Here is a 72,089-nt window from a genome sequence, read left to right as displayed (position 1 = left end):
ACTCATTGTCATGGCTTGGGCCCAGGTGGTAGTAGCATCAGTGGGGAAAAGTGGAGAGATTCAAGATGTGTTTCAGGGGATGAACCATAGGACTTGCTGAGAGACTGGATTTGGGGACTAAGAAGAAGAATGGAATCCAGGGTCATGTGTAGGTTTTGCCATTGAATGGATGCAGGATCCTGTTTGGGGAGGACTGTGATGGAGTGACAGGGGGTTTTGAGGAAGATAAGAATCATAGGACTCATTTATTTGTTACGTTTTAAACATTTATTAGAGATTTAGGTGAAGATGTTGAATAAATAGTTAGATAAGGGAGTCCTAGGGTCAGGGTTAGCAATATAAATTTGTGAACCAACATTTAGATATTAAATACACAGAGCACTGAGACTAGAAGAGATTAACCAGGGAGAAAATGTGACTAGAGAAGGAAATATGCCCCATAGAGAGCACGGGGCACATTAATATTTGGAAAACAGAGAGAAGGTAGGAGACCAGGAAAATATATGCCAAGGTAGTAAGAGGAGGACTTTCCTGTGTGACAACACAGGGAGAAAATGTTTTCAGAAGGAAGTTAAATAACTGTAGAAATTCTTTCTCACAGCTAAACTTAAATCTCACTCCATATTACTTCTGCATACTGGTATCAGGTCTTAATTCTAGAAAACATACAAAAAGAAATTTTATAAAAATATTTCCTAGTACTAATGGAAAGATAATACATTTTGTAGGTGCCGTGCTCTTGATTTGAATCCTGGGGCTACCGCTTCTTATCTGTGTGACTTTGGACAAATGACTTGGCCTCTGTGAACTTCACTTTCTTCATTACTGGGATGAGATGGTGATAACTTGCTTTGCAGGGTTATTGAGAAGCTTAGTAAAAATACATGTTACACATCTGGCCAATAATATGTGCTCAATCAATTGAAATAATGATTAAGTTGATCTTCTTTCCCCTACAATAGCCCTAGGAAGGGTTGACAATTACTGCCATATTTCTTTTTGAAATCAAGATTTTCTACATTACCATCTCTCTCCCATTCTCCTCTTTTCTTCTTCCTTTTGCTTCCTCTTCCTACACCTGGCCAATTTATTTCGATCTCAAAGAACTCTAAAGTAAACAAAGGATATTACCCATCTAGGTAATACCTTTCCATACTACAATGGCATAGGCTGTTTTGTGAAGTAGGGAGCTACTTTAAGAAAGTGTCATGCTGTGGTCAAGAGCTTAGGTTCTTGGGTAGTACTATATGGGATTTAATTCCATTTCTACCACTTAGAAGCTACGTGGACTTGAACAATTTACTTAAACTTTCTATGTGTATTTTTCTTCATTTGTGAAATGGGGGTGATGGTACCTACGTCATTGGGTTATTACAAGGATCACACGAATTAAAATGGGTAAAGTGCTTAGATGAGTGCCTCGTACTCAATATTGAGTTAGCACTCAACAAATGTGAGCTACTGTTTACATACAGGCTTTCAAGCAGATGGCTGATGGCCTTCCTTCCAGGATGTGGTACCAGGGATTTTGTGTCTCCAGGAGGTGGGTGGGGTAACTTCTGAGGCCCCTTCTGACTCTGACATTTTAGGATTTCATAACTAGTGGGACTTAATGATTTTGGGGGTTGTTATCTCCAGAGGTGAAGGGGAAACAGAAGTACTTGTTCTTGATTCACAGGAAGCTGAGGCATGTTTAGGAAAATAAATAAAATTGGGTTAAAAAGTAAAAAACACTTCAATTTTGAATAATCTCTTTTTTTAAACACCAAAACTTCTGATTTTCTGGCTCAGGTTTCCTATTCAGATTTTAATTTTTTAGAGAATTCATCTTTGGTTATACAAGCAGCATGATATAGAAAAAAGAGCACGTTTTCAGAGTTAATTCTAAATTTAACCTTCTACCTTTCTATTACTACAGAGTGGCTGAATGTCTCTAAGCCTCAGTTTCCTCAATTTAAAGAGAGAAATAATAATTCTACCTTGCGGTGTTATGTGAGAATTAAGTAAAATAATCTACATAAAAGTCTCAGCCAGGTGAAAGGATGTTATCCTTCTGTACCTGTCCTGCTGAACTGCAATTGCTAGCCCTGCTTGCTCCCATTTCCTCCCAGATTCCAAAAATATCAATGCAGATGGCTCTTTTTGAACCTGGGGAAAGTATATTATATATTTGCAGTAGTAGGTCCTGCTATTAGATGATATTTATAACTCTGCTGAAACCAGACTTATTACTTGAATTAACAAAAAAAAGTACAGTAGTTTCTACAGGTTCTAAAAATATTACTCAGAAATAATGCTCTTTCCAGACCCCTAATGCTGAGTAAGGTAAACCTAACCTCTCAGTTTAATAGGCTGCTGATAATCCCTCTATGCCAATGGGAAAATTAGCTAGTGCCAGGGTATTTTTAACTGGTCTGAACAAACACATCTTCATTTGCATCTAGCAAGATGTAACCTTAGCAACAGTGTGTATTTTTGGACTGCTTTTCATTTAATGCAAATGAAGCACCACCGATACACCCGGAATCTGATGACAGAATTCAACGTGACCAATTCATGTGTCTGAGGGCTCCAAGTGCCTTGCCGGCCCCATCAAATTCTGATTTCCTGTCACCGGTATGAATCAGTATGGCCCAAACTAAAATTATTTTAGAGTATCGATTTTTCATGTTTACTTTCTTTCATGTTTTACTGTCACTCGTATTATAAATGACCTGGAGTGTGGGAGAAGCTGTTTATTGTGTAGTGGGCTTAAGTTTCACATTGTGACAGATTATTAAAAATGTGGTTATCTCCTTCTGAACTGTTACCTGAGGGCAGTTACCTGCCATGTCTGAACCACAATGTCTTCTCTTAATACAAAACAGAGGCGATCATTAATTTGACAGTTTTCCTCCCTTGTAACATTGCATCAAATACCATATTTGCAACTGATTTTTTGAGTTTATCATTATTACTTTTTAATCGTATGTATTATATACTTATTGGAGATGATGTGATACTGTGATATATGTTTATATTATGAAATGATTACCTCAAGCTGATTAACAAAGCCATTATCTCACATACTCATTATTTTCTTTGAAAGTGAAAACATTTAAATTCTACTCTTTTAGTATTGCTAAAGAAGCAGGAGGGACATTAGTTTGAGGGCATGCTTCATCTTGCCTGCCATGATGACTGTTAGATAAAATCACTGGTACTTTCAACCGAACCAGTTTCTTTTGTAGGGCTGGAAATGGAGATGAAGAAAATTGGTCTTCCTGAAGACTGCTCTCTGCAGCCCTTTGTAATTGACAGTTGGTTTGTACTCCTATGTTTGAGCAATTTAAAGATGGACATACAATAATTCTCATTTCCACCTAAAGGAGAGCAACAAAACAACCTGAGTAACAGAGGGCTTTGGCAGTCCTGTTGGAAAAATGGGAGCTTCCCTAGCACTGGTTTCTCAGTCTTTTGCCTACCACTGCCATGGCCAGCTCTTCTTCAATCTTGTTTAATTACTGTGTGTTAGAATAAGTGAATACACGAATGTATGATAAGCAATTTGTCATCATGACTCCCTAGTCAAAGAATCACACTTGGTTATACTATCCCACGAAACATGAATTGGAACAGAGGGCTCAGGAGTAAAAATTTGAGAGTGTGTAAGTATCTGTGTGTGTGTATGCACATGTGTGTGTGGCTCTTATGTATGTGCTTGTGTGTCTAGGTTCATGAGCCTGTGCATGTGACCCTGTGACCTAGGGCTGGTAGGCATGTATGGGACTCTGTGAGTTTATATTTGTATATGAGTGTGCCAATAAATTTAGGTATATGTAGCTTTTACTTGTTTGTTGTTATATAGGAGGAAGGGAGTAGCTGAGGATTGAGAAGTTCATTTATTCATTCACTCAGGAAATATTCCCTTAGAGGATAAAAGGGTCAGACTGAGTGGGTGAGGTCATTGGTGCAGCCAATGGGGGAATCATGCCAAATAGTGATGGAGAAATGCTGGTCTCTCTTGTGTGCTTTGAATAGCACTTTGCAAACGCCTCTATGGAGGCTCAGGTGACAGCTGTGGGAATCAACAAAGCCCTTTAATGATCTTCAAGGCCATACATATTAAGCTGTAAAAAACAGAGAGCTCTGTCTTTTTCTTCCTGTCTTCTACTCTATTCCCCTTCCTTGCATACCCAAGCCCCTTCTGGGAGATCCTACTTCACCCTAAGGAGACAGACACTAACCTGATGTGCTCCTTCTAATGCAGCTCAAGAGGACAAGTTCCTGTCCAACTGGTGAAGTTTCTGTTGCTCACAGTGAAGGCCCTAGGACATCGTCAGGGGCTTAGGATGCAGTCTAACTCATTTCACATTGTGTTATTAAAGTCAGGAAAGTCAGTTAGGGAGATTGGTATTATCCCAATTGTCACCAGAGGAGCATTTTTGAGTGTTCTAGAGAGCAAAAAGAAAGTTCATCATTTTTATTTGCATCAGGAACGATGGCAGGAATTATGTGTCAGTTGTGTTTCTGGAAAGGAGAAATGAGGGCAGCACTTCCCAGAAAGAAGACATGCCCTGCTCAAGGCCTGGCCAGGGTGAGCTGTGATGGGAACCCGAAGCTTCCAGTTCAAGATCTTCTAAAACCCCTATTCCCGTGTGAATGCTGTCTAATTTCTCTTTTCCCAAAAGATTTCTAGCAGAATAAATGTCTCCTGACCTGCCTCTGTGTTTAACTATTGCGTGCCAGAATAAGTCCTCCTGGAGCATTTCAGGCTCTGCTCCACAGCACATCCTGCAGGCATTTACAGCCCATAGGCACTTGGACCAGTGTCTACTCTTTTACGTGATTTTCTCATGTCCCAGGTGAGGCAGGTGATTACAACTATTCTAAAGGTAGAGAAACTGAGGCTCTGAGGGGTAGATAGTAAGATGCAAAACCAGAACTGAAGGCTCAAACCCAGGTTTTTACTGACTGGAGTACAGTTATTTTTTTACACACCCGCCTCCCCCACACACTAGGGGTTCCTGAAGAGTAGAAGCTCCATCTTGCTCCTTGGTGCACCTTTGCCCTTGAGCTTGGGGCCTGGCTTGGTGTGTAGGGTTAATTTCCCCAAGAGCCAGACTCTGGAACTGGAAGAGGAAGCTCATTGGAGAATCTCCTTAGGATCAGTCAATGCCTGTGGAGGAAAGAAAGCAGCAGGACTGGGCAGAGGGAAAACTGCTGCAATGGCAGCGACAAGAAAGGTGTCAGCCGATCCCACGGGCAGTGCTGGAGCTGGGATGGCCCTTCAGAGTTGTGTTCAATACAGGGGAGGGCTCTAGGCCTTTCTAGCCTGTTATTGACCAGTCACTGGATGCGAGCTGCCTCCAGGAAAGGGTGTGACATTGGGCGAGGTGATTCTCTTTAAGGAATTCAGGGACTCAGGGAGAGGAACTCAATTAAGTTCAGAGGAACTCAGAGTCGCCTGCTGCCAACACTCCCAGCAGCTGGGGAATGAGTGACTCAGCCCCATGGGGGTATCTGGGTGGTACACTACAGAACAAGTGGGAAAGGGCTGTGACATCACCTCTTCTCCACAACTTGCTTCCCCGTTCTCTTACCACCATGCAATCCTGGTGTATGGTTGGTTTTTCCTGCATGAGGCAACCCAGCTCTTTGGATATTGCTGTCTTCCATGCTCCACTTCTTACTGTGACTGCGTTCTGAACGCTGCTTCTGCATGTGCATGTGTGTGTGTGCGCGTGTATGTGTTCATGAGTGTGGGGGCTGTGTGTGGAGGGGGTGTATGTGCACATGTGTGTGTGCAGACATGGCTGTATGAACATGTGTTTGTTTCTCACCAGCATCAAGGCTCATTTTTATATGTCTTTCAGGCAGGGACCTCAGTTTTCCCAGCCACCCTGCCTTCCAGGTACAGCTCCGGGGGTGAGCAGAGCATCAGAGCCCTGACTCTGCTTTGCTTCTGTGCTCAGGGTATCTTTGGACCCCAAACTCATGACGCTGGGAACCTACCCAACACTTATGAGAACAAAGACTACACCCAGTGGGAGAATGACTCCAGGTTCAGCAGGGCTGAGGTCCCTGGCATCCAACTGGGAACTCTTGGACTCCTTGCCAGGGAGGGGCCCCACTGTAGGGGTCAGTGGAGACAGCTTTGGCAGCAAGGGGTTCAGAGGACAGATGCTGAGGCTGAGGCTTGTTCTGGAACAGAGGCTCCATTCTCCATGGAGGGGTCATCGGTCAAGCTGTGGCAAGCTCTCCGACCCCCCTGAATGCAGACTCTGTGAGATGTGATGAACCAGGCCACGGGACATGATGCCCCTCCCTGAATAGTTCTGTGACTGGACAGATTTCTCCCACATTCCAGAGGCCACACCAGGGGCTTGGTGTGAAAAGTCTTCCCCACAGGGGGTCATCCTTGACCACTGCCCACACTTCACATTTTCTAATCAGAGAGCTGGGCTCCACCATCCAGCTGGTCCACAGCCTGTGGAATTCCGTCACTCTCCAGGCTGCCTTCCAGGCTGATGGGCCACAGGGTGGAGGAGGTTGCTACATACTTGGGCAATTTCAGGGAGTCCAGAAAGAACTTCTGGCTCCCCCAAGTCCTGTTTCTTGGCTTTTGCCATGAGATTCCTGCTGCTTCATACCAGAATTCCCTTTTAGCAGACGACAACATTTTTTGAAGATACCTCAGACATGGAGAGCACCTTTGAGGGTAGGTAGGAGTGGGGCACAGTGTTAGAGATAGGCCCCTTCCTGGGAGCTGGATATTTTGGTGAAGAGTGAGGAGAGGAACGAGACCCTGAAATGGGGAAGGCTATGGAATGCAATGGAACCCAGAGGCTGGAAATGGCATAAAGACTAAGGCTACCGAATTTGCCAAGTTGTCAACACTGTCTCAATCTGCCTGGCAGGGGACCTTGATAAGGTCAGAGAGAGTATTGACATAATTTCACAGACAGGCTCAAGCGTGGGCTCACAGTGCTCTGTGTTACATCATGCTGTGAAGTGGGTGTGTCCCCAAGGTTCCTCATGAGGAAGCTGGCTCAGAAACACAAATTGGGTGCTCATTTGTAAAATAGATCACTTCTCTTGGAGACAAGCAAAGCTTTCCAGAGGAGGCAACATCTGAGATGGGGCTTAAGAAGCAGGTTAGGAGTTCTACAAACAGGCCTTTGTCCCAGACTCGCTTTGCACTGAGGGAGTTCTCAGAAGGAGAGGGCAGTGCCTGTTATTTTAGGGTTCCCTGGAGACGTAGCTGAAAGCCATAGTCCTCATCACTGGATAGATCAATAACTGGTAGGAACTTACAGAAGCAAGAGCAGTCAGAGAAACAAAGATGCTTTGAAAGTTACAAAAGAGAAGAGAATGACTAAGGCAGAGAGAGAGAATTTATACAAAAGTTGAACATGAAGTTGCCATGTTCTTTGAAAATAAAAGATGATTTTGTCTCATAGACTTCATTTTTTTTTTTTCTGTCTGGAATCAGAAGCCTCATAGGAAGAGATTAAGGGGGAAGGCAGCCTGGAGTGGTTGCACATCTGCAACAGAAGTACTTATGTGTCTTTAACAAAGAAAACTGCGAGGTGACTATAGCTCACTGGAAAGGGCCCTGGGCGAGGCTGCTGGTTCCTGCCCCTCCCAGATGCTCTGTGAGGTCTCTGTGTGTCCTTGGGCAAGCCCCTTGCCTTCTCTGGCTCTCCCATGGCAAAATCATTAACTGAAAGGTGCCTTTAAATTCTCACCCTCTATGGATCTATTTTTAACCAAAAAAAAAAAAAAAAATCACACTTACTCCCACACTGTGAGCTTGCCATAACAACATTTGTAGCTATACAAACTTCCCAGAATCAGAAAGAAATAGCATTTGTGAAGTGTCAGCTCATCAGAAATTACTGGCAACCACGGGGTTCCAAGCCCATCCCCAAAACCTGCTCCATGATGTGAACATAGGCCAGGCAGGCGCCTTCCCCGCACGATGCCTCTCGGGCCATGTTCTTGCTGACTACGCCACATGTTCTCACAACAGAAATAGAATCCGTCTGTCACACAGCAAGTGCACTCCTGGGAGAGTGGAGTGTGTGAGTATGTGTGTGTGTGTATGTATTTTTTTATTTAATTTTTTTTCTAGATAATTCTCTGTCAAAGAAAGTTATTTCGGAAGCAGGGGGCATGAGGCCCTGGAAAGCTGTTAGCTCCCTGCTAGACAAGTCACTTATCACAGCGTCTTGGCATCCTCAACTGGAGACAGTGCCAAGAATGCTCAGCACACGCCCTGCAGGGGTGTCATGCGGCCCATGTTGGGGACTCATAGACTTTTTGGGTGTGAAACTCCACTGCAAAGCAAAGCATCCCCAGATGATTGGGACACATTAGTTGCCTTCTCCTAATCCTAGATTCAGGACTCCCATGAGCTAAACTAAGCTGGTAGCTCTGAGCTCATGCCATCCTTAGATCAGAGACCAGTTCCTCTGAGATCACCCTTTCCACTATCCACTTGGTACAGCCTCTCTGACAAGGGCCATCCAGCTGCCTAATCATCCATCCGAGGTCTACACAGTGGCCAGTGGGGTTTCTTTTATCCTAATATGATCTCACTTTTGAAACTATCAGCAACTCGAGAACCTCTTCATAGGAGGAACAATCTTGAGATTGGGCTCAAGCCCAAACACCCCCCACCAATAAGTTGCATAACCTTAGGCAGACTTTTTAGATCTCTCTGTGCATCAGTGTCATCTGTAGATTGGGGATCATGAAAGCATTTGTCTTACCATCTTGTGGGTTCTCGTAAATATGACCTATGCCACTGGGCATCAGATAATGTTAAGCACAGTCTGAGCTGGGCAAGGGCCCCTGGGTGCTGTGTACATGGTACACTGCCAGACACCTGCAGCTAAGAAGGTGGGATAAAAATAGCGCCCAGATGACAACTGCCAGGCAGAAAGCTAGAATTTAGAGTGCAGGACCTCTGGAATGTGAGAGATCAGAGGAGGTAAAGTCATCGGCAAGTTTTTTTTTTTTTTTTCTTTTCAACTTTTATTTTAGAATCAGGGTCCATGTGCAGGTTTGTACAAAGGCATATTGCCCGATCCTGAGGTTTGGGGTATGATCGAAACTGTCACCCAGGTAGTGAGCATAGTATCCAATAGGTAGTTTTTCAGTCCCTCCTCTGCACCCTCTAGTATTCCCCAGTGTCTATTGTTCTCATCTTTATGTCCATGTGTACCCAGTGTTTTGCTTCCTGTTAGAAGTGAGAGCATTCTGTATTGGATTTTCTGTTTCTGCATTAGTTAGCTTAGGATAATGGTCTCCAGCTGCATTCATGTTGCTGCAAAGAGCATGATTTCATTATTTTACATGACTGCATAGTATTTAATGGTATACAAGTACCGTATTTTCTTTATTCAATCCACCCTTGAAAGGCACCTGAGTTAATTCCATGGTTTTGCAATTGTGAAGAGCACTGTGACAAACCTACGCATGCATGTGTCCTTTTGGTAGAATGATTTATTTTCCTGTGGGTATATACCCAGCAATGGGATGGCTAGGTCGAATGGCAGTTCAACTCTTGGTTCTTTGAGAAATCTCTAAACTGCTTTCCACACTGGCTGGACTAATTTACATTCCCATCGACAATGTATAAGCGTTCCCTTTTTCTCTGCAGCCTCGTTAACATCTGTTATTTTTTGATTTTCTAACAGAAATCATTCTGACTGGTGTGAGATGGTATCTCATTGTCTTTCTTTGATGATTAGTGATGATAAGCATTTTTTCATATGTTTGTTGGCTGCTTGTATGTTTTCTTTTGAGAAGTGTCTGTTCCTGTCCTTTGTCCACTTTTTAACGGGGTTATTTGTTTTTTGCTTGTTGATTTGTTTAAGCTTCTTATAGGTTATGGAAATTAGATCTCGTTTCTTGAAGGAGACCCACATCTAGGCAGTTCTCCCTGCCCGTGCCAGAATGTGTCTGTATCAGTCCATTCTCACACTGCTAAAAAGAACTACCTGAGACTGGGTAATTTATGAAGAAAAAAGGTTTAATTGACTCACAGTTCTGCAGGCTTAACAGGAAGCATTACTGGGAAGCCTCAGGAAACTTACAATCATTGCCGAAGGTGAAGGGGAAGCAAGGACCTTCTTCACATGGTGGCAGGAGACAGTGAAGAGGGAAGTGCCACACACTTTCAAACTACCAGATCTCATGAGAACTCACTCACTATCATGAGAACAGCAAGGGGGAAATCTGTCCCCATGATCCAGTCACCTCCCACCAGACCCCTCCTCCAATTTGACAAGAGATTTGGCCAGGAACACAAATCCAAACCATATCAATTTTCCTTCGGACACCCCCTCAGCCCAAGGGATCACTGGTCTCCCCACATATGTGAGCCGTGCCCGCCAGCCTTGTGACAGGTCCCTGAGAGAGAATAGAGATACTGGTTTCCTGTTGTTCCCCAGACCTGTCTAGCTGGGTAGGCTCATTCCAGGTGCTCAGGGTTCCTTTTAGGGCCACTCCTCAGCCTGTCACCCCACTGGGCACAGCTTGGCTATTCTCCTGGGCTGCTCTACTCAGCCAGTTCTCAGCACACAGATGTCTCCCTGCACTCTCCTCTCCCTGTGACCCTCTAGTGGGGCCAAGCCTCTGCCTGTTGCCAGACTCACTCATTCATTCATTCATGTCTGTCATCTTTTCCTCATTTAACAATAGTCTGTACATTTTAGACTCCAGGTGGACACTGGAGATGAAGAGATGAGTGGGCATGGTCCCTGCTCATGTGGATTTTGGAAAGTTCCTTAATGAATGACTCCTCTACCAGCCCTAAGGAGTCCTGACTAGCTTGTGGCTGAGCTGAGGAATGGACAGCTATATTTAAATTGGGCCCATCAGCAATGAGCATGCAGAACAACTAGTTATTTCCTTTCATCCACACAGCAGCCTCTGTGAGAATTTTTATACCCATTTTCCTGATAAGGCAACTGAGGCTAGGAGGAGACTAGTAAGAGGTAGAGCCAGGATTAGAAATAAAGCCTTCTGGCCAGGCACGGTGGTTTATGCCTGTAATCCCAGCACTGTGGGAGGCTGAGGTGGGCAGATCACGAGGTCAAGAGATCGAGACCATCCTGGCCAACATGGTGAAACCCTGTCTCTACTAAAAATACAAAAATTAGCTGGATGTGGTGGTGTGCACCTGTAGTCCCAGCTACTCAGGAGGCTGAGGCAGGAGAATTGGTTGAACCCGGCAGGCGGAGGTTGCAGTGAGCTGAGATTGTGTCACTGCACTCCAGCCTGGCGACAGAGCGAGACTCCATCTAAAAAAAAAAAAAGAGAGAGAAATAAAGTCTTCTGGCCCCCGGTAATGTATGTTCATAATAAACCAAGATGCTTGGGTTCTTTAAGAGGCCCAAGATAAATTTGGGGATGAAAATGGTGGAAAGAGTGCTAAAATGGTCCTTCTGCCTCGGATAAATGAACATGAGTCAGTGGGGAGGCAGCATTTTCTCCTTGGAAAACATGTGTGTAATTCTGCAATTAGAAGTGCCAGTAAAAGTGGGTGGGCAGTTCTCTGGGATATAAATCACTACCAATAGTCAAAGATGAACAGCTGTGGCTACAATGGGCTGGGGCCAGGGAAGTTCAGGCACTCCATGCTTTATGTCATGACCACCTTGGAACCTTCCCCTGACTTTGGCTACGGATCTCTGAGATTCCTTTTTCTCTGTTGCCTCTCAATCCCTCCTCATCTCAGTCTTCTTGGTGATATTTATTTTAAAAATCTGTATACTGTATATGTGTGTGCTGGTAACCAGGTCACTTCCCTAATTAAAACCCTTCATTGGTTTTCTAGATCCACAGGTAGAATTTAAACTCTTGAGTATGGCTTATGGAGGTGTCTCAGTTTGAGTTATCCCCAAGGCAAAGAATTAGGTGCAAGAATTGCCCACTGAGCAGTACAACAGCAGAGGCATTTATCCACCAATGCTTGTTTCTCTTTGGTGAAGGCTTGTTTCGGGGGATATTAACTTCCCACCATGTCTGTTCTGCTCCTCACAGAGCCAGCTCACTCCTGGGAGTAACAAGGGCTTTCAGATGGAGATGTGCAGGCGCTCAAGGTAGAAGTCATTTGCCTGTCGGGGAACTGTCCACCCACGCTGCTGGCGCCCTCCCAAGGTGAGCCAAAAGGATGCGGGGGTCAGTGTGCTGTCTACTGCAAGGACTCTGAAAGGGATTTCTTCTTGGCCTCATCCTCTGCTCCTGAACCTGCTCCAAGAGTTCACAGAGATGTCACTCTATGAGTAAGAAAAACATGTAGATCATGTACACAGTTATGGCACATTTGTAAGAATCTGTTTATCTGAAGAAGCAGGCAATTAATCTTTTTTTAGTCGATTGACCAGGCTGTGAGCTTTGCCCTGTTTTCTTTTTAGTATAAGGGCTCATATCCTTACTAACAGGCAGGAGAAGGAACCCAATGGCAATATAAACAACTCGTACCTATCAAAAAACACAAATCCCTGTGTGATAGGCATGAGGTAAGGCTATGTTCAACTCTCTTCCTGAGCCTGGACAGAAATACCCTATAAAACTCCTTAAGCAATGGAGGATTCTATAATACAAAGGAACAATTTAGTTGCATTCTTTAGACTCTCCTTAGTAAGGCAAAACAAAGAATATGACCAGGTGTGTGGAGATTTAACTTGAGTTTCTGATTAAATAAGGTTTGAAATCTCTTCCTGAATAGACAATTTTCCCCAGTCTCCCATATTTTGCCCATGCTCTTCCCTCTGCTGAGACTTCCCTTCCCATGTTTGTCCATCACTGCTTCTGTGAAATCTCCGACCAGTGCATACATCCTTGTCGCTACAGGATACCTGAAAATACTTTATCGTGCCCATTGAAACTATTAACACCTTTCTAAAATTAATTTTATTTATGTGTCAAAGTGCCCACAATAATGAACTTTGAGGCCAAACATTTTTGAATATAATATAATCTTTATTATTTTAATAGCATACGCACCTAATTTGTAGAGCACTATGTATGTTTTTCTTTTTCTTAAAAACATCTATTCAGATTGGCTATAAAAAGAAATTCCTTGATTCGAAGGCAATTGCTAAATATTTTCTGTGGGCCAGGCTTAGTGGGACACACCTTTAATTTATTATCCCTATCCTATCCTAAGGAAATTTATTATCCTGCTAAGAAGCTGATGTATAAATCCAGGAAATAGCTAAGAATTAATTCCAGCCACTTGGCAAACCAGAAGGAATTCATGCCATGGAGAAATCCAGTGCAAGTTGGGGCAACATTTTAAGGTTATGAGGCTCCAATTGAGCTTTGGAGGAAGGATGGGATATGGCGCTTCTGATGATAGAAGGACATCCTGAAACAGTACAGTCCAGGTGGCACAGAATCTCAGTGGGAATAAGCAGGATGTGTGGTTGAAGGAGAGTAGGACCATGATGGATTTTCCTGAAATAGCCTCTTTGTGCTGGTTGGAAGGGTGTGTTCATTGAAAGGTGTAACTGGAAGAGCGCGGACTGGGGAGAACCAGGATGCCAGCCAATGGGATTTAACATTCAGCCAACATATAACCAGTAATCTTTTTAAGAAAAAGATGGGCACTAAGATGCTCGTGTTTGAGGAAAGTCAATGTGGCCACTGTATGAAAGATGGATTGAGTGAAGATGAGAAGCAGGCTGAGATGGGACAAAGGGAGGATGGCAAGTCAGGAGATTGTCCTACTGAGACCTTCAGGAGAACAATGCTTGAGGTGAGGAAAGGAGAATAGATGCATGTTTGGTGGGACATTTGTCTGGAAGGCAAGAAAGAAGGATGTAATAATAACAACTGCAATGTTTGGCTCTTGTCCAGGAGAATAGAATAGTGTTGATGGGGGTGGATGGGTAGGAGAAATTCACCCAAAGAGGTAAGACTTGTTGAAGCCACACTAATGGAGTGCATTTGTGTGTGTATGTGTATGTGTGTGTTTAGGGGGCACGGACAGAGTTTTGCTGTGAGAAGAGGAGCAGAAGTGGGAAGAAAATAGAGGCAGTCAGAGGTGGGATTAATTGGGTTAAAGCCGGTTAGGATTGAATAGGGCTAAAGACCATCTTTGAATATAGCTTAGTTTCAGTCATACCCGTTACTTGAGCCATTCTTTGGAGCACACAGGGGCTCTGCCTTCCCTGAGCATCAATAATGCAGCAGGGAAATTGCAGGTCTGTTCCTGAATAATGACACAGATTAGGAACATAAGCCATTTAAAAAGCTCTTCCTTTATCACTGTAATTATAAACATAGCTCGTGTTTGGGACCTGGTATGGAATTTGATGCTTGACTTTTCAATATGTGACCATGAAGTTTCCATACACTTTCTTTTTGGCTGATGACACTACTGAAGTTTGTATGTAGATACAAATGCAGCCATTCATAGCCTATACAAAAACACATCCACAGATGTTTTGCACAAGAATCACGCTCAGTGACTCTCAAAATACTTTCACCACCTCCACACTCCTAAGGGGTATAACACAATCAGATCAATAACAGAGAGTTAATTTGTATGTCTTCCATTTCAGTGGGAGAATGGGAAGGCATACATCCCTGAGAGCTTGAGTCAGAGTCTAGGGTAGGGAGAGTGGGAAGCCCTTCAGGAAGCAGGCCCCTCCCAGGGGACTCACTGTTTTCTAGTTCGAGTGCAGCCTGGACTTATCTTTCTGCCAAAGCTGTATTTTCTGCCCTGCCTTCTGCCCTTCAAATCCTAAATGTATCCTCAACCCTTAAACAATCTTCAAGAGCCAGTTGTAGTTTTCTCTTCAGCCGAGAGACGACCCCTGACTCACATAGCCGAGGCCGTCTCTTCAATGTGCCATCCTGGCCCTTGCATTTAGCATTTCGTTATCTCTTTGAGTGTCTGTCTCCTCCTCTAGACTGTGAACTCGTTGAGAGTAGGTGCCATGTCCCAGTCATCTCTGAAGCTCTGCATCTAGCATAGTGCTTGGCAGAGGGAAGACAGTGAAAGCTTACAGATGGAACGAATGAACGAGGTGGTTGATGATTCAGTGACACACGAGTCGTTGCATGCTATGTTAGTTTTTCTATAACCCCTCATGTGTTTGCAGCCTTTCAGAATACCTGACCATTGCATTCTTTAACTTATCGTTACCATAGTGCTGCCCTGGAAGGCTAACAGTGACAGTATAATTATTCTCCTGTTATACACAAAAAACTCAAGTACTTGAGAGTAAAGTGGCATGACTGAGGTTGACATCAGCAGATGGAGGAGTTAGGACCAGTACCTAGGTAGTCTGACTCCAGAATGGGTTTTTTCCACTTCATCACATTTTATCTTTTCCAGCCAGTATGCGTTCCCTTTCTGCCTTTGGGGATTGGTTCAATATTTCTTCTGTTGGAGCTGGGTGGGGGACACTCCAACAGATACTTAGCCTTTGCCTCTTCTGATTCTTCTGGAAGGAGTCCACTTTCCATGAGTGGAAAATCCAAAAGAAACTATTATTCTGGAGAGGCCCAGTGCCTGATCTCTCATGCTCTACATTTCCCAACTCTCTTCCGGAAGTTACACTCACCCCAGATGACTTCAGAGCCTCTTTCCGAGGCTTAGAGCAATAGTAATTGGCAAGCACTGTAATTGCCAACAGTAATTGGCAAGATACTGTTCGGTATCCACCTTCTTAAAACGGAATATGAGAATATATATTATTCTATTTTTTTAAGTCTTTTTCCTCTTCTCTTCCTCCTTCTTCTCATTCTCCTCTTCCTCCTTTTCCTCCTCTTCATCTTTCTACTCCGTCTTTATTCCTGTCTATTCCTAGCAGCATTTTAAAGCTCTTCACACACATATGGGCAATTAAATTTTTTTCGCTAAGTCACTTTTGCTTCATTATCATTAAAAGTAATGTGTATTTTTTTCTGCAAAACTTTGCTAAAGTCCCTAGCTAGGATACAAAAAACCTGGGTTCTAGTCATTTTTTCTTAGTCACTGGCCTTGTGACTTCAGAAGAGTCACATAATCTTTCAGTTCTCTTATTAATCATGTTTCGTTTTCAATTATTTATTTTCACGATTGCCTTCCCTACTGGACAGTGAACAAGTAGAAGGTAAGGCCAATATTCTGTTCAAATATGTATTCTTAAGGCCTAACACAGTTTCCAGCAGATATTGGTTGAATTCAATGGCGCATTGAATGTCAGAGAGAGGATGGGAGGCAATTAACTGCAGAAAAGGTACACTGAGAAGCCCTTCTCACCTGTTGGGTGCTTTCCTTGATATTTGAGGAGGAAAGTAACAGGATCAAAGGGGTGGGAGGTGTGGAGATGATGACAATGATGATGATGACAATGTGTGTGTGTGTGTGTGTGTGTGTGCAAGCACTCTCCTGTGCACACACATGTGATGTTTGTTCAGAATGGAGGACATAGAGTTGCTGGCAGCAAGGGAAGGAAGGGAGCCACGAGTGACAAAAACCCAGATAGTGGATCACTGAATATCGGGATTTGATGTAACCAGAGAAAATGGAGTCAAAATTCCCTAGCCCAATACCCAACAGAAACCTAGTCAAATACCCATGATCTTAGCACCACTGTGTGGCAAGAGCTGGGAGTCAAGAGTTCTTCTAACTCATTGGGTGACACAAGGAAAGCTGCCTCTACTTTAAGGTGACCTTTCAATTTCCAAGACAGCAGAAGACAATGAAGGTTGTCAGCTGAACTTTCGAGGATGCAAAAATATCCACGAGTTGTTGAGTGTGCCATGCTATTTTCTGGGAAAACAGAGGCATACTAGGATTTGCTTGTTTTGGAGTTGCTTCATATCAACATTGCCAAGGAAAAGGCCACACGCTGCCAGAAAGCCGAACTATGATTAGGATTGTTGGGCTAGGGATAAGAATTGCCCAGAAGATAGGATTTTTTTTTCCAAAAGAAAGACTGTGAAATATATATGAAGGTGAAAATAGAGTGACCACATATGATTAGTGTGATTGGGACCAAGACATTATGGAGAAAGCAATTCTGCTTAAATATCTAAAAGCACAAGAGATACCACAAATAAATCCTAGGAGAGAACACAAGTCAGGAGATTGACATGGGTATGAGGAATATAGGAAAGTATTTTTACCAACACAAAGAGGAGTGTGGAATATATTTCCTAAGAATGCTTCATACATCCTATCCTCCTGATATGGTTTGGCTCTGTGTCTAAATCTCATCTCAAACTGCAATTCCCACATGTCAAGGGAGGGACCTGGTGGGAGGTGATTGGATTATGGGGGTGGTTTCTCTCATGCTGTTCTCGTGATAGTGAGTGAGTTCTCATGAGATCTGGTTGTTTGATAAGTGTCTGGTGCTTCTCCCCCTCACTTACTCTCCTGCCGCCCTGTGAAGAAGGTGCCTGCTTTCTCTTCTGCCATAACTGTAAGTTTCCTGAGGCCTCCCCAGCCATGCAGAACTGTGAGTCAATTAAACCTCCTTTGTTTATACATTACCCAGTCCCAGGTAGTATTTTTACAGAAGTGTGAAAATGGACTAACACACCTTCTTAGGAATAATTTTAACATTAAATTAATGTTCAAGATAATACAAATAGTAGTGTTTATATAAGAAAATATTTTGTGTAAAAAGACCCAGATTCTCAGCTTTATGTATTCTGTAGCTGTCCCAATAACAATTTTCTTGGAATTAAGCAGCCAGCTGTTCACTGACTCTCAAATGCTTTTCCCATTACAATGGCCAGCATGAGAGGCTGAGACATACATCTCCATCCTTATGTAAGAATTTGGGGGCATTTCAACAACTCAGCTGACTGTGTTTCATCTTCTCAAAGTACTTCTGTTTTGATCATTTTTTCTTATGAAATAGGGAAAATAAAACAAGAAAAACCAAAACCACAATTCCTATGAGTTTCATACCTTGTAAGTGTGTAATAACACTGCCAATACTCTCTGTGAGCATCGAGGTAACTTTTCCATAAAACATCAGGTTTTGTTTGTTTTTCTTAAACTTAAGAAAACAGGTTAAGAAGCAGGTTTTCTCCTGTCATGATTTTGCAACGTTAAAGGCAACAGAGGGGTCTGTTTCCTGCATGTTTACTTACTGCAGAGCACGGGATTGTTCTGCACGTAGTACTCCGCCAGTTGTCTGGGCATCATTTCATCCTTCTTGACTATGTCTCATCAGGTTTCTCTCTGAGTTGATGATCTATTTTAAGAGTCACTGTTTCACTCTGCTACATCTGAGGAAACACTGTAGAACAATGCAAAACTAAATACTGGTTCTACATTATTGCAGGGGAGAGACTTTTGGCACATGTAGCCACCTTTCTCGTAACATAAAAGAGCTATAAACATCAAAGCCCAAATAGATCTGAGACCACCTGTAGCCCAAACTAAGGAGAGAAATTTAGCCCAGAGCATCTTTAGTTTGAACACAAGTGAATATGATTCCTGGGCAGAATGTCTAGAAGAAAAATAAATGGGCACTGCATCTTTCTTTGTCTGTAGAATGAGGTAATAAGATGTCAGATGAGAGGTGATCATGGTTTGGGACAACTGGTAAATTGGAGAAATTTGCTTTCAAAGGCACTAGCCTGCATATTCCCTGCACAGTGTCTCAGGCTCTCTGAAAGGCAGTTGATGCCTTAGACGCTTGAAGAAATTAGTGTTAGTCATTTTCCACTAGAAAGACTATGGCATGGCGTGCTCTCTCCTCATCTTCCTTTCTCATTGGACCCATTTCTTCTTCCTTCTTGAAGTCATCATATGATGTGGACTCCATATCTGACAAGCACCAGTGATCACAGAATGAAAGTTCTGCCTCTCTGCCTGCAACTTCACAGTGCAGAGAGGGTCAACCCGAATGTTTGTACTCAACAGTTCTTGACTTTCATTTTCTAAGTTCATCATCACTTTTTAAGCTTTCGGGAGTCCTGGGTTTTAACTGCTTGCAGGAGTTCTGGGTTCTAATTACTGTGCATGATACCTGACAATTTCCTTGGCCACAATTTCTCTGTCTGAATTTTAAACATCAAAAAATATACTGCACTTAATAGCCAAAAACACATTTTAAGTAAAAAAGTTTAATATACTCATGATGATGATAATTTTCCAACCATACAGAAAATGGTTTCATACACTTGTTTTTGCTGAAATGCTGGCAGTGTGTGTCTATTGAGGCATTCTTCTCCTTCCTACCCAAGAGACTCTTCCCGTTGCCTCTGGGTTGAGGCTCACATCCCATCCTCCAGCAAGAGAGTGCTGCAAGGCCGTTCAGAATAGAGATTTATGTGTGCTTCACTTAAAATGAATCTCATCCCTGTCACCCACATAAAATATGATATCTCAGGCCATCACCGAGAGGAAATTCCAAGTCAGCTAAATGCCTTCCTGATCGTGACATGAGCATGAACAAGGCTCTAAACCAGCTCCGGCGCCTGCCTCACTTTCTAGCCTTGCCTCTGCCAGGCCCCCAGTGTACCCCACGCCTCAGACAGACACAGTCACTTGTACTTTTCCACTGTCCATGCTCTGAATTGCCTCTGAGCAGACATCCCCTTGATCTAGAGATCTTCCATTCATTCTTCAAAAAAAAGGCATCTTGTCCTCTGGGAAACTGAAACACTACTTTGCTGCTGTAAGGATGAGATTACCATCATTTTTTTTTTTTTTGGCACTACTGGCATTCATTTTTCTCCTATTCTCTCTATTATTTTTTAGAAGCATTTAAAAACTTACAAATGAGTGTGCATAATATAGCCATATACTTTAATGAATAATAATAAAATGAACACCCAGATACCTACCACCTGGCTTGATTGTCAACTTTGTGAAAACATTGTGTGCCTTTCTCTGACCCATTCCCTTCCCCTCCCTAGGGAAAAAATTCAGATCACCACTTTCCTGAATTTTTGAATTATCTTTTTTATTTCTGTAGAATTTGTCCACATTTGCAATCATATGTAAACAACACATTACAGTTTTACCTATATTTAAACTTTCTGTACATTGAATCAAATGACTTACAATTCGTATTCTTCTGATTTGCTTTTTTCACTCAACATTATATCTTCGAGATCCATCCGTGATGATGCATAAGACCAATGTCCATGAGTTCCTTCGTTGTTATATAGGGTTCCACTGTATAAATCATCACAATTTATGTATCCATTCTCCTGATGATAGAGTATTATTTTTTGTTCTTGTAAGAAATTCTCCTAAACATTTTTGAACATTTCTCTTAGTGTACATTGCAAGTTAAAAATATAGTTTTTAAACTATATACTTAGAAATGACAGTGTTGTGTCAAAAATGCAAATTTCATTCCTTTAGGCAATGCAAAATTGTTTTCAAAAGCCATTATACCAATTTATCCTTCCTTTACTACCATTTGTAGTTTCCAAGTTTTTTGTCTTTCCTTTATTCTTTCGTTCTTCTTCTTTTCTTTTTCTTTTTAGATGGAGTCTCTCTCTGTCACCTAGGCTGGAGTACAGTGGCATGACCTCAGCTCACTGCAACCTACACCTCCCCAGTTCAAGTGATTCTCCTGCCTCAGCCTCCTGAGTAGCTGGGATTACAGGTGCCCACCACCATGCCCAGCTAATTTTTGTATTTTTAGTAGAGACAGGGTTTTGCCACGTTGGCCAGGCTGGTCTCGAACTCCTGGCCTCAAGCAATCCACCCTCCTTGGCCTTCCAAAGTGTTGGGATTACAGGTGTGAGCCACCACGCCCTATCTTTTTTCTTTCTTGACTTCTTTTGGATTGATTTATATCTCTCTTTCATACTTTAATTTTCTTCAACTATTGTGGAAGTTACATACATACACACACACACACACACACACGCACGCACAAGTTAAATTCTGAACTTGGTCAGTATCTTTAACTTCTTCTAAACAGTATGAAAATTTTATGACACATTAACTCTGATCATCTCAATTCTAAATAATTTGCTAATGTTGTCCTGAATTTTGGCTCTTTCTTGTTTATTTAGGTGTATGAATTTACTAAACATTTATAATAGTTTAATGCAATAGATATTTTTATATTTACTCACATTTTTAACATTTTATTTGTTTACTATTCCATTTGTAGTCTTCAACTTTCCTTCTGAAATTATTGTACCTCTTCCTTTTTTCTTAAAGCAGTGATTTGACTTCAGTCTTTCTTCTTTCTCCTCTGGTGATTCTAATTAGACATATTAATACCTTCTCAGTTTATTGTTCATGTCTCTTTACTTGTGTCTTTCTATTTTTTGGTTGGGGGGGCACATTCTGGATAATTTTTTTCAGATGAATCCTCCAGGTCATAAATTTTATCTCCAATAAAATTGGTAATTAAATGTAGCCATTTTTAGAACACATATACACTTTTACTTTAGCTCTGGAATTTATATTTGTTTATTTTTTCTATTTTACATCTGTCAGATCAATTTTAGCATCTTATTTCTTCATTATACTTTTGATTCCATTTTATATTTCTGGAAACATTATAGATATTTGTTTCATATTCTCTTCCTTATAATTGAAATACCTGCAGCCTTTTCCCTTGTAATCCTATATGATTTACACCACCTCTGCTAGGGGCATTTCTCCTTTTCTGTTGAGTGAGTTTTAATTGTGAGCTCATGCTCTTTAGTTCTTTATCTGTGGGAATTCTTTGAAGCCTTGGTTTAAAATACATTTCTGCTGAGAGGATTTGCCCTTGGTGTCTTTGGAGCAGGAGCAATCTAGGCCTATTAAGAACTAAAGCCTAGAGGGTATTTTTGGTTTTGGATTTTTTTTTTTTTTTTTTTGCTACATAGATAAGTTTAATTTTGATCACAGACCTACAGGAGTATACACACAAAGTTTAAAAATTATGAAAGAATTTGGTTTTTATTTCTTTCTTGTTTAATTAAAACATAGCCTCACTGTGTGCTTTTGTAGGGTAGGTTTTATCCCCTTGTTTCAGGAGCAACATTCGAATGTTGCTCCTCAAAGCGGCCTGGCTTTTGTGGGTATCCTTGATTCAGTCAATCCTGCTAAAGGCCAAGGTTTGTCTTTGGTCTTATTTGATACTCATTAAGACCCAGGTTCTAAGCACCCAGATATCAGCGTACAGCCTCAAAGTACCTGGCTCCTGCACTAGTTTCACCTGTGGATTAGTGCTTGTAACTTCCTTGTCATTTCTGGCTTCTGAGGAATTTCCTTTCCACCTACCTTAGCTATGGGTCAAACATATATATTTTTAATTTAGCTAGCATTTAAACTGTGCTTAAGTGATTTTCCTGTGTATCTAATCTATCATGTTGTCATAAATAGAATCCCTATCCTGAAAATTATTCAGTCTTAACACTTATCACAATTGCCACAAATATCTGGTTTACTTATCTGACTCTCCCCAAGAGCTTCTTAGAAGCAAGAACTGTGATTGCTTCATCTTTTAATTCCAGTGCCTGATACAAAGTAGGGACTCAATCAAAGTTGCATGAACAAAATAGCACATTTTGAAAACCAATAATCCAGCAACTGGAGATTTCCTCTCTACCAAACAGAACCAATTTATTAAAGTTGGTTACCCTCACATTGCAGGTTGATTACTATAAATTGGATATTTGAATAAATGAAGGTCTTCTTTCAAAAATTCTGAATTTGCTGGAAGATTTTTGGGATTGGAAAACCGTGCTGAGAGTTAATTGGCTCGGATATTGCATACCCTGAGGGACTACAGAGAATGTGTGGGAAGGGGTGAGTCCAACAGGCAGCAAGGTGAAGAGGCAGGATCCAATAAGCAGGTGCTTTTAATCTTCTGGGGTAGCACTAAAGGGGTCCAGGAGCCTCCCGTGAGACCGCATGGACATCTGTGCCTGGAGTGAAGGGGGAGCCCTGGTTGGATCCTGCCTACCCTGCTGGTGTTATCTCAAGGTGAGGGATGTAACTGCTTCTGGTCCTAGCCTTTTCTTCTCCACAGTCCCATCAGAGGACTCTAGGCTAGCCTACTGATCTGCAGACTGTAGAGCAGGCCTGGCTGAGACTCTCCTGGCTGCATTAATTCACGAACTATTGGACATAAAGTGACCCCAGTGAAGCTGTGAGCCCGTTCATTTGATCTCACAGTGTAATAATCAGAAACAGCTCTCTATGCTCCCACAGCTACCTCTTGCTCACAACCAAAGAATTCCAAGTAGCTCTGAACTTCAAAAGGAAAATGAACATTTGCATGATCCCTTCTCTTATTCCAGTGGAATGGTGTTGCAGCATGGCAAGGTGTTGTTAGCACTGGAACTCAGGAATTGAGGCCACACTCACTCTCAGCTTTGTCACTGATGGGTACCTTGCTTAGTAACCTTGGGCCAGTTGCTCCCCATTGGAGACCTCAGTTTCCTCATCTATTCAGTGAGGTAGGGCACGGAATGTTCTCTAAGGTGTTTGCTAGTTTAACAAGTCTAGGATTCTGTGACTGACAATGTTTTACTTCCCGATTGTACTATAGGCTATGATTTATCTTCTTTGGAAACTGACAAAATAATTTCCAGTAAGGCGTTCCATCTTCCTCTAAAAATAATGTACATGCATCTTTTGAATCTGTTACTAAGTAGTTTGCCTATAGACATTAGGTGAGTATTATTTCAGGAGCCATACATTTAAAAATCACACCAAAATAAAAATATATCACCCATTACTCACTTTTCCTGTGGATGTAGAGGCTTACCTACTTTTTTCAGTCTGCTAGAATTGTCTCGAGAATCATGCATTTTCAAATGATTATTTTTGAAGACTTGGCCAGAACTAATTCTTCCATATATTTACAATGTAGAACCATTCAATTGACTCTGAGATCTTGGAACAGACTAGGTCTGGATGGCTGCTTTATGTAGACTTCCTTCGATATTTCAAATTGTCCTCAGTTCCCTTCCCTCAGCTCTTACAAATAGAGCTTTAGGGTTATAGTCATTGATTTCCTAGGACTTCATGCCCTGTTCCCTTGTGGAGACACTGACAGCAGCCTTCCCTTCTTTCTCTACCCAAGATGGTCCAGTTCCTTCAACACACCTCTAGTGAGCACACGCCCAGGTGCTGAGCTGGGCACTGGGAGAAAGGGAGCTACCAGAGAAGGGTCCCGAAGACCTCATGAGCTGGTTTAGTGGGGGAGACAAGACAGGGCTACTTTATGAATTCCAAGGCCTTAGGCACTCTTGCCTTCATGGGCTCCTTCTGCTGTTAAAATAAAAAATTTAAAAATTGAAAATCATCATATATTTTATGACTACATTGGCATAAAGATGAACACAATCTGGGCATGAGTCATTATTACATGTTCGTTAATGTTACTATGTTCAGTTTGTCTTTTGATCTTAAAGGAGATTAAAACATTTTGATTAGTTTCTAAAAGTATCATGGGTCCCAGGCACTGTACCTAATGGAAAAGTCAGCCCTGGGCAGGTGGAGAGGGGTTATACCTATGGAAACCGGCAAGTGAGCCTTCAAAGGAGCTCTGTGGGAGCACAGTGCTCTCTGGGACCCCAGAGCAGGGTTTCTCAACTCAATGAGGCATGCAGTGAGAAGTGCTACCCTGCCCAGGGAAGAGACTTCATGGTGAAGCTTAAGCCAAGTGTTGAAGCTGAGTAGGTATGGAACAGGCAAAGAGAGGTAGAAAGGCCCCTGTGGAAGAGAAAACAACTTGAGAAATGAAGAAGTAAGAAATGAAAGCCTGTGTGCAGAAAACCAGAAGCTGCTGGATGTGGGTGCAAAAAGTACTGAGCAGGAATGGTCCAAGATAGAGCTGGAGAGGTGGATGGGTCCAGACAGTGACGAGTCTCATGGGTCACTTGACTGGCATGGACTTTGTCCTGGATGGACAGTAGGGATCTATGGACTTTAAAATGAGAAGAGGATGATCAGATTTCAGATTAGAAAGACTGGAAAATACATGTATTAATTGAATCAGGCAAGGAGTAAAAGTGAGTGAGTGTGTGTGTGTGCGCTTGTGTGCACACAAGTATATTCTGGGCATATTTTGCTCCATCAGGGCCTCTTTGAAAGCCAGTGAACTTTCTTCCATGGATGTGCCATGGGACTGCAAGGCACAGCCTCTGACAAAGTCAGCTTTAGGAGCAGAGGCTGCACAGTACGGTCTCTCAAAACTCCTGTGAAAATAAACACTTAAAAAACTTTTGTCCTGTGATATCATATGTGGCAATGTTTGGTACTGTTCTCAAGAAAGCAGAGAGAGAACAATCTCTTAGAGAAGTCCCATTTTCCCCATCCTACTAAATATCACACAGTTCCCCAAAGTGACTTTGCTGTCTTCTGTCCCCCCAGTGCCTTCCTGCATGCTGTTCCCTTTGCCCGGAATACATTTCCTTTCTTGTCTTGTGTGTTGAACACCTGCGTGTGTTGTAAGATGCAACCCAAGTGGCTCCAATGAATGTTTGCTTGATTATTCTCTCTGGCCATTACTCACTCCCTCCTTGGATCACAGCTGTGGCAAGGCATGGTTCTCTCTATTAGAGCCCCTTCACTGGGGCCCCCACTGTGAGAACGACTGACACCCTATGGAAGAGCAGGTCCTTGAGGGCACAGACTCTGTTTAAGTGTATCCTCAGGATCCAGGCCACTACCAGCACGTGGGATCCAGGATAACCTTGAATCAATAAATGAGTTACTCCTGAGCTCATTTCACTTCAACAGGATGGACTCATCACTCCTGGTTTTAAGCAAAGCGCGTCACATCTAAAAAACACCAATGAAGCGGGGTTTTTGAACTTTAAGCTGCATTTCAATGTTTTTCACAAAACTGTGTATGCTTTAAGATCTCATTTTCCCAGCATTATCTCACTTCTTCAGAGGTTGTATAAATCTCATATTACAGGGGCCAAAGTCGTCAGCACAGTGTGGGTTTTTTTTTTCTTTGCGTGTGAAAGAGTTTCAGGCACACAATTCATGTCAATACATTCTACTCCAGAGTCTTTTCTAATAGAATAAAATGAGACCATGCATGTGTTTAATTAGAGTTCAGTTTTCCGGCTTGATTTGTCCGCCTTACACAGAGGAGGGCATTTAGGAATGAGCTGAATGCTTGTGATTCACATGGTGAATCTGGGTGATATGTCCAGGGCCCTCAGAGGAAGTAGAGATGATGGAATACACTCTAGGCCTCTCAAGATCAAGGCCCTTCTGTTTGCTAAGGATGGAAGAAGAGTGAAAAGCCTTGAAAATTCTTAATTATGTGCCTGAGTCTGCACACAGGCAGGTGCCCAGAGGCTCAGTGCTCTTCTCTGGTTAGCTATGTCCTCTGGCCCCTGAGCAGAAATATACAGGCTGGGATCAATGGAACAGGCTAGAAGAGGCCACTCAGAATAACTGCTACTATTTACTGAGTGAGCCAGGCACCGTGCGGGGACTCTACGGACACAATCTTATTCAATACTCACAGTTCATTCATTCAAGAAATATTCACTAAAGAGCTTCCAGTCACCATTGTGGGCAATGAGATCCAGAGATTGTTAAAATACTTAAAACACAAAGCCCTAGTTCCCCACAGAGTCTACTTTATGTTTTGGAAGGTACACAGACAACAGTGAAGCATGTAAACAACAAACAGATAACTGTTGAGTGTTGATAAATACAACAAAGAAAGTAAACAGGGCAAGAAGATAGAGTGAGATAATGGAGTGTATGCTATTTTATATAAAATGATAAAGAGAGGCCTCACTGATCCAATGACATTTTGGCCAGGACCCTACTGAGATAAGACAGTGAGCTACACAGATAAATGGAGGAACCTTGTGTTCAGCAGGGGTGACAGCAACTGCCAAGGTCTTGAGGCAGGACTGCAAGGAGTATGTTTGAAAATAGTAATCATCCTGCAAAGTAATTGCTATTATCCTCATTTTACAGATAAAAAATCAGAGGCACTGTACAGCAAAGCAACTCATCTAAGGTCACAGGACTGGTGAATGTACAGCTGTAATTTCAGCCTGAGTCTCTCTGACTCCAAAGCCTTTGTTCTTTCCTTCACATTGCCATGTTCAAAGGCAGTGCTGGCGGTATGAAAAGAGAGAGTGGAATGCCCCCTGAATTTATCATCCCACCTCACTCTTCCAGGGAAGTTTCCTGGATCCTTCCTCCATCTATACATCAAGCAGTTTATCTTGACTGAGCAACCACTATGTGCCCACTTGTGTTGGGCACCAAGGGAAAGCCAGTGTTCATGACCACCTGATGATCTCACACAGGAGAGAGCTCACAGAGGGGTCAAAGTCCACCTGGAGTAGGTCAGAGAATGAGAGCTGGACTGGGAATGCTTGTTGGGGGAGATAGAATATGAGCTGGGCATGAAAGAATGAGGAGTAGATAAGCTTCTGGCTTGGTGACTACTCAGCTTCCCCATCACCCCCACCTGTAGTAGGTAGTATTATTTGTTGACCCATATTTCTTTCTCTACTTCTATTGCCAAGTCCTCCCTGTGGGTAGAATGTTGTCTGTTTCATTGACTTTGGCTTTGGCCATATGATGTGCATGGGTTAATGCAATGTGGGTGACAGTGACAGTTACTGCTTTGATCTGAAACTTGGAGAGTCATGGCAAAGCTCTGCTGGTCTTTTACTCTTCACTTCACCACAAGAATAAAGCATCCCAGGTAGTTGCTAGTCCAGAATGAGTAGATATATGGGGTGGAACTAAATCCAGCCCATTTTCTAAAGTCAAGCTCAGCCAACCCAGCAGGTGCCAATAGTATCACTGTTGGCCTGTCCACCTGTAAATGTGACATAAACATTTGTTTTAATAAGCCAGTGAGATGTTTGTGATTGTGTATTACCTGGCACTCTTACAGCAGTATTTAAATAATAAATAATACACCTTTGCTTTCAGTCATAGGTAAACTCAGGTAAGCACCTTAACTGCTTTGGGGGATGGGGCACATTATGAAAACAAGCCAGAAAATGTATTAGTCACTCAGGTTCATGAACTCTGCAGCTCAAGATTCTGTCTCTGACTTTATAGATATCCCAATAATTGTGTTTTTGTTCCCACCCTCCTCACCCTTATCATCTAGCCTACAGATTGTCCATAGCACAGAGTATGAAAAATTCTTTAAAAGTTGGTTCCTGTATTAGTCCACTTTGCATCACTGTAAAGGAATATCTGAGATGGGGCAATTTACAAAGCAAAGGGGTTTGTTTGTCTCATGGTTCTGCAGGCTGTACAAGAAGCATAGCAGCAGCATCTGCTTGTGGTGAGGCCTCAGGATACCTTTACTCATGGCAGAAGGCAAGGGAAGCTGGTACGTCACACAGTGGGAAAGGAATCAAGAGAAGAGGGGAGGGAGGTGCCAGACTCTTTAACAACCGGATCTTGCATAAACTAATGAAGTGAGGACTTACTCATTACTTGGGGGAGGACACTAAGTCATTCACGAGGGATCCACTCCCCTGACCCAAACATCTCCCACCAGATCCCACCTCCAACATTGGGGTCACATTTCAACGTGAGATTCAGAGGGAACAAATATTCAAATTCTATCAGCTCCTGTGTCCCAATAATTTCTAGTTATTTACAGTAGAGAGTATTAACTTTGCTCCATGAAATCTTAGAGCACTAGAGGGGCTACTGAAGGGCCAGCCATGGTAAGAGAAGGACAACAAGACCAGGGATTCTAGACTCCCATCTGGGCTGCAACTCAAACATTTCTACTTTTATTTGTTGTATACAATCAGATTCCTTATAAAACTTTGTCTGAAGCTGAAATCCACTACTGAAGAATGTTTGGAATCACTAGTGTACATGGAAAGCCCCACTTCCACACCCTGATATCTCAGGGCCTCCATAACCTTTCCCCACTTTTTAGTCTAATGGTCCCATTTCTCCCTTGGCTCTAGTCCCCATTCCCAATAGTCTGTGCACTCCAGTTACTGTTCCCATGCATGCTCAGATTTCTTTTGCCTCCCTTCTCTCTGTTTGCAAAGCCCTTCCCACTTCTATCTGCCAAAGCCACCATTTGTCTCCCAGGACCTAGCATCAGAGACAGAGAAAGTTCCCCAGAGAATGTCTAGTCCAACCCCTCTACTTTGTAATGTTGTAATGTTGTAATGTTGATTTGTAAATTCCAACATCTATTGAGTATTTATTAAAGACAGGCACTGATAAGCATTTTATGTAAATCAGTTCAGTGAATCCTTCGAACTGTGTACTATTATTCTTTCCATTTTATGCAGGAAGAAACTGAAGCCCAGAGAGGTTAAGTAACTTGCTCAAGGTCGCACAGCAGTTTAGTACATAGTCAGTGTCTGAATTTACACAGGCTCCAGAGTCTGCATTTTAACCCTTTCAAAATATTGCCTTCCTCATTTTATAGATGAAGAAACTGTGCCATTCAGTTGAAAGAGGTTTGCTTAAGGTTACACAGCTGGTTTATGACCAATCAGGCCAGTGCCCAGGCCTCTCGGTGCCAGTCTGGGCTTCATTCAACCTTGGTTGTGCCCACGCTGGAGGTGCCCAGCTGGTGACACAGCCAGGAGGAATCCTTGCAGTGGTGCCTCCTGCCAACTGGCCATACCTGTGTGCAGTCCACGCTGGGCATGTTCTCATTTGCTTGCAGAGCTGGAAGGGACCTTGGAGCACATCCAGGTCATTGACTTTTACCTGACTACCCATTAAACTTACCTGGGAAAGTTTTAAAAATACTGCTAAGCTGCACTCTCAGGGTGTCTGATTTAATGGTACAGGGGTTGTGCCAGGACATTGGTATTTTGGACACACTCCCAGGTGGTTCTGAAGTGCAGCCAAGGTTGAGATACTCTGTTGTAATCCAACATACTGCTGGGCCACCCCATTTCATAGAACAAGAAATGACCTGTGTCAGTCCCCCAGTAGTCAGAAGCAAAGCCTAGCCTAGAGGAGACTCCCTGATGATATTAAACCCCATACTCAATTCTACTAAACAGGAGTTCCCCGCTGATCATATCAGGCATCTACACCTTCCTGTGGCACATGAGCCCAGAGCAAAGCAAATAAAATCCCACCTGGTTGGAGAAAAATAAAATGAAGACTATTGGGCACCATCACCATAAGTATGGGTTGCTATCACACAGTATTATAGACCGGGGAGCTTATAAACAGCAAATTTATTTCTCACAGTTCTGGAGGCTGGAAGTCTGAGATCCAGGTGCCAGCATGGTTGGGTTCTGGTGAGGACCCTCTTCTGGTTGCAGAGAGCTGACTTCTCACCACATTCTCACATGGTGAAAAGAGAGTGACTTTGCTGTCTGGCCTATTCTTATAAAGGCACTAACCCCACTCACGAGGGCACCACTCTCATCACCTAATCACCTCCCAAAAGCCCCCCCTGCTAACAAGATCACATCAATCCTGATGCCATGCTGTTAGGAGGTGGGGCCTTTGGGAGGTGATTGGGATTAACTAAATGTTTGTGGGGAACACAAACATTCAGTCTGTTGCAGCCACAGGACCTGGGATGTCACTGAGGCGATTTGTGATGGCACAACCCAATGGTTGGGGATCAGGAAATGTAAGCTTCAAAGGCTTATTCCATTGTCCTTTGTATTAAATTCAGTAACTCCTGTATTAATTTCAGTAACCCTGGACTGTCATGGGTCTGCCCTCTTTCGTGGGGTATGGGCTGAGATCTGGCCACCACCTTCCTACCTTCCACACCGTTAACCCCAGTACTTCATATGGAGCACACCCTAAATTTGATTTTTTTAAAAAAATAGTCATAACCAAACACCTCATATTTTATCTTTTTTTCTGAAAAAGAATTTTAAAATCTGACATGCCACTTAAAAAAAAAAGAAATCGCATGAGTATATGCATGCCAGTTTAACTGGGGGTTAAAAAATCCTCACTTTCACAGCCTCTTGCTATGTAGTTGTCCCTGGTTACTGTTCTGCCTCTGTCTCCACAGAGACCACTCTGGGCCAGTAACCATGGCGATAGGAGAAGACGTGAGCAGATGGGAGCACTATGTGCAGAACTTAAACATCCTTGTGTTGGGGGGAGGTAAGTGGGGAATGAGGGAAGGAGAGGAAAGAAACCTAAGAGAGACAGAAAGAAGTTACAAAATCCTTAACCTAGGAATAGATTGCAATGTTGGGGACAAACCACAAGGCATGTTTTTTTATTTTTCTTTTTTGCTGCTGAGCCAAGCTCTTCTTTTTGATTTCAATAATGATTTATTCCTAAGGAAATGGAGACAAAAGCTTTCAACATACAGAGCTGGAGGCATTTTTTAACCATAAATGTATTGCATTAATATATGTTTAACGCATTATTCAACTTGGGAAGGCAAGAGTCTGAAACCCTGTCAATTTAGGTACAATGTAATTGTGGCATATTGGGAAGACCATAGCCTGTGCAGGAGGAATGACATTGGGACACAGACCCTGCCTCAGCCAGTCTCTTCCTGGGAGCCACAGGCCAGGCCCTGCTTCCAGAGACTTGGCTTATAAGATTCTCTGAAAGGGAGCCAACAGATAGTTGGCTTTGAAATTATGCAAAAAGAAAATCTTAAAGGATGCTAAACTGAGATTTTCTGTATTAGCTTTTGCTGAGGTTCCGAAGAATGACACCAAAAAACTAGGTGGCAAGCAACCATGCATGGCATATGAAGAAATTGCAAATTCAGTTTTTCAGTTCTTAGCCTAAAAGTAATAGGGAAGTGGCCAGGGGCAATTTCTTTGCAGAGATATTTGGCTGAATATCACTCCCAGCTCATGGGAGAGAGAAAGGGGCCATTTTCCCACCACTTACCTAAAACCAAGGAAGGGATTATCAAGAAACCCACTAGGAGCTTGATCCATGACCCTCTGGAATTTGAGGGAACCATACGAACTTGCACCTGACTCAGAATAGAGATCATGGCTGATACTGCAGCCTGTAGGGTGGGTGGATGGGGCAGGGGCTGAGGGAGAGGCTGGGAGGAGAAAGAACATAGAGAGGAGGGGGAAAGCTGTAAATTCCACAAAGAGTCCATGAGCTTTTGTTTTAGACTTAAATAAGCTTTTATTTGGTTTATTTATTGAAGAACACTGGAAAAGTTGAAGCTAGCCTGAGACTTTATGCAGGGTGGTGCTAGGAGGAGAAATGCACAGATGCTGAAAGCTGCATCTCCTAGTCTTAAAGAGAAATGATGAGAAAGGATGAAGTGGCTTTCTGTTTGTACCGTACAGGTGCCAGCCCATTCAATAAACTGGTTACAGGGTGTTAGGGAATGAATTGTGTCCTGTCAAAATTTAGATATTAAAGTTCTAACCCCCAGTGCCTCAGAGTATGACTGTGTTTGGAGATACAGTATTTAAAGAGACAATTAAGGTAAAATGAGGCCATGTGGGTGAGTCTTAATTCAGTATGATTTGTATCCTTATAAGAAAAGAGAATTAGGGGCTGGGCACGGTGGCTCACATCTGTAATCCCAGAACTTTGGGAGGCTGAGGCAGGCAGATCACAAGGTCAGGAGATCAAGACCATCCTAGCCAACATGATGAACCCACATCTCTACTAAAAATGCAAAAAAAAAAATAATAATAATAACTGGGTGTGGTGACACATGCCTGTAGTCCCAGCTACTCAAGAGACTGAGGCAGGAGAATCGCTTGAACCCAGGAGGCAGAGATTGCAGTGAGCCAAGATTGCACCACTGCATTCCAGCCTGGAGACAGAGTGAGACTCTGTCTCAATAAAACAAAACAAACAAACAAACAAAACAAGGGGGTTAGGACACTGACACACACAGAGGGAAGACTATGTAGCTTTGGTCCTCAGTGCCTCAATGGACTTCACAAAACCTGCTCAGAAACAAGACTGGACTGGAAGATACTGTGAAGTCCAGGAGGACCAAAACTGTGAAGATACCAAAAGATGACCATCTATAAGCCAAGAAGAAAGACCTCAGGAGAAATCAATCCTGCTGACACCTTGGTCTTGGACTTGTAGCCTTCAGAATTGTAATAAAATTTCTGTTAAGTCACCCAGTCTGCAGTACTTTGTCATGGCAGCCCTAGCAAACTAATATATGGCTATGACTGTTTTGGGACTCTAGCTGCCTGTATCTTTGGCCTGAAGAGAGGTGGAGTCTCTCCAAGGATCTCTGCAAAATAATATTTCTAGGGTCTTTAAAGAGACTTGAGGTTTTGCTGCTTCTCTATATCCTCCACAACTCACTCCTTGTCATCCATTCTTGAGTGAAAGCCATTTACAGTCATCACTCATTTATCTGCATTGAGGCTATTGGATCCTGGTTGCTCTGGTACTTTGGGTTCAGATACATAGAAATTTATGCCATTTCCCCTGGATCTCAGGACTGGAAGTCAATGCCCAGGCAGGTCATGGTGGCAGGTGAAGTAGGGGGCTGCCTGTGGTGTGGTAGTTTAGGACAGATGGACAAGCCTACAGCCACCAAGTCACCAACTCAAACCAAACTGAACCTAAAACAAAGTCCTTACCCACTTGCTCGCTGATTCTGATAATGCTTTCCCTGGAGTTTCTTCACTCCTTTCCACAATGTCCAGAGCTAGAAGGAGCCACAGAGCCTACTCCATCCATCACAATGACACCTGATACACAATCTCCATTCATTCATCTACTCACTTACCTAACAAATGCAAATAAACCAATAAAACAGGGATGAGATATGCAAACAAACAGAATTTGTATTTTTCCATGAGTTCTTCCAAACAATTTCTTTCTAGGCCCAAAGAGTGCTTCTAAGGGGAAAGAAGTTTCCAGAAAAAATAATCTGCATTTCCAAGTGGCTGACGAGGAGGCTTGGTCTGGTTGATTTCAAGGGTGTCTCACAAGCTTGTTCTGCTCAGAGACCAGGCTGAACTGGAGCCAGTACTGTGAAGTCCAGTGAGGACCAAAGCCACAGCCACACATGCAACAGAAGAGCAAAATTCTTCCCTCTACTGGTGCCTCCAGCCATGATGCCAGGATGCAAAGGCATCCAGCTTTCCAGGATCCCTTCAGGGTTGCAGTCATGAGCAGGCACATTGCCTAAGCACCTGGTATTGCTAGGACCTATGCCAGGAAGATTTTCTTGTTGCCCTTAATTTAATGCAAGAGCCCTGGAAGGTTGGTAGCAGTATCCCTCACCATATAAATGAGGAACATGGTATCCAGAGAGGGTAAAGAATTTATTCAAAGCCACCTCATTAGTTTTAAATAGCACAAGCCAAGCCAATGTACCCTACTGTTTTGAGGCCAAGAACAGTGCCCGTTCTTTAACCCAACACTGAGGGATCCTGGAGCTATGGATGATTTAGGAATCGCTCGCTCACAAATTTTAGCGACAGGTTCATATGCTGAGAAAAGAAAAATTATAACAAACCTCTAAACACCTGTGCCTCTTCACATGCCTGGCTGGGCTCCATGGGCATGAAGCTCACTGGGTTGGCACATCTAATGGCACTTTTGTCATTTGGTGCACTGTGGGCTCCTCAGGATGACTTCTTGCCACCTCTGGTTGCCTGACTAGAACACAAATCTTCAGCTGTCTAAATTGACCCCAAGAAGATAGACCTTGCTCAAGCTCAGCCAGAGAGAGGGGTTGGAAAGTTGGCAGGTGGAGTTGGAGCCACAGTTTTCTTTCTGTGGCCTGAGACATCTGTGACTCCCTCCAGAGGACCTGCCTCCAGGCATTAGGTGGGTGTTGGCTGGTGGTGATGTTGGGGGTGTGGAGTGTTAGGCTCGGCAGTCGTTCCTAGGAATGAAATATCATGGGCAGCAGTCCTGGAACCAATCCATTGATTCATTTTCCTGCTCGCCAGGATGACAGCCCCCTCCGAGCATGGTCCCTCAAGAGCAGACCGACGTCTTCACAGCACAGAGGTGCAGTCCTCTTCTGCTACCAGGCCTGGCTGGGGAAAATTCAGCTGGACGCCTGGCACCATGCAAACCACAGGCTCTTCTTATGCAAGCTCAGAGCCTCTGAGTCACCTGTCCTCTCTCAAATGTCTCTGCTATTTCGTGGTTCTCTTACCAGAATAAGACACCTTCTCAACACCTCACTGCTTCCTCTCCTACTGAACAATGACTCTCTCCCCTCTGTATTTGCTGACCTGTGGGAAACAATTTCCCAGACCCATTGGATTCTTTATGGAATATTCTATCTCCTGAAGTGGTCAAGCCTGATTATCCCTGAAGACACAACTTCCAGCTGCTTCTTTTGTGGCATCTGCTGACTCTCCCTGAACCCACCTGTGTCAGATTAGGGGTGGGTTGCATCTGTGGTAGATGCTGGTGGTGTCTTCCTTAGATCCGTTTTCCGCACTGGGTGACAATCCCAAAGTGCTGTAAGTGTGGGCCACCAACTACTCACAGCTGGCCCTTTTTCTCCAGAACTTCCCTTGACCACACGGGGCCAGCTTGTGGCAGTGACTGACAGAGGGCTGACGTGGGGCTGCAAAAGGCTTGTCCCTGCCTCAGAGCCAACTGTGCCCATTTCATAGCACAATTTGGGCTCCGGAACTGAAGTTTGGGTCCAGGCAAAGCCCCATCCTGCTTGATTCACTACCCTGAGAGCACTCCCTCAATAATCACTTTCCTAGGAGTCCTGGTCTCAGGCTGTGCTTCTAGGGAAACCAACTAAGACAGCATCCTCCTTGCCCCTCAGGGTCACAGTTAGTCTCACTTGGATATTGCCATCAATTGGAGCTTCTGTCCTTCAAGTTCTCAATTCGAACACACAACTCTTAGCCCACAGCCTTCTGCATTTCACATGTCTCGTTTCTTCCTTCACCCCTCATCGTTGGGTGCAGCAAAACTGTGCCTTGACCCTGCTACCCTTATGAAACCCATTCTGCCATCCTTCCCTCCCTCCTGCCCCGCCCCTCCCCTCCCTCCCTCCCTTCCTTTCTTCCTTCCTTCCTTCCTTCTTTTTTTCTTTCCTTCCCTTTTCCCTCCCTCCCTCCCTCCGTCCCGTCTTCCCTCCCCACCTCCCTCCCTCCTTCTTTCCTTCTTTCTTCCTTTATCAACCTGGGCTTTAGGGTCAATCCATTCAAGCATCTCTGTCATGTCCTTAAGTTTTTCTCTTGTTAATTTTTTTGTTGCATTTTCCTCAGCCTGAACTCTGCATTGATGCAACTGTCTCTGAGATTCACAAGGACCTCTGGAGAAATTCATACCACTATGCGGATTGCTGCCTGAGAACATTCATGGTCTCAACTTGAAGCTGTCGAGCAATCCTTCTGTTTCTGGAGTCAACTTTCTTACCCATAGTAGCTATTTAAAACCTTCCTGACAATTCTCAAAGTTCCCACCCACCACTTCCCACTCCTTCCCTGTAGATAACCTTATCTTCTACTTACAGAGAAAATAAGTAGCAGCAGATATCATCTTTCTCTACTTCCTGCCTTCACACCTACGAGCTTCTGATATCCATTCCGATCCTTTGAAAATTCCCTCCCTACAGCCAAAAAAAAAAAAAAAAAACAAACAAAAACAAAAACAAAAAAAACCTTTTTCTCCCTGTGCTGTCAGTCTAAAACCTCTGCCTAAGATTCCATTCCCTCTCTCTTGCACTTTCTCGAAGCCTCGCCCATTGATCCTGCTCCCTTTGGCTTGCCTTTGAATCTTTCCTTTTCCTGGAGCATCCCCTTTAGCTCAAGTCACTTCCATTCTTTATCTACTCTGAGTACAGCCCCATCTCTCTTTCTCCTATGTCTATGCCATCTGGGTTTCACCCACAACTAACCTGAAACTGTGTTCACTAGGCCCCAAACATCTCAATGAAGCTAAACCCTGCAGCCACTGCTCAGGACCTGCTGGCTGCACTGTGGCTTTCATCACTGCATGCAATCCCTTCGTCCTTGACCCCTCTCTTCTTTTGCGTTACTCCCCAGATTAGTCTCAAGACACTTTGGCCCTTTCTTTTGAGGCTTTTTTTTTAGGAACTCATTTTTTGTACCTAAATTTTGTGTCCCTGATCTTCTTCACTTTGTCCCAAGATGTGTTTGGGGGCATGTCCTCCACCCCATGAGGCACTTCCTCCACCCCCTTACGGAAGATTTTAGATTTCCCAGCATTGATGGCTCACACACGGCTTTAGATTACTACATTAATCACCTACTGGATATTTCTACTCAGAAATCTCACAAACACATCAATCACAGCATACTAAAAATGGAACTCATTGTGGTTTACCTAGGACATCTTTCTCCTTCTGTGTTCTCAACCTTGGTGGGTGTAGTGAATTGAATGGTGTATTAGTCAGGGTTCTCTAGAGAGACAGAACTAATACATTCATATATATAAAGGAGAGTTTATTAAGTATTAACTCACACGATCACAAGGTCCCATAATAGGCTATCTGCAGGCTAAAGAGCAAGAAGAGTCAGTCCAAATTCCAAAACTGAAGAACTTGGAGTCCGATGTTCAAGGGCAGGAAGCATCCAGCACTGGAGAAAGATGTAGGCTGGGAGGCTAGGCCAGTCTCTCTCTTCGCATTTTTCTGCCAGCTTATATTCCAGCCATGCTGGCAACTGATTAGATTGTGCCCAACCAGATGAAGGTTGGGTCTGCCTTTCCCAGCCCACTGACTCAAATGTTAATCTCCTTTGGTAACACCCTCACAGACACACCCAAGATCAATACTTTGTATCCCTCAATCCAAGTAAGTTGACAGTATTAACCATCAGAAGTCCACCCCTTGTCAACTTGAACTCATACACATCTTCTGAGATCATACATAATCTTCAAGTAAAGACAGTAATGGGGTCATAATTATGCCTAACATAAGACAACTATCCTTTGTACAACTGGAAATGCACCAATTCCCAACCCAAATACCATTACATAAAGTTAACAATACTTCAATGCTGTTGTGAAGTCAATAAATCTTATATCACATAATAAAGGAGAAAGAAAATAAAATGAAGATATTTTCTTAGTACAAGTGTATACATTCACAAACATGTTTTTAACAAAAAAGGAGGAAATACTCATGACAATTACAGTTCTTCTTTCTGCAGCTAGTCACGTGGTCATAGCTGGTATTGATGACCATCTTCTTCTACTACCCATTCTGTATTCCCTTTGCACTCAGCAAGCACCTCTGCAAGTCATGGTTTTTTTCCTGGTGGACTGACCCAAACCTTCATTCCCGAAGGGTCTGGGTCATTTGTAGTCCTGCCTGGATTGGGCTGTTGTAGTTTCCCATTGACCTTAATCAAAGGGCATGGTAATACTAAGAGATGCCCTAATAGATCTCCTGTATTCCACACATACTCTTCCTTACCTTCTTTGTGGTGTAGTAGACTGATTTCATCTTGATAGTTCAGGTTAATCACCCCAGCCAACACTGTAACTCCCTTCTTAGCCTGTTGACTTAAAGATTGGAGGAGCCCAAAGTGTCCAGGTGGCAATCTTAACTTCCAGTTTAATGGAATTGTTGTTGTGTCTCCTGGTGGCAGTGTTCCTCCCTCTGGAACTAATACCTCTAGGCCAGCAGAATGCAATGTCACAGGAACAGGAAGTAAAAATTTTGCTAGTGGATTGCTAGGGGTGAGGGTGAGGGGTGCTACTTCCACTTCCACTTCTTGATTCCTGGAAATCCTGGCTATGGGAGAAACAGTACCATATATTGGATGCTCATTCAGAGCATACATAGCCTTCTGGAGAACTTTGCCTCAGCCCTGCAAAGTATTGTCACCTAGTTGGCATTGAAATTGTGACTTCAAAAGGCCATTCCACTGTTCTATCAATCCAGCTGCTTCAGGATGATGGGGAACATGGTAATACCAGTGAATTCCACGAGTAAAAACCCACTTCCACACTTCTTTAGCTGTAAAGTGAGCTCCTTGGTCACAGGCAATGGTGTATGTAATACCATGACGGTGGATAAGGCATCCCTGAGTCCATGGATGGTAGTCTTGGCAGAAGCATTGCGTGCAGGATAGGTAAACCCATATCTGGAGTAAGTGTCTATTCCAGTGAGGACAAACCTCTGCCCTTTCCATGATGGAAGAGGTCAAATATTATCAACCTGCCACGAGGTGCCATATCCAGGACTCAATATTGGTGTCTGCTGCTGGCAACTTGGGCACTCAGCAGTGGCTGTAGCCAGGTCAGCCTTAATGAGTGGAAGTCAATGTGGCTGAGCCCATGCATAACCTTCATTCCTGCCAGCATGGCCACTTTGTTCATGGGCCCATTGGGTGATGAGAGGGGTGGCTGGAGAAAGAGGCTGAGTGGTGTCCACAGAAAAGGTCATCCTATCCACTTGATTAGAAAAGTCTTCCTCTCCTGAGGTCACTCATTGGTGAGCACTCACATGGGATACAAATATGTTCAGTTTTCAATCACTCACAGAGGTTCATTCACATACCTCTTTCCCAAATTTCTTTGTCACCAATTTTTCAATCATGCTTCTTTCAAGACCCTGACCATCCAGACAAACCACTGGCTACAGCCCGTGAATCAGTATGTAATCGCACCTCTGGCCATTTCTCCTTCCATGCAAAGTGCACAACCAGGTGCACTGCTTGAAGTTCTGCCCATGTGGAAGAGTTCCCTTCACGACTGTCCTTCAGGGATGTCCTAGAAAAGGGTTGTAGTGCTGCAGCTGTCCTCTTTCGGGTGGTGCCTCCACATCGTGCAGAACCATCTGTGAACCACACCCTAATCTTCTCTTCTTTTGTCAACTGATCATAGGGAACACCCCATGAGGCCATAGGAGCAGGCTGGGGGAGATAAGGCAGGGTGGCAGGAGTGGAGACCATGGGCATTTGAGCCACTTCCTCATGTAACTTACTTGAGCCTTCAGGACCTGCTCGAGCCCAATCACCTATATATCACTTCCATTTGATGATGGAATGCTGCTGTGCATGACCCACTTTATGGCTCAATGGGTCAGAAAGCACCCAGTTCATAATAGGCAGTTCAGGCCACATGGTGACTTGATGACCCATAGTCCAACATTCAGTTTCCACCAAAGCCCAGTAACAGGCCAAGAGCTGTCTCTCAAAAGGAGAGTAGTATCTGCAGAAAATGGCAGGGCCTTGCTTCAAAATCCTGGAGGCTTCTGCTGTGATTCACCTATGAGGGCCTGCCAAAAGCTCCAAACAGCATCCTTATCTGACACTGACACCTCAAGCACCATTTAATCTGTTGGGTCATATGGCCCAAGTGGCACAGCAGCTTGCACAGCAGCCTGGACTGTTACAGAGCCATCTCCTGTTTTGTACCTTACTCAAAACTAACAGCCTTTCACATCACTTGTTAAATGGGCCAGAGTAACACACCCAAATGAGGAATGTGTTGCCTCAAAAATCCAAATAGGCTGACTAGGCATTGTGCCTCTTTCTTGATTATAGGAGGGGCCAAATGCAGCAACTTATCCTTCACCTTAGAAGGAATATCGACAGGCTCCACACCATTGGGCCCCTGGAAGTTTTACTGAGGTAGAAGGTCCTTGAATTGTAGTCAGATTTATTTCACATCCTCTAGCATAAACCATTAAGTCCAGTGTGTTTGCTACTTCATTTTGTTCCTTGGTTCTCCACATATGGTCAAATGTATTATGTACAGAGTCACTAAACTCCTTGTCTCTCATGAGCGATGAATCAGGAGTGTCAAACGCATTTATTTTGCATAACTCTCTAAACAGTTCAAGCCAAGGACTATCAGTGTTCTCCATACTATTAGAAGTAGAGTCCTTACCATTTTGGGATCTAATCATATTAAGTAGCCAACTCCAGAAACCCCAAAACCAATGAAAGAACTCTATCCTTAATATTCTGTTCCTCTAGAACCACTCCTGGTACAAAATCTGTATTAGTCAGGGTTCTTTAGAGGGATAGGACTAATCTAATGGAATATATATATATGAGTTGATTAAGTATTAACTCACACGATCACAAGGTCCCACAAAAGGCCATCATCTGCAGGTTGAAGAGCAAGGAGAGCCAGTATGAGTTCCAAAACTGAAGAACTTGGAGTCTGATGTTCAAGGGCAGGAAACAGCCAGCACAAGAGAAAGATGTAGGCTGGGAAGCTAGGTCAGTCTCTCTTTTCATATATTTCTGCCTTCTCGTATTCCATCCATGCTGGCAGTTGATTAGATTGTGCCCACCCAGATTAAGGGTGGGTCTGCCTTTCCCAGCCCACTGACTCAAATGTTAATATCCTTTGGCAACACCCTCACAGATACACCCAGGACCAATACTTTGTGTCCTTCAATCCAATCAAGTTGACACTCAGTATTAACCACCGCAAATGGTGCTCCCCATAAAAGATGTACATCTGAACCTGCACATGAGACTTTATTTAGAAAAAAGGTCATTGCCATTGTGATTATGTTAAAGATCTCAAGATGAGATCATCCTGGATTAGGGTGGGCCCTAATCCAGTGCCAAGTGTTCTTACAAACAAGAGGAGAGAAGGCCATATGCAGATCGAGGCAGAGCTCCTTTCTGGTAAGACTGAGTGTTGGTGCTAAACTTGTTAGTATGACAGTCAAGGTCCTCCAGGATGCTGACTCTGCCTAAAATTTCAGGTGTGATTGCCACCTCACCTCCTCTTTCATCCTCATGCCCTGAGTGAAGAATCCCACAGTTTTCAGACAGTAGACTCTTCCCCATGTCCCTGTCATTGCACCCACTGTTTCCTCTGCCTGCTGTGTCTTGCCTGGAGTCCCCCCTCATCCTTCAAAGTGGTGCCTGCAGGCCATCGCTTCTGTGATGCACCTGCTGTCTGTCTGCACACTCTCCCTCCTGGGCTGTGGATGCCTTGAGGGCAGGGGCTGATTGTTTTCTAGTTTGAATCTTCTGTCCTCACCCCAATAATCTTACTGACCCTACTGGTAAAAATACTCTCGATGGAATCAGAGAATCCTACTGTAGCTGGAAGGAACTTCAAGACCATCCTGTTAACCCCCTTCATTTATAGTGGTGGAGAGTGGGAATAAAAGTCCTGAGGCTAAGATAATTTAAGTCACTGGTTGTCATTTGCATCGCTGGTTGGCAGTATATTTGGGACTATCAGCCAATAGTCTTCACTTCCAGGTCATCACAGGGATCCTCACAGGGTTCAAACTAGCTCCTTAATCAGGCCTTTCAAAGAATATAATCTCCTGTTCCTGTCATGTCATTTTGGGGAAATTTTCTCAGTAGCATTTTGTCCACAGACACCCCTGGGATCCTACATCCTACCAAGAACAGAGCCCTGTGTTCAGGGCCAGGCTCAGCCCTTTGTCCCTTCCTGAGCTGTGGACATGGCCACACGTGATGGAGCTGCAGAGAGAGGTGGGCATTGCAATCCTGTTCTTAGATAGGAACTGCCTTCTCTCCCGGGAGAACTCTGCTAGTTGGAGGAGCCGCTGTGGCCTGTGCAATGGTCTTGTAAAGAGTTCAGGGCCCAGATGGATCCAGCAGATGCAGAGTGATGGGACTTGGAAGGAGCCCTTCTTAAGTGTCCAGCGGCTGGCTTGTCTCCCTGAGTCCGAGCTGTGTCTCTGGTTAGAGTGAGTGTGGGTGGGGAGAGGGGGCGATCTACACCGCTTGGAGAATTGATGCAAACAGTAAGTAAAAACAACTGTGAAGGGAAACTGGTCCCACGACCCACACTGCTTCATAATCACATTTTTTTCGGCCTTTTGATTCTGGCTTCATCTCATCTGTTTGTTTTGGATGCTTCGTTGAAGCCAGCTACTCCTGAGAAATAGGAAATGACACTATGCAAACAGCTGAAGATGGGACAATCCCGAGTCATATTAAACATGGGATTTTCAAACAATTTCAACAGAAAAAAATCAGTGAACAAAGAAATAGGAAGACAAGATCTTCAAATATCCTCCACTGTTAGCCAGTGAAAATACAAACTGATTTACACATAAATTACATCTTGAGGATTTCTCTCCTGTGGATTTACGAAAAAAATAAGTGTCACCACCAATGGGGCTTATTTTTCCTCTGTTGATATTGTTGCCAGGCGGTGATCCTCATTTGCTGCCTCCTTTCTATCCTGTGGCCACGGCCCTAAGTCAGGCTGCATCGACTTCCGGCAAAGCTCCTACCTGTGAGTCTGGCTCTGGTCTGATCCCATGCAGCCTCCCAACCCATCTCTGCATCAGGGTGCAGCCATGCCACTCTCCTAAGCTGTTTGATCCCTTCCTTCTCCAGCTGAAAGCCCTATGATGACCAGATAACTATCATTGCTCTGGGATAATGCAGAGCTACGGACCACTCCATACACCGGGTCTATGTGCTTCCTACCTCCCCGGCTCCTCCCTGCCTCTGTGGTATCTAACTCTTCTTTTAAAATCTAAGTCCCAGCTACCCCAATACATGTTCAGCCCCTCCAAACCCCGACTCTCTCATGGCCATGCCTTTTTCCCACTGCCCTCCTACATGGATAGAGCCCTCATCCTCCTAGTGTCCTCCTGCAATGCTTGGCTCACGTGTCAGTTGTTATATGAGTCTTCCTGACCGGCCCGAGTCTCTGTGGGAATTAGGTTGAGCCACTCCAGCCTCGGTGGACCCTCCTTAGACTGTCCTGTCACCTGTAGAGCCCTGTCACCCCTTTTTATGGACCTATCTGTCTGCCTGCTGGTCAGAGAATTCTGGAAGGCGGCATCAGCTCTGCCTGAGGCACAGGACACCTGGCACAGATGAAGGGTTAAGTGGATGTTTGTTGAATTTGTCAGAGAGCGAGAACAAATCTCAAGTGCGATGGTCCCTGCTCATTCCTCTCTCCAGCCCCTGCCTCCATGTGCCTCTTGTAGAGACAGCTGCAGGGCCCGCAGGCCAGAGCCCCTGGGTCAGAGCAACAACTGCCTTGTGTTTTCTCCAAAAATGAAGATTGCAAAATCCTCGTGGCCTCGAGTTCACAGCTGTGGAAAGAAACTTCACGAGGTGACGGTGGGGTCAAGGGGCCCGGGTGGGGACGTGGGGACCACAGGGCAGGAATGAGCACCCACGGAGAAACGCAGTCCCCACCCCTTCCACCCCCTCAGGTCTGGCTATATAAACTCGGAGAGGAGGCTGCTCTTCTCAGCTTTTCCCACGTTTCAGTTTTCTCTACATCTGGTTATGTAGCAATGCCTTCTCATCCCCTGAGAGCTAGCACCCCAACATATTTACTGAACATCGGTCTGGGTTATTTGCGTGTCATCAAGCTCCAAGGGCATTCAAATGACCTTCTGGAGGATGCACAGTGCCTTGGGGAACGGCGCCACCTGGTGGTCACTCGGAGTTAATAACCACATTCTAGGGCGAGGAAGCCTAGAGCAAACTGGAGGGACCAGGTGGAGGCTCAGATTAAACAATTCCTGCTGCCGCTGACACATCTGTTCCATGGTGACAGAGCTGAGTGTGTGTCCCTGGCTAGAGGCAGTGATTGGACAAGGATGGTCAAAATGTATCCTTCTGGAATCTGAGCGCTGAAGGGTGGTTTAGAGACCAATACGATCCCAACCATTCATTTCTCAGATGGGCAAACTGCAGTCCAGAGGGGACAGAGGTTACCTAAGGTCTTTCAATAAATTAGTTGAAGAGGTGGGGCAATAACACAGGTTTCTGGGCTCCTTGTCTGATACTCCTCCATTCTAGCACTTCAGAGCACCTCACGGTGATGTCCGTCCTTTATTTTATTTTATTTTTTAATTTGAATTGCTGCTTTAGACGAAAAAGAAGGCCAACCCCCCGCTGCCATATACATCTTCTCTTTCCTAAATTCATATCACTTGGTCCCGACACCAGTCTTCCTTCCTCCAGGAAGTTTTCCCTGAGCAGTTGGAAATCCTCCTTCGGAAGCTCCCAGGCAATCTACCCGATACTGACAGAGGGACTGAAGTTGACTCTGGGATATGGTGTGCACAGACACAGCCTTGCCCCCCAGCAGCTTACAGTCTAGTGGGGAGAGACAAGTGACAAACACACAGACAGACAGATAGATGCAGAAATGATGGATGGATAATTTCAGGTACTAACGAGGGCTTTGAAGATGATAAATAGGGCACTGTGATAAAGAATGGCTTGGAACGGAGCTATGTCAGCTAGAGGGAATGGGAGGCTGGTCTGAAGAGGGCTTAGCTGTGGAGGACAGGGAGAAGGTGGTTATTATGAGGGGAGAGCACTCCAAACAAGAAGAACAGTAAGTGCAAAGGACCCAAGACTGGAATGAGGTTGGCAGGTCCAAGACACAGAGAAGGCTGGAGAGATAGCCAGCTAGCGGGCAAGACAGAAGTCGAAGATGATGGGATCAGAAAAGACAGGGAAGGCTGGATCTGGAAGGACTAGTTGGGTTTGTATGCTGCTTGCAATGGGAGGTCATCAGTAGGCGTAGGCGGAGAGTGACATGATCTTATGTATACCTTAAGTGGTTCGCATGCGCACTAATGCTTAGGAACTCCTGATGTAATCCCTCGGCTCCTGCAGAAAGTCTTTTCTCACCCACCAAGTTAAGGAAGGTGTCCTTCATCCGACTCCTTGCGTTAACATCTTCATGCCTCCATCGCTGGGCCTACCACCTTGCTTTCGAATCAACTGTTTATATGTCTTTTTACTTCACTGGAAAGTAAGTCCAATATTCAGAGAGACAGCAGTACAAAGTCAAGATCCAGAACAGACTGTTGAGATGCAAAAACTCGCTCTACCACTTCGTAGCAGTGTGGCTTTGGACAACTTATTCATTCAGCGTGTCTTTGCTTCACTTTCTTTATCCGAAAAATGGGGCTAACAGTATCTGCTGCATTGGACCGTTATTATAGTGAAATAATATATGAAAAAAATCTCATAACAATGGCAGGCACTATGTAATTACTCTATAAATAGTAGATATCATTTCTGGGTGTTTTCTCAGGCCTGCCATTAATAAGGTTGGTCCCAGGGTCTGTCGGGGCCTCTGGCTGTGGTGTGCATTGCTCATTGAATGGGGATATGGGACTACACAGGGAACATTATTCCGGGATACGGTTTCTGGCCTTGGAAGAGAGAGTTGGCCTGCCAACAAATGTAAGAGGCAGAGATTGTTCTTAGCTTCATTTTATAGGCAGGCTCAGAAAGGGTAGTTTGCAAAGTGACCCAGGTATTAAGTATTAAATCCAGGATGCAAATATAGGTCTGTTTCACTCAACATCCAAGGTTGTTCTTTCTAGTTTTGTTTGTTTTCATTTGATTTTAACCCCGCAGCACCATGCATGGGTAACAGCTGGCCTTAGAGCAAATGTCTTGCCCTAAACGATCATACTGGTGTCCGAAATCCTGCCATCAGCCATCTGCCTTGTCCATATGAGGCCCAGCTTTCTGGTAGGGGACTAGGCTCTTGGGTGCAAAGGTGTGAGTTTTAAGCTCTAGGTGACAATACCATAAATATGGAACTACAATGTCTTTCTCAGACCCTGACCCCAAAATGGAGGTAACGATCCCCATTACCTTCCAAAGGGCTAAGCCCACAGAAGCTATTAATGGTGTTCAAGCAGATTCTGGTGGCTACTCTCAGATCAGAAGAGGACCTGGGTACGCTAGCCTTTAAATTTTGAATGTGATGAGGATAAACAGCAATAAAATGAAAGTGGCATTTGAAAAAGAAATATTTTCAGAAACAGATTGAAGACTGAAATTTGCATTGTAGTTGTGTCTATCAAGCTTTCCCTTATCGTGTTTAAATTAGAACTTGCTTATACTTTTTGAATTTATAATTTGCCCTCTTTCAAAATTGCAAGGATACAAACATAGGCAGGCTTGTGCTGGGAAGTAGCAGGGCCTGGTGGTCAAGAGCACAGGACCCAGAGCTTAGAGGATTGGCTTTGATCCCTAGACTTCCATTCATAGATCTGGGACCTATATGAGTTCTTCAACTCTCTTTGCCCAATTCCTCTTTGTAAGATGAGAGTGACAGTGGTACCTGCCTCCTGGTGACTGGCACTGCTTAGAAGAACACTTGGCCCATAATTTTGTTAGCGGTTATTGTTACTGTTGCTATTATTGCTCTAAAAAGTAATTTGAAGGCTGGGCGTGGTGGCTCATGCCTGTAATCCCAGGACTTTGGGAGGCCTAGGTGGGCGGATCACGAGGTCAGGAGTTCGAGACCAGCCTGGCCAACATAGTGAAACTCCGTCTCTACTAAAAACACAAAAATTAGCACGGCGTGGTGGCACGCACCTGTAATCCCAGCTACTGGGGAGGCTGAGGCAGGAGAATCGCTTGAAACCGGGAGGCAGAGATTGCTATGAGCCCAGATCACGCAACTGCACTCCAGCCTGGGTGACACAGCGAGACTTCATCTCAAAAAGACAAACAAAAAAACAAACAAAACAAACAACAAACAAAAATGTGATTTGAAATCTTACTAAGAAAGAAAAGAACATTACACCAGGGCTAGTGACAAAAGAATTCTTGAAATAAAGTTCCACATTTGGTTTTATGTAAAAACAGAACCCACATGTAACACCAAGCAAAGCAAAGTAGAAGTACAGTACTTTACAAGGTTGTTATGATAAAGCACAATCTAGTTCGCTGGAAGAGTTGACTGCTGTCGCAACAAAGTGACCTTGAAATTCCAGAAGTAAAGCGTCTGCCTTCAGCTGTGCTTGCCCATGTTGCTTCTGATTTTTCATTATTTGGGTTGGTGTCTTTCCCTTCAAAATCCAGCACAAGGCTGCCCCATCTCCCTGCCTCCAGTGCCATGGTCCAGCCACTGTCCCCCCTCCCCGGGATTGCATCCCTGAGCCTCAGTCTCCTAGGTGGTCTCCCTGTTTCCACACTTGCCCCTCTGCAGTTTCTTCTCCACCCAGGAGATGAGTAAACGCCCAGGTCCTTCCAGGTCGCTAGAGCCCTGTGAGATGTGACTCTGGGCACTTCTCTGATTTCTCACATCTCCTTCCTCACTGCATTCCCACCATCCTGTGCCCTCAGTAAGGCTTATGAACCTCTGCAAACAAGTGGGTCCAAGGGCTTCCTGGGAGCTGTAATAATTTGCTCCTTCCCTAACATTTCCTCTTGTTTTCTTCTCTTCTCTCTCTGTGGTTTTTATTCCTCAGTTACTAAATTACTGATTGTGTTTCTCAACCAAAGTGGAGTTCGGTTCTCTTGGTATAGCAAATGGGCACACCCATTCCCCTCTGAATTAAAAGCACATTTCATAGACACGATTCAGAGGGACCCTTACAGAAAGGTTAAAGCTTGTTAAAAATAGTTTCTAAACAAGTCAGTTATGAGCTTTATATTTTTATTTCAATGAATTTGCTGCAAGAGTAGAAAATTCTTAGTCCTACAAAAGTTTATTAGAAAATTACTCAACAATTTTGTCAGAAATTCTAATTTCTTCCAAGAAGAAAGATACAAATAACTTTATATAAAAACATTCTTTCCCAGAAAGTAAATCAGTATATCAAAGGAATACCTGCACTCCCATATTTATTGTAGCACTGTTCACAATAGCAAAGATATGGAATCAACCTACACGTCCATCAACAGATGGTAGATAAAGAAAAATGTGATATATATATATGTATATGTGTGTATATACATATATAATCACATCTTCACAGTGTATATGTGTGTGTGTGTATATATATGTGTATACATACACACACACGTGCACACACACACACACACACTGGAATATTTTCTGGCCATAAAGAAGAATGAAATGTCATTTGCAGCAACATGGATAGAACCATAGGGTATTATGTTAAGTAAAAGAAGCCAGGCACAGAAAGACAAATATCACCCGTTCTCACTCAGATATGAGAACTAAAAAATTGGGCCTCACAGAGGTAAAGAATAGAATAATAGGTACCAGAGGCTCGGAAGGAAGTTTGGGTTGGGGAGGAAGATGAAGAAAGGCTGGTTAGTGGGTACAGACGTAGTTAGATGGAAGGAGTTAGTTCGAATGATAGATAGCACAGTAGGGTGATGATCGTTAACATGATATTGTATATTTCAAAGTAGCTAGAAGAGAGGACTGGAAAAGTTTCCAACACATAGAAATGATAAACACTCAAGATGACACCCCAACTTAATCATCACACATTCTATGCATGTAACAAAATATCATATATGCCCCATCAATACATGCAAATATTATGCAACAATAAAAAAATTTCCTTCCCAGACCAGTTTTGGTATAATTTTTCCTACTCAATGGTTTGGCAAGCACAGTTTAGATGAAATTTTACCAAAGCCCTGCTTTTCACCATGTGACCAAGTTCCCAGACTGAAAGGGTGGGCACTGAATGAGATGTTACTTTATTCATGATTTGTGCCTAGGGCAGCCATGCAGGACCCAAGGGGATTTAGATAGATGCCCCAAAGCTAGATAAGATAGATAGATTCACCAAAGCTCTGGCAGGGCAGAGAGGAGCAGACATCTGCCTCCAGGCCCAGTGAGAGAGGGTACCATCGTGTTACACATAATCGTTTCAGAATGAAGTTCATCTTGGGTGACTGACTCTGCCCTAAAGATTCTGATTTGTCCCTTGAGTTATAATAGTAGACTGGGATCTATTTCAGGCCATGGGTATTTTGTAACCTGGATTTTCTAGTTATAAGAAAATAAAATTACATAAAATTTAGAAATTTCTATAAGTAAAAACATGAGAAAATAAACTATCTACATTATGAAACCTATCTCCACAAAATAGTGGGTTAAAAAATCATAACCTGAACATTGTAGATCGTTTCTTTATAGTATTTTATGTATTTGTTTTTACCTAGCAAATAGTTGTATGTATATTAAAATGTTTTTACATTTACTTTTTCAAAATTTTTCTGTTTTAAAATAAAGTTTAGAAAGTACAGTTGTATCCAAAGCATTTTCCCTTGTTAAATAAAGTTTATTCTTTATGAAACTAATTTTTCTTCTTTGTTTTATTGAAAGATAAATGGATTTTAAAAAAATCTAATAGCACATAATACAGTGTAAAGTATATTTCACTCTCAGTCTAGACCCCCAGTCTTCCTTGAAAGTTATTGTGAATAAGGTACTAATGGCGAATAGGATGCTAAAATAGGGGTTTTGTCCATTTTAGCACAGGCCCTAAGCTGAGAGCAGTACCGTAGCAGCAGAGCGCCTCCCGCCTAAAGCCAGGTGTGAACTCTCCTGTGCAGGGCATGCAAATAGATTGCGAAACTGATTCTGCCAAGACAGACCAACCCCAGCCTCCAGCCTGGAAGAGTTGAGTTGGGCAAGCTGGGAGTTGAAGAGAGGGGTCAGAATGTTGTCAATATCAACCTCCCTGCTTGTCCCAACAAGAGGCAAAGAAGTGATTGTCTCTCACCTTAAGTGAGAGGCTTTGGCTTCAGGGCTACTTGAAGAGCTTTATTTGCATTCCCTGAAGTTTGAAGGACAGAGGGGACTATGGTCTGAAACATGCCTGAGAAACGTAAGAACAAAGGTTACAGTCTGTGCCTGAAGCAGGAGGAGCGAGAAAGCCAGGGCTGTCCAGGGAGCAAACTGCTCTCCCACCTGCTGGGGCACAGATGAGAGACCTTTCCAAGGACCAGTGGACTCATGGGATGGAGAAGCTGGAGTCCCTTGGAAGAGCTATGTGCAGGGAGACTGTCTGGTGGAGGAGGTAGGGGTGGTGGTGTTACCAGTAGAAGGTGTCCACATTCTTGGCATTTTGAACAAGGAATTGCACAATACACACAAACAAAGCAAGGGAAGAATGAAGTAACAAAAGCAGAACTTTATAGAAAACGAAAGCACACTCCACAGGATAGGAGCTGGCCCGAGCACAGGGGCTCAAGAGACCCTTTACAGAATTTTGGGGGTTTAAATATGCTATAGAGGTTTCCCATTGGTTACTTGGTATACATCCTATGTAAATGAAGTAGTGGCCCACAATCAGTCTGATTGATTGCTTTCTGCAACCGGTCAGTTGTGGAAATAGTTGGTTGTGGAAAGTAACTAATCAGAGGCTGAAATTACAAAGTTACCCTCCAATGCAAATGTCTGATTGGTTGCAGACAGCAACCCCCTTTTTCCAATCAGAAAAAGGGGGTGGGGGAGGTGCAAAGGGAGTAGCCTCCAGTCTTTTGTTACTTAGGTATGGAGAGTTGGGGTTTTCGTTTTGATTGAGTTACAGGAAGTCAGCGTGCCCTTAGGTTCCCGGCCTCCACACCCTATTCTGCCTCAGTGGGATCCAGCACAGTGGCGGGTTGTGCAATGCCTAGGGAATAGAGGCCTCTGTCATGTCAAGAGAGATATAAGTAGAGGTCCTTAGTAAAAGACTCTCTGAGAAACCCACAAACATCCACCAAAGAGGGAGAGATGTTTGCCAAGGCTAGATAGCTCAGTGCCAGGTCACAGCCTGGTAAGACCTTTCCTGCCTCCTCGCTCCTCTCCAGGGCTTCCAACCCTAGTGGGGCCTGAAATAGCAGCCTGTGAGAGGTGGAAGTCTGGAAAAGTAAATAAAACTAAACAAAAATCCACATACATGCATCTATATCTGTATCTGTGTATCTCCACATACATCTGTTATGGTCCTTTAGGCATACAAACATATACACATGCACATAAATGTATGTGTATATAAGTGTGTGTGTGTGTGTGTGTGTGCGTGTACCCCTATCATAGCCCTTACTCACTCAATCAAGGCTTCTAAGTCTGGGTGAGGCCTGCACAGAGACACAAGGACATATTGAACTTGGTTAAGAATTTGAGGTTTTCATTAATACTTTGGGTGACCTTTTTAATAATCAAAATGAGATTGCTTTCATGTGCAAAAGTGAGCTGAGGACACTTCTTTCTGTGAGTGTGACCAGAAAAGCTTTTGTAACAATGGAGAGAAAAAAATAACTCTCCATCCACCTATTTCAGTGAGTCCTGCCCATTCAGTAATGCCAGTTTCTTTTTTATTCTTCCAGAATTGTTGATTGCAAACACAAGTGCATGTGAGTGTAGAGGGACAGGCCTGCTCTCTGTATCCCTCTCCTGGCCCTCCCTGTGCTTTTGCTTTGGTCAGCAGGCTAAAGGAGGAGGTAAGGGGCATTTGCAGTCTTCTCCTGTTTGTTAGAGGAGCCAAGGCAGCTGGTGGGTAGATGTGGAATTGGGGTGGGGGTGGAGTTGGGGGTTGGCTTGCAGGTTCACTTGTTTCAGGGCTGGCTTGTGTAGCTCCCTTGGCATCTAGGATTCCCTGGAGAGACTGGTGTGAATTGTCAGTATGCTTCCCACCTGGTTACACAGTGTCAGCATTCCCCTGACCTCACAAAGTGGTCCCCCACACCTACCTACTCTTTCTGCCTTCTATGCAGGCTCCAGAACCCTAAAGCAACCATCTCCCACACTGCTTGGGCACCACTGGGATCTGGATGATTCATTGTTGTCCATTCCTACCTAGAAGGCTACATCTTTCTTCTGTGAGCCTTTTCTTAACAATTAATGGCACCACTGTGCATCAGCAGATGGCGTGTCTCACAAAAAAATCTAGGCATCAACGACACGCCCCCTTCCCTTTGTGTGTGCAGAAACACCCACATTCCATGGGTGACTTTTGCCTGTTCGGTTCCGTTTGCATCCTCCAGCATAGCCTCCCTTCAAAAAGGGATAATAAATATGCTTTTTAACTTTTCATTTTAGATAAATTCTCTCTCCTTTGTAAGTTTTGTTAATAAACCTAGCAGGTCCTTTTGTAGTCATGAAATAATATAGAAGTAAAATATATTTTCATTTTCTTGAATAAGAAACTAAGTTGCTCACGTGACATTGTGATCCCCTGTCCCAGGTCCCTCCTTCCACCTACAGCTGGGGCAAAGCATTGCATAAGGGGATTGTTGTTTTTCCTTCAGTCTTCCTTCAGGAATCTGGGTGAGCTGGGAAGGAAACACGGTCTCAACTTGCCATCACACATTAGATGCATGCCCTCACCCTACTCTATGTGAATGCGTGTGATATTATCATACACTCAATGTGGTTATACTACTCAAAATACATAACTTTGCCCCAATATTTTCCCCAGTTAGAGATTTATACTCCACAGAAAACTTACAGGGATGTTTGTAAAAGCTGAAGACTAGGAATGACAGAAATATTTCATTATTTAAGTGTTGGGTTAAGTCATTACGTAACATCTATACATTCCAATTATTGATTTGACTGTATAGATATTACATAATGACTTAACCCCACACTTAAGTAATGAAATTATTCAGTCAAAATTAACAGTTGGACTGTATACATATTACATAATTACTTAACCCAACACTCTTAACAACAGTCAAATTAACATTTGACTGTATAGATATTAACAACACTGAGGTATTTAATAAGACTGAGGAAGGCTTGTATGTTCTGCTGTGTAATCTTCTCTAAGATATATCATCAAGTGAATAAAGTTCATTTTCAATTACTATTTAACATCCCCAAATTAATACACTGTTTTACTTACTTACTACCTTAGCAGAAGTCAGCTATGTGGCTTCCTTTTCTTAATTTCTCCAAATCAGGCCCTAATGAAGATCTCCGTCCTTAAATTTTTACTGTGCATGTCTGACTCTTTCGTTAAGATAATCCTGGTGTTAGAATATTTGGATGATAAAATACTCACATTTGCTATTTGGGCACATATTGTCAAGTAGCTTTCCAAAAGAGTCGTATGCACTTATAATTTTATCAGCATAATGTGAGGAGATTCATCTCACTAGGGTCGTTTCTGTGTTTGACACATCCTCAGACAGCCCCCAAACATACTCATGGTGCTCATGCTTGTTGGTATTTGTGAGGGTTACATATACTCATTACCCTTCATGTGACTCCTTTCCCTTGAGTGTAAGCTGAACCTAGCGATTTGCTTCTAAGAAGCAGAATAAGGCAAATGTAATGGGATGCAAATTCCATGATTATGTTACAAATCACCTTGACCTTGTCTTTCTAGGACTCTGTATCTTGCTGCGCCTTCTTAGCTTGGATTCTTTGATGAAACACCACCATATTGGAGCATTCCACCTGCCAAAGAACTGAAGGCAAGCTTCAGCCAACAGCCAGCAAGGAACTAAAATCTTCAGCCCAAAGCCACAGGGAACTGAGTCCTGCCAACTGCCACATCAGTGAGCATAGATGGGATCCTCCACAGTTGAACTTTCAGATGAGACCAGAGCCACACCTGACAATTTGATTGCAGCCTTGCAGGCAACCCTGAAGCAGAGGACCCAGTTCAATCATGCTGGGATTCCTGACCCACAGAATCCATGAGAAAATAAATGTGTGTGTTTAAGCCTCTACATTTTGAGGCAATTTGTTATACAGCAAGAGATAATGAATACTTTTGTTACTTTTCATTTTAGGCAAATTATTTCTACTTTGCAAGTTTGTGAAATAAGTCTAGTAAATCCTTCTGTAGTCATGAAATAATACAGAAGTAAGAAAAAAAATCCCATTTTCTTGAATGAGAAACCAAGATGCTGACATAACATTGTGATACTCTGTCCTAGGTCTCTCCTTCCATCCATGGCTGGGGCAAAGCATTTTGTAAGGGGATCTTTGCCTGCGCTACTCCTCCCAGGTGGACATCTTCTCTTCTCTGTGATTTTCACTGAGAGCATTTATTCAACATGGATTTCAGTTCCTAGTATGAGCTTGAAATCATGGAGGAATAAGACATATGGAGATTTGATGTGCATCTCTCACGTCGTGCCTCCATGCCATTTCTCATGTTGTAACTCCTCTTGGGAGCCTCTTCCTTCTTCATTTTGACTTTCAAAATTTTGTGCCAATTACAAAGCCCCACATTCTCTATGATGTTTTCTTTCCAACCCTCTGGTGCCCATCCACCTGTAAATGTCTATGACAACAGAACCACATAGCAAAGCCTGATGTTATCAATTCTCTCTGAGTTAACCTCCGACTTGGTAAGATGTGTGAGCCTTTATCACTTATGAACAGGGAATGAGTCAAACCAAGTTATAGTTCCTAAAATAGTTACATGACCCCTAAGCAGCCTTGTTATAAAATGCTCTAAGATGAAATTAAAAGGTCACACAATTAGTGTTTTTCCTTATTACCAAGGTTCAGAAATATACTTAACACATTTTAGCTCTTAATTATTTTTAGTTCTATAATACTAAGTCTTCTAATGAATATTAACTTAAAGCTGGGCATTAAACATTCAACTGTGAACTAAATGTAAACTCTCTGACCCTAGCCAAACAGAATTTAATTTTTTAAAAATGTGGAAATCTAATTAGCTATCACACTTAGGCCCCATGAGGCCACTCGTAATGTGTAACTGACACTTCCAGGTGTCCTGCTGGTGGCTTGAATCAATTAGTGATCTTTATTGAAGCTGAATATAATTAATTACACAACTTTCAGATGTTCAAGTCTAATTTCACTAAAATTACATCATAAAGCTGGGGCATTTGCAGGGCTTCAGACAGAAAAAAAAACAAGCATGAATAATTACTTAGTTAAATTCATGGCACATAAATTCATACCACAAAATTGAACTCCTTTAGCTTACCGTTGTCAGAGATAAAAATGCCCTGGGGTCACACACATAGGATTGTTGAACAGGTGCTCGCTATTGAAGAAATGTGTGTTACTTATCTAAACTATAAGCCTATCGGGGGACTATGTGCACAGATATTTTTCTGAAACATGTAAGTTAATTGCTTATTCACTAGGATGACACCACCAAGACCTATTTCTGACATGAGGTGTGTTCCCTGTCATCCTAGCTGCAATAAAGGCCTGAGCAATAGGAACTATTACGGAAAACCAGATCCAACACATACAAAAACTTAGGATCATAAAATACTTGAGAATCGAAGCTAATCTTGCCTCTTCCTCTAGTCTCCCTAAAATGTGATTGTAGGTTACATCTGAGACAAAATATCAAAGAAATTCGAGATAGTTTCTCAGCATCTATGTCAGTTATCTATTACCACATTAATACTGCGTAACAAAGCGCCCTAAAGGTAATGTCTTAAAAGAAGACACATTTACTATTGCTCATGAGTCTACAGGTCAACAGAGTGGTTTTGTTCTGCTGATCTTGGTGAGTTTGTTTGGCAAGCTCTGGTTTGAACCAAGGCTTACTCACTTGTCCGGTGGTAGGCAGGCTTTTGGCTGATTGAGGATGCCTCTGTTCCATGGGCGTGTTTTTATGAAGATCTCAGGGGTGAGAAAGGAAGAGAGAGAGAGAGAAAGCTGCAAGGCCTGGCCTCAGAAATGGCACCACATCACTTTTCCAACATTCTGTCCCCAAAGCAAGACACAGACCAGTGCAGATTCAAGGAGTGGGGAAATAGACTCTACCTCTTAAAGGAAGAACTTGTAAAGTCACAAAGTAAAGAAAGGGAGGAAAATTGGGTCTATTTCCCAATCAATCTACTACAGCATCCAGAAATGGATGGACTTATTCACGTTTGCACTCAGAAATATATAGTTCATTTTCATTATTCTTGATAGTCATACTCTATAAAGATACTGCAAACATGCATTTGTGGGTACTGAATTATTGCTTCAAGGGGAAATTTGCTTTATATAGGTTTATTTGTCAACATTATTCTTGTGAAACAAGCCAGTCTCATCAGTACTGAAAATTGTGCTCTTCCACTTAGCCCTTTTCCTGTATAATACTTAGCAGGTGTTTTTAAAATTCTTCCATAGTCTCCTGATCTGCAGAAATGCATCTCCTCTGCAAGCTGAGCATTTTTCACACTGCATTGCCTTTTGAATCATGTGAGCCAGCCAGCACCAGCCAAGAAGAGTGTAACATTTTCCTGACCATGGGTTATCTGACCATAAATTTGTTTGGCTTTCAGTCTCACAACAATGCTGTCCCCTTTTCAATTATTTTTAAATTAGTTGTCGTCTCATGAATCCATCCATTTAGCCACTTCCCCGTCTTTTCCATAGCTTCATCATGCACTATGGACTACATGCTACTTCAACACCTTCTGGAGCAGCCTCGCATGTGTATCTGCAAATTTCCTCTTCCTTTTTCTGGATGTATCTTGTTGTTGATTCATTCGCATGGGACTCAGTCAACAGCACTGTAACTCATGCCTGCACGAAGCTTAGGTAACATGTATTCTCTCCAAAAGGTATATCACAGTCTCCGTGCGCTGAGGAACACTAAACGACACTTTAGCACCATGCTTGGAGTTCATTTTAAACAGCAAAATTATCAACAAAAAGCACAAAAATACAAAAAAAAAAAGGCACTAAATAGACCGCACACACAAAAGACACTTGTTTATAGTTTGAAAGCTGAAATAAGAAGGGGAGGGTGCCTTGTTTAACCTCCGCTGGGAACAGGCACATTGAATGGGGTACATTTTTTTTCAACTCTCTTCTAGTCCATGAATGACCACAACATCACTGCAAGGGTGGATTTTGGGGGTTACAAGTAAATTTGTGCAAGTAGACAAATTTGCAAATATGCAATCTGTGAATAATGAAGATGGTCTGCATATGGAAAACCTGCTCTGTGAAGTCACTGAGTCAAGCCTGGGGAAGAGGCTGCTCAGGGACCAGCCCTGCCCTTGAAGGTGTATCTGTCAGAGGCCGCGAAAGGAATGACAGCACAGGCTCCTAAGGGGTTACATTCTGGAAGGAAAAAATGTCTGGGGAACACAGAGGTGGCTTCCAGTAAGAATTTTCATTCTAGTTGTGGTTCAGGGTCACTGTTTCAGTCTTTACTTACAGTCTCTACTGAGGGATGATTGAGTTTTGGATCCAAAGGTATCCTGGGCATAGGCTGAAAAAAGCCCAACTCTAAAGTTGGTGGTGGTGTTTGGATTCAACCAGATTCTTATTTCTGGTTGAATAAGCAGTTGGTGGAGCTCTGAAAGCAGGTGGAGCTCAAATCGCCACCGCTCTGATGGCCTGCTGTATACCAAGCATGCTAGGTGTTGTGGATGTGCAGTATTGGGACCAAGGCAACTCCTTCTCCAGGGAGTCTCCCCTGGGGGTGACAGGGGAGGCACAGGCATACCCCGCACTGCTATCATAACTGGATGAGAGAGAGAGGTCTGGGGCTCCGGAAGGAGAGAGGTTGTTTCTAGATGGGGATATCTGGGAAGGTTTCAGGCCACAGGTCGTGTTTGATCTGGGCCTTTAATATAAGAAATGTTTTCATACATTGCAGTGAGTGAAGGAATGTTTCAATCACAGGAGACATAGGTTACATAGTTCATTGTTTCTCATCCTTTCAAAAAGCATGACCCTATAATTCTAACTGACTCTTTTTTCTTTTTAATTATGAAAAACTGTCGAGCTTAGTTTTCTATATTTTGTTTTATGAAAACAGCAATTGCACTGTTTGCTTCATGTTTCCTCTCCCCAGCACCTCTTCTCCCCATGACAATGATACTGTCTCATCCCCATCTCCAAGACCAGTCACAGGAGACAGTGTGCTCCTAGATGGCAGGGGAGGATGTCAGCTTCAGCTCTGTGCTCCCTGAACCTAGCACAGGGCCTGGCCCACAGCAGATGCTTAGGAAGTGTTTGCTGGTAGAAAAGATAAATGGGAAGAAGGAAGGAAGGAGGGGAGGAAGGAAGGAGGACAAGAACGGAATAAAGAAGAATAAAAAAGAGAAGAAAAAAATGATAGGCAACCACGTGGCCTCTAAATGCACTACTTGAATCAAAATCACCTTGAATCTTTGTTTAATCAGTAAGTGCAGAGTATCTGCTATGCCTGATGGAGATTCTGCTGCAAAGCTGTCAGGGATGGGTCAGGAAGTCTGTATTTTAAATAGCACAGATCCTCCAGAATCCACAGGGGATTCTGATGGACAGCCAGGTTTGGGGACCACTTATGCAGATACAGGATGTGAGATCATTAATAGTATCATTGCATCAGTGTTACAAGTTGTCAAGAATGGGCTTCCCCCACCTGCCTTCATATACCTGCCAGTATCACAGGTGTTGCAGGAAGAATGAGCCCTGCTATAGATGCAAAAGTGTGCATAGCCCTGCTATAGATGCAGCTCTGTGGGCCCCTTTCTGCTCTCTGCAGCTGATCACCTCTGGGGACAGGGGAATTGGATGACCTTAGAGAAAGCTCCCTTGTACTCTTGTGCTTTGAACATTTTTTTCCCATGTATGTCCTCAAGTTGCCTACGCATCTTGTAAAGTGCAGGTCTTTGGGATCCATTCTAAAGCTGAAATTTCCAAAATGGAGCCTTCCCTATGATAAGGTATGAGAGGTTAGTGACACAGGCACTCACTATTTGATACGCAGGTGTTTAATATTTGATCGAAGGCAATACTTCCCAATGCCTGGATGTTTGATCTCCAGTGCAGCCTGCTCTCATGATCCATTAGGGTGCAAACAAACGTTAGAACTTGTAATTATATTTTTTATCTCATCCACTATGTAAAAAAAAAAAATGAAATGGGTGTTGCATCGGCAATGGCACAAGCATCCCCTTGCTCTGAGCCCCTCCCATTTCTCACCTGGATAAAGGCAGTAGCTCCTGACTGGGCTCTGCTTCTGCCCTTGCCCCCTGCCCCACAGTATTCATCTTCTCTCACAGGCACAAAGGATAAATTTAAAACATCAGTAGGGTTAAGCCACACCTTTCTCAAAGTCTTCTGATGACTTTATTTCACCCAGTTAAAGTCAAAGTCCTTAAGGCCCAATGCGATCTGTCCCTCTGTGTCCTCTCTGACTTCCTCTCTTCCCTCAGGGGCGGCTTACTCCACTGCAGCCACAGAGGTCTCCTCTGCTCCACAAACATGGCAGGCACACCCTGCTCAGAGCCTTTGCACTGGCTGTGTCCTGTAACCAGGGGCCTGAACTGTAAACACCCACGTGCTTGACTCTCTCACCTCCTCAGGTCATATTTAAACATTATCTTCTCAACCTGCCCCAATTACCCTCAACCGCCCTTACATAATGCATGGCACATACCAGGAACTCAATCAATTCACTACATAATATTTATTGAAGAATTGATTGAATTAATAGCTATATTTTACATTCAGTGAATAATATACTGAAACTATAATGCATGCAACTTAGCAATAAATCACACATATTTAGTTAGATGGTCAGTTTCTTTTCTTCTTCTTTTTTCTTTTTTTCCTCTTGGAGAGAGTCATTGAGTCATTTAATGAACATTGGCTCAGGTGTCTGGGAAATGATTCTCTGATAATCTTCGACGTGTTTCTAACTGTGTCCAGGAGATGGTGCTCATTCCCAACAAGTCACGCCGCAGCAGGCACAGGGCTGAGCCTCTCAGTCTTGGTGCTTTTTCGTCTTGCTACTTTTGTAATATGAGTAATGATACATGGCTCTGGTACCATTGTGTGACTTAGCCATGCTGGTAATTGAATAACTGTACCCCCAAAATTCCTACCTCTGGAGAAGGACTTGAGATCGTTGTTTTGCGGATGTCAGCTGCCCGTGCCAGGACTGAGTGTATATTGGGGGAGACTCCCTGTGCCCCAGTGGCTCTGCAGACCCTTTTGTTAGAGTCCTCTTCCCAGTGTAATGCCACAGACCTTCTCAGGGATCCTTGTGCAAGCAAGACCTATTGCCCTTGTAATGGCTGTTGCTTGCTAAGTACTGGTTACCAGCCAGGCACTGGGAGAAGCCCTTTATGTGCAGAGTCTGATCCTCTCAACCTCCTGGAAGAAAGAGATTTAGAGCTTCATTTTACAGAGAAGGTAACTAAGGCCTCAAAAGATTAATAGCAAATGACATGGAGGGGTTTCTTTCCCAGTAAAGCAAACACAGAAAGTCCCTGTGCTGCTCTTTCCCCTGTGCACAGAAGTCCAAGAAACTAAGAACTCAGAGGTAGGCAAGTTCAGGTTCCATATCCTCCAGGAGTTCTGTATCTGGTGAGAGGGAGAGAGACAGCCACACAGAGAAAGTCTATTTTCAGGCAGCTTGGAATATGTGTTGAGACAAAAATATGGATAACTTGCCAAGGGGGAACTTCATTCAGTACCTACAAGTTTCCATGGAATTTTTTGTTGTCTTATTTTTGCTTTTGCTATTAGAGAAAAACACTGGTTCCCAACTCCTCACGTGAAATTTTCCAGATTAGTAATTTTTACTTGGGATCAAGCTGAATGCAGAGTCTGCTTCAGTGGGTTGGGAATGGAACCTGGGACTCTGAATTTCTAATCACCTGTCATGTGATGCGGATGCTGTGGGTTCAGGGACCCCAATTTGAATAGGAAGAGGTGAGAGAAGTGAATGGCCCAAGGTCTGGCTCATGACTCATGAGCTAAGAATGTTTTTGTGTGTGTGTGTGTGGTTGTTTTCAAACTATTTTTAAAGGGCTGTGGGGGAAAAGAAACAAGACTATGCAACACATGATATGTGGCCCACAAAACTTAAAATATTTACTATCCGATCCTTTACAGAAAAAGTTTGCAGACCCCTGGGCTAAAGTAAAACTGTTGACCTCTTAATAAACTCCATTGGAAGAGCAAGTTCTTTTTAATGGTGAGTTTGGAAGAAAGCAAGGCATGCTCAACTCTACCCTTTCTCTGGGATTTCCTGCCTGCAGGGAGCACAGATTCTGGGAGCCTCTTGGTAAGAGTCTCTGTGGAGCCAGGGAGGGGCCTGCGGTCTCCAGTGTTACACTGATGGCATCAGTCTGTCTAGTGATGTATTCAGGAGTCCACATTTCAGTAGACTTAGGTCAAACTCTTCAAACCACCTTATCAATAAAAAGGTTTCTATCTGCTTGATTCTTATTTCTGTATCTTAGTGATTCAGAGATTGAGTTGGAAGGGGAGGACGAGTGCTCCTTTAGAGCCTCCCAAGCCCCAGTCTTTCCTGTTGCCTTCAGGCATTTGTTCTGTGTGTCTGTGTCCTTGTTGGACCCTAGGGCAAGGCTTGCATTCTGGGTCTGACTGACAGATACGTCTTCACGCGTGGCTGCAGACCCACCATCGCATGCTACCAAATAACTCCTGTGTCAGACCATGCCAGTGGCTGACTGTCATATCAGAGGGCTCATTGCCAGTCAGAGTTAGATCTCTGAGCTAGGAAGCTGATGTGCATCCTGGGCGCAGGCAGGCCTTCCCCAGTCTGCAGTCTTCCACATGCTATCTCTGTATGCTCCTCTGGGGAGCAGCCGTCAGCTGCTTTGCAACAGCGGGGCCAGAATCAAGGGAAAGTGGGCCTGATTTCACAAAAGCTGCAGCCATATATTTTTTACTCTTCGAGGTGTAACCATGGTAATGAGATCAGGAGAAGAAAAACCCTCAAATGCACATGGCAGTTTGGGGTACTGGAGAAGGGTTTAATTTTAGAACCAGAGCCTTGCTTCATGGAACAAAGAGCAGTGGAACGGGGCTTGCCACAGAGCTTCCACAGCTGCCTCTCCTTCCAGGACTGCACAGCCTGTCTGATAGCAGGCAATTTTTGTGTTCATCAGTTGTGGAATTTGTTTGGCTTGTGACATTCGTCTACTGCTGCAGCTATTGTGACAAGGGTGCGCCATTAGAAAGTCATTCTGTTGTGGCAATTTTCAGGAGTATCAACTGAGCAACAAAATAACCGAACTCACGAAAATGCAGCTGTTCTAATCATTCCATATTTAAACGAGGCAATTTATTTGCTTTCATAATTCTTACCACAAACTCTATAGGGGAGATACCAGGATTATCCCCATTTGACAGACGAGGAAATTGAAGTGCATAGGTTGTGCAAGATGCCCTATGCCCTGAGGTCCCAGGATGAGGAAATGATGTTGTCGGTATTTGATCCAAGCAATCTGGCTGAGAGCCTGTACTCTTAACCATTGCATGGCCATCACAATCCAGCATCAGTTATGCAAGCTGCGGGCAGGGCCACCTGGGGAAAACAGGATCCTTGGCAGGGATGTAGGAAGCTGCAACTTAAGAATTTTCAGTCATTGCCATTGTCTGTGCATCTGGAAGGGCTAATCTCTGCTCTCATAAAAGGCAAGGCTCTTGGTTATAATTTCCAAGTATGAATATATGTCCTCCCAAGGTTTCAGGGCTGGAGGAGAGGGAGCAAGAAGGGATCTTTAAACCCTGCCAGGGGTAGGGAGTGAGTGTAAAATCAGTGTCAAGTCTATAAAAACAAGTTTCCAGGATGTATAAACAGCTTCTAAATGTGCATACATGTTAATCCACTAATTCAATTTCTAAGATTCATCCGAAGGGAATACTAAAAGCATAAGAAGTTTTTTCTTTTTTCTCTTGAACAGTATACACATCACAGCTTTATAGCAGAAAATTTTCAAAAGAGCCTATGTAGTCAACTTTTGGGGATTGATCAAGTAAATAAGTAAATCTATTAAGTAGAATAAAAATAGCTAAAATATTATTTTTGAGAAATTTTAGTAACATAAAGAAATATTTGTGATATAATTCTGTGTGAAAAAATCAGGGAGCAAAATTAGGCCACATGCAGTGGCTCACTCCTGTAATCCCAGCAAGCACTTTGAGGATTGTGCCTTGAGCCCAGGAGTTTGAGATCAGTCCGGGCAACATAGCAAGACTCCATCTCTACAAAAAGTAAAAACTTAGACAGCCATGGTGGTGCACACCTGTGGTCCTAGCTACTTGGGAAACTGAGGCAGGAGGATTGCTTGAGCCCAGGAGTTTAAGATTACAGTGAGCATGATCGCACCATCACACTCCAGCCTGGGTGACAGAGTGAGACTCTGTCTCTAAAACAATAACATCAACTACAAAAATTATATGCAGCATGAACTCACAAATTTGTGGAAAGATCTCTTTATATATGTGATTGAGAAAATGATCAGAATATTTCAGAAAGATAGAATTTGGAGACATTTTAATTTTCTTCTTTATATTTTCCTAACTTTCATAATAATTGAAAACTCTTGCAATTAACAATTTTGTTGATGACAGAAATAATGATAAAATAAATATTACTTATTTTTATTAAGTGCTTACAGTACGTTTGGTGCTATAAGAAAGAGATCTATATTTAAAGTACTTTCCTTACAAAGCCTAGCATTATATATGTATTACTGTATCTGTTTTACCAAAAATTAAATTAAAAGGTGAAGAAATTAATTGACTTCCTCAAAATGTATTAAATAAACAAATTATTAAAGGCAGCTAAGTATAAGCATTTGTGACATGCTCAAGAAACGAGTTGGCATCTATTTAGCTGCTGGACAGAGCTGAGGAAATCACAGGAGTTGGGGAATGAAAGGAGAGTGGGGCTGAATCATGGAAAGCCTCGAATGCCATACTAAGGGGGGGACTCTATCCCACTGGCAATGCGGAATCAGATGCACAAATTAAAAGGGAGAGAGAGAGATCATTGTAAGACTGTGTGTGTGTGTGTGTGTGTTTGTATGTGTGTGTGTGTGTTTGTATGTGTGTGTGTGTGATAAAGTCTCAAGGAGTAGTGCTCAGCAGCACTTACTGACATTGCATGTCAGTTGCAGCCTTCATTAGGGACTACATTTCCACACTCCCTGCAACGTAATTGTTACAGAATTCTGCGGAGTGTTCACAGAGTTTCCCTGCAGGAAAAAGGCAGAGGTAGTCAGCCCTCCAGGGTGTCTAGAAGCAGATGAACACAGTCAACACAGAGTATCTTCAAATCCATCATCTCTGTTTCTTTCGTTTATAGCATCAAGTCATGTGCTATTTGCACTGCAGGGGCTCCATTGTCCTGCGTGACTAATTTCTTTGCCACCTCAGCCAATGCCTGGTTAATGCTACAAACCTAGCTGCACTTGGCATTTGCCTTCAGCCTGAGAGACGCCAGTTCTCCAGCCTGCACACTCCATGTATGTCACCTTATTTGCACCACATAGATCTCTCCCCATATTACTGTGACCTCCACCTCACCCAGCCAGCATGTGCCATGAATCCCTGAGTCCCTGTCTGTTCAACCATCTTGATTGGAACATCCGTTGTGTAGTCAAGAATCCTGGCCATTTTTATCCAGACTGTGCATGAGGTGGCACAATGTTCCAATCATTTTCTTTCCATCTGGGTGTATATCCATAAATATAAATATCTAACACTTTCACAACACTTATTCTATGTCAGATGCAGGTCTCAGGACCTAACTTACATTAACACCAGTAACCCTCAGGATAACCTTCCAAGGTGGGAGCCATCCCCACTTTACCAAGAAAACAAAGAAGGGCTCAGGGACTTGCCCAAGGTCATGGAGAACTGCCAAGACTTGAATTCACAGTTTTGATTTCAAAGTCAGTGTTCTTAATCATCGCACCATGCCGCCACTCACAGCCAGAAGAGAACATAGTCTAAAAACTTAGGAAATCTTACTCAATCAGAGTTAACATAGTTTCTCTACTCATGATGTTCCAACCCTGAGCTTTTGATGTGCAATCATGGCTGGTTTTAGACAGATGTGTGATGATGATGCATTAGCTACTATATTTAGTGCTTCCCTCCCTCTGTCCCTTTTCTGTCTCTTCTGCTACTTAGAAGACTCCTTATTTTCTCTCTTCTTTCTTTGGTAAATCCTTCCTTTCCTGGTTATCTCACATGGACCCATGATTTCCCCACCCATCTCCCTTGCTGAAGATTCTTGATCCAGTCTCCAACCTTCCCCACCATCCAGATGTAAATGTCCAACAACAGACTAGATAGCTCCTCTGTATGTGACACAAAGACATCAAACTCAGCACATCCCAAACCAGGCTTATTGCCTCACCCTCCTGCCTTGTCAATGGCTCCCCCTGTGTCCTATTCCCAGTGAGAAATCTCAGAGTCAGTTTTGACTCTTGCTGTTCCTTGACTCCAGTATCGCCTGAGTATCTCCTTTTTGTTGATTTTTATCTCTTCCTCCTTGGAATCAACACTTTCCTGGCTCATCTTGCTCTGGTATGTCCTTTTTTTTGGAAATGGTCTTCCTGGACCTGAGTTACAGTTAGAAACTCAGGGATCAACAATTTACTTAAAACATTGTACTCCTCCTCCCTCCTCGATTTCCACCAACTTAATGCCTGGAAAACATCCCAGGTGCCAAGATAATGTAGCTGGAAAGTGAAACAAGAAACTCAACAATTTCTAAAAGAAGAGGGCTCTAGAAACTTGCAGGGTATTAAACACAAGAGTGAAAGTTTGTAAAGCCATTGAATCTACAGGAAAGTTAAGAGCTTGGTCCCCGCTTTCAGGCAAGGAACTGGAAGGTAGCCTACTGATGTCACTCCTTCTCTCAGACCCATTCTTCATGGTCCAGATAAATGTCACCTCCTTCACGAGCTTTTCCTGCTGGAACCTCTTGGCTGTCTAGACTACCTGGGAAATTTATTTACCCCTTGCTATGAACTGAATCTTTGTGTCTCCCCACAAATTCACACGTTAACATTCTATCCTTGAAGTGGTGGTATTAGGAGGTGGAAGCTTTGAGAGGTGATTTGGTTGTAAGGGTAGAGCCCTTGTGAATGGGATTAGTGTCCTTATAAATGAGGCCCAAGCGCCTCAACCCTTCCATCCTGTGAGGACACAGTAAGAAGATGCCATCTATGAATCAGAAAGCAGGCCCATAGTAGACACAGAACCTACACATGTCTAGATCTTGGACTTCTCAGCCTCCAGAACTGTGAACAATACATTTCTGTTGTTCACAGCCTCTGAGTCTAAGGTAGTTTGTTTTAGAAGCCCCAGCTGACTAGGACACCCCCTTCACATGATACTCAATGATGCATGGCCCATATTTTCATGTGCTTGTCTCTCCCGTTAGGTTGGAAACTATAGACCGAAGTCTGCTTCTGTCCAGAATAAGCCTGGCCACAGAGGCACTTCCTAAAGTTGGCTGAGTAAATGAATAAATGAACACAGTCTGCCAAAAGCAGTGTGCTAGATTGCATGAAAAAATGGCCACGGTAATTTCTCCCTAGTATCCATGCTCTTGGGTGACTTTCCCCACACTGACACTGAGTTTGGCTGTGTGGCTTGTCATGGCCTGTGGGATGATAGTGACTATGACACAGGCATCTCTGCAGGGCTGACTAATAGAGGATTCCCCTCTCCCTCTTCACTCAGAACTCTCAGACCACCATGGGAATGACCTGAGCCACACTGTTAGATGCTGAGTGGTGAAACAGAGGACTGAGAGGCCCCACCCTGCCAGCAGAGCCAGGTACCTGACAATACCTGGTGTGAACATCGGCTGAACTGGCTCAGGCCTTGAGAACCAACAGCTGATGCACAAAACCATGAGATGAATAGAACATTCATCTTTTAAGCTTCTTAGTTTTGGAGTGGTATTTTATGCAGCAAAAGCTAACTGGACAGTCACAGATCACTAATTTTCAAAGAAATTGATATGGTTTGGCTGTATCCCCACCCAATCTCATCTTGAATTCCCATGTGTTGTGGGAGAGACCAGTGGGAGGTAATTGAATCATGGGGGCAGGTCTTTCCCATGCTGTTCTTGTGATAGTAAATAAGTCTCATGAGATCGGATGGTTTTAAAAAGGGGAGTTTCCCTGCACAAGTTCTCTTCCTTCTTTGCCTGCTGCCATCCGTGTAAGATGTGACTTGCTCCCTCTTGCCTTCTGCCATGATTGTGGGGCCTCCCCAGCTGCATGGAACTGTAAGTCCATTAACCTCTTTCTTTGTAAAGTGCCCAGTTTCAAGTATGTCTTTATCAGCAGCGTGAAAATGGACTAATACAGAAATGAAGTGCAGTCAAGCTGTGTATTCACTAAACAGCTTTTGCTGCTGGTAAAATGGAAGCAAATAAACAACACACCCATATTCTAGTCAAACAGCCTTAAACTCAAGTCTAGGCTGTCACCTACTAGCTGTGTGATATTGAACAAGTTACATTGCCTGTTAGATATGAAAACTGTCTTTCAGGTTCTCGAAACATGTAATGAAACTATACTTATAAATTAGCTAATAGAAACTACTGCATAGTACATGGTCAGCATATGTTTGGCTATTTCTCGTGGCTGGTCTGTGATTGAGAATGAAGCTCTGACTCTCTTCCCATGGACAAAATTCTAACCCTTGTCCCCTCTCCTAAGTGCAGACAATTCTTTGCTATTTAAATATATGAACAAAACAGACTAAGACAGTTAGTACCAAATCACCCCAGGTTAAGTCCTGAATTGTTTCTGAGGAGTGAATTCCTTACACAAGCATATGAGTCAGCCTTGGAATTGCATAGGTGCTCCTGCTTAATTAACACTTCCTACCTCAAAACCAGCAAATAAACAAAACAGTGACCAGATTAGGAGGACAATCAAATTTCTGTCAATGTAGGTTCTCTCCCTGCCACATTCTCTACATGTCCAAGCAAAATCTTAGATAAAAAGATTTGGGGCACCTATTCCCAAGTCTTCCTTTCTTGTAATTTTAAGGCACTCTGCGGCCCCAGAGTTAGAACATTTCTCAGGGCTGGAGGGGTGGATGCAACACTTCACCAACCATTTATGATTTATTGGCTGATTAGCCATGGTCCCTGCCTTCATAATGCACTTACTCCACTAGTAGGAGACAATTCTATGAGTGCCACTATATCAGGAAAGCTATGGTGAGGGTTACACATTGTAATGTTAAGTATGTCAGGTGTTTCAAGCTCTAGGCTAAGTATATAATGAGTTTTATTGACCCAGGGAATTTAAAAATGGTGCAAATGTCACTATCACAGATAGACCTGTCCTTACCACCTCATCTAGAATAGGTCCCTCAGCTCACCTTCTCTGCCCCTTGTGCCCTTGGCCTCTTCCCCTGCTTTTCCTTCTCCTTACCACTTATGGCTCTCTGAAACCCTATTATTTACAAACTTGTCTACTTCTTTATTATTAGCCTCCCCAGGAATATAAATTCTAAGAGGGAAGGAACTCATTATGTCTTGTCTGTTGCTGCCTAGAACGGCACGTGGCACACAGAGGGCTCTCATTTGTTGAATGATATGAGATGGACATCAAAGCAATGGGTGAGGAGTTGACTTGTGTCTCTTTCTCCAAATAGGACAAGAAGCTCTCGGGATTGGGACTGTGTCATATGTGTAACACAAGCTCCCAGCACTGTGCCAGGGACATCATGGGCCCTCAATCCACATTGGGTAATGAATGGGACAGGAAAATCCACTGGTAAATAGTAATATGCATTGCAAAAATGTGATTTCTGATATTGGAGTTTTTCAGATTAGGGCAACTCAGCAATTAAGTTCCCTTGGATGGATATATTTTAAGGAGTCATTGCAAAGGTAACTAGATATAAGACTTGTATTTTTATTTATTTATTTGCACTTTTCAAGTAATTTGGGTTAGTACAATGTAATTCTTAGCATTATCATCTTACTCTGTATTTAACAATTGCCACATCTTTCCTCCCCAGGAGCCTCTAGGCCCTTGGAAGACAAGGATCTTTATGTCTATAATGACCAGCTCAGTGCTTTGTTTACAGTAGATGTTCAGTAAATGTTAAGTTGAATAAATGGATACATGGCTGAGCATTTCTTATCACTCTCTACTGTGGCTGTTGTGCCCTCAAGGGCTGCCCAGCCTTCTTCTGGCTAGCTGACCCTACACATGCCAGCTTCAGGTGGCTGTCCCTTTGGAAATGCTGTGTCACCTTCTGGTAGTTTTCTTGCTTCTCCCATGATCATTCCAGTCATGTCTTTTTTCTGTGCAGTTGACTTGCCTGGTAGGACTAATGATCAAAATATTGAACAGCTTTGCCTGTGACAGTATCTTTTCCTCTCTGACTATCTGCCTTTGATCTCATGTGAGTAGAGGAAAAGGAACACAAGTTTGTTAGCATTTGTGGCAGATTAAAGAAAGCTGAAAATTCTTTGATGCTTTTCACATTAAGAAATGGGTCTCTTTCCCTACCTATTAAATCTGGACATCATCAGTGATGGTTTTGACCATTAGAATACTGCAGGCCTGGCCATGTGAGTTTCCAGGCACAGGCTTAAGTGATGGTTTTTGCTCCCTGTAGCTCTCCTGAAGCCCTAAACCATCAGGTAAGAAGCCCACGTACCTGCTAGAGAGACAGAGGAGAGCCTTTGAGACTTCCTGTAGCATAGGAGGATCCCAGCTGAGCTCAGACCATCAGCCAGCCCACCATGGCCCCAGGCTAGAGAATGAAGCCATCTCGGACTCAGCAAAGAGGCCAGCCGCCAGCTGAATGCTGCCCAGGGAGTCCAGTTGGTGGCACAGGGGACAGAATTGGTCAATCACATTCTGCCAGGATGCCAGACCTAAAAAATCATGCAATATAAGAAAGCAATTATTTTAGATCACTAAGTTTTGGGGTAGTTTGTTATGTAACAACAGAAAAGCAAAACAGCACAAATAATAAAATAAGATTAAATAAGTCTCAAATGGTCACTTAAATGTAATGCTCTGGGTAAAGGGCAAGAAAATTGTGATCCACACTGTGGTTCTTCAGTGACTGTGTGCATTTCTTTGCTGATTCTCTGATGCACTCAGAAGTGGTGAGCTTGCGAGAGAATGGGGTTCCATAGACGAGAGCACCTACTGTTTGCAAACATTGTTGTAAACAAAAATGAAGTACTGGTTAAGCAAAAATGAAGTTCTTGGCTAGAAAAGGGTACATAAACCAAATTAATAAGCTTTTGTGAAATACCTGCATCACTTCTATTACATTGTTTTGAGTGTTCAGAGAATTAATAAACAATATTATATGCATTTAATTTACTAAATACTTGTGTTTCTAATCTGTACAAGATATAGGACAGTCAGAGGGTACAGAAATGAAAACTAAAACATTTGTGATTAGTTGTACCTCACATATGTGGTGGCCCTGATAGCCCCAAACATTTTTATAGTAAATATACTATTTTATCCTTATAAGAGGACTACGTGATTGGCAGGGCTGGCTATTTCATATTTTATAGATTTACAAACAAAGGCCTGGAAACATAAAGTGGTTATTACAGGCTGCATTGTCCCCCCCAGACCCCCCATTCCTGGGACTTGTAAATATGGTACCTTATGTGGTAAAAGGCTTTGACCATTTTGGATTATTCAGGTAGACTTATTAAAATCATAGGGTCTTTTTAAGGAAGGAAGAACAGAGCTAGGGTGAGGGAAGGACGATGGAAGCAGTGGTTAAAGTGCAATGCTTTGAAAATGGAAACAGGGGCCACTAGCCAAGCAATGCAGATGGCCTCTAGCTGCTGGAAGAGGCAAGGAAACAGACCCTCCCCTATAGCTTCCAGAAGGCAATGCGGCCATGCTGACACCTTGATTTTAGCCTGTGTTACTGGCTGAATTATGTCCCCTCCCACCAACTCATGGGTTGAAATCCTAACCCCCAGTACCTCTGAATGTGGCTGTATTTGGAGACAGTGTCTTTAAAGAGATAATTAAGGTTAAATGAGGTCATTATGGTGGGCCCTAATCCAATATGCATGGTATCCTTATAAGAAGAAGAAACGTGGACACAGACATGTACAGAGTGATGCCCATGTGAAGGCACAATGAGAAGGTGGCCATCTCCAAGCCAAGGAGAGAGTCCTCAGAATGAAATCAGACCTGTCAACACCTTGATCTCGGACTTCCAGCCTCCAGGACTCTGAGAAGATAAATTTCTGTTGCTTAAGCCATCCATCTGTGGTACTTGGTTATGGAAGTCTGAGCAAATTAATGCAGTGGTGTGCCCCTAGCTACTTCAAGTCATTAGAGGCAGAGTCGAGAATGGATCCAGGAGTTTCGTCTCCTAGTGCTTCTCCTGCTGCCTAAACTACTCTCCCTCCTGCTGGACTCTGGTGCAATGGTTGCAAATTGCTTGTATTGTAATGCAAGCCTCCATCAATCTCCAGCTGTGCAATCTTGGAAACATTACTTACACTTTCTGTGCGTGGTGAGGACTACAGCATGTACTACCTGTTTAGTGACTCTCTGATATTGTTTCTGGTTTCTGTATTCCAGATGGAAAGAGGATGAATGTTTTACAGCAAAATTCCTGAGAGCCTTTCCCTAAATGTTGATCACTTAATAAAATAAAGAGAATAGAATGGAGGAATGAGGTATAAGATCTTGAATGTACAAACTGCACACGAGGGACAGCGTTTCTTTTCTAGTGTAAACTGTTAAATTTTGCAGCAAATCTCTCTCCTATATGAGCTATAGAATCTATAATTGTTTGCAGGGGTGGAAACCATTATGCATCAATGTCACTGTCATCAAATAAAATGTAAGTGCCTACAGAGACACAGTGTGGTCTAAAGAGTTTTGCAAAGAACCCGTAATTGGTATCCTGCTGTTCAAAT

General features: G+C 43.2%; 1 long non-coding RNA gene across 1 annotated transcript; it reads left to right on the top strand.

The window, feature by feature from the left end:
• The first annotated feature begins 17,372 nt into the window (after window positions 1-17,372).
• LOC129397194 (uncharacterized) lies at window positions 17,373-57,943 on the top strand. Its single transcript, XR_008624418.1, has 3 exons — window positions 17,373-17,417; window positions 51,802-51,915; window positions 53,808-57,943. It is a non-coding gene; the product is annotated as an uncharacterized LOC129397194 (long non-coding RNA).
• Window positions 57,944-72,089: the final 14,146 nt, after the last annotated feature.

The sequence above is a fragment of the Pan paniscus genome, chromosome 12, assembly GCF_029289425.2.
Source record: "Pan paniscus chromosome 12, NHGRI_mPanPan1-v2.0_pri, whole genome shotgun sequence".
NCBI lineage: Eukaryota > Metazoa > Chordata > Mammalia > Primates > Hominidae > Pan > Pan paniscus.
The sequence above is the reverse complement of the archived record's forward strand: the minus strand, read 5'-3'. Positions and strand labels throughout refer to the sequence as shown.